The 72089-nt window shown below is 32.6% G+C and overlaps 1 protein-coding gene across 1 annotated transcript; it reads right to left on the reverse strand.

Annotated features, from left to right (window-relative positions):
- Positions 1–6424: 6424 nt before the first annotated feature.
- Positions 6425–46324, reverse strand: LOC145252348 (uncharacterized). The gene is made up of 2 exons (XM_080111749.1): positions 45423–46324; positions 6425–7346 (listed from the first exon to the last, which is right to left on the reverse strand). The coding sequence occupies exons 1-2, from the start codon at positions 45473–45475 to the stop codon at positions 6425–6427; spliced, it is 975 nt and encodes a 324-aa protein (XP_079967875.1). The 5' UTR covers positions 45476–46324.
- Positions 46325–72089: the final 25765 nt, after the last annotated feature.

The following is a 72089-nucleotide window of genomic DNA, read 5'->3' on the forward strand; positions in this document are numbered from 1 at the left end:
TTTTTTACTACAACTGCAAAGAACTTCTCTTTCTACCTTTGTATACCGCAAAACAAACGGAATTTCCATCAACAGAATTTCTTTCCAGTAACTTCTTACTTTGGAACACATTGCCAAAGTTCTTCCCTGTGGACTGCAATATAGTCATCTTCAATTCAATGAGAGCACCTACTTCACGAATTGTCTTCTCAAGTAATAAAATTTTGTTCTCAGTCCATAGTATTTTTAATGATACAATTGAGAATCGAAGTATGCTTGAGTAACTGTGGACATTAGTAGATGGTGATTTATTAGTATAAACGCGCCACACAAAGTTTAAATTTGGGCTTTTCCGTCAGAAACAAATAATGAAAATAATTATGTTTCATCCCTACTTAACTCCTAAATGTTGTTCGTAAGTTTGAAGCATTCTATCTTTTAGAAGAGGGCATAAAATAAAATTGGCTTAACAAAAGTATTTATAAGATATGCGCTTAGTATTAGTTAATTAAAACCAATCAATGGCCGTTCGATTGAGAAAGACACAATAAGAATGGTTGATAGCTGCAAATTGTATATTACTTCCTGCGAGGTACAAGGTGGCTTGATTCCAAAGCGAGTAGAGGAAAAAAATCTGTGCTTGTTCCAAAGCTCTAATGGAGGCAAAACTCTAATGGGGGCAAATAATGTCATAGTCTAGTATAAGGGCGACCAACACCTTTCTTTATATCTCTATCTCTGGTATATGATGGTTGCTTAGTCGTTAAAGACATGGACTAACGACTTGAGTTCCACAAGTTCAAATCCAGTTCGTTCCATATGGCCAGTTTATAACAGTATAAACAAAAAGAACTCTATAGTGTGTCAGTTCAGTCTGTTCGATGAAAGTGCTATCCATTACATATGCTATTTTTAGATTTGTTTACTTTTTCATATGCGTCCAATCGTCTCTGTCTGTCAGACAATTTTTTGAAATTTGAAATAGTATTTTCATCACAAAACGCAAACCCTAAACAGGACAAATTATAAAAATGGTGTTATTTTTACTTCAACGTCGTCGCCTGTTTTAAGAAAATTTTACATTTGTTGTTTGTCCTTGTCTTCGACAATACACCAATAATTTTGATTCTTGTTGAACGGCATTATTCTAACTATTAATGCCAATAATAATGTGGAATCTCTTTTGTTGTCATTCACGAGAGGCAGTTTAGCTTTTTTTTCTGACTAATCGATCACCTTCCCATATATATTATTCGTTAGATTAAACATAACAATGTGACTACAAGAGATACACATTATACACACACACACACACACACACACACACACACACATATGTATATATATATATATATATATATATATATATATATATATATATATATATAAGTTAGGCATGCATATATGTTTATGTATTTCTGCGTATATATTCCTGAACTAATTGACTATGAATATAAAATCAATGCAGAATAGTACTATATCTGACTTTTTTACTATACATTGAAGAGTTCCCATCTCAGACATCAAATCTTTCCCCTCCTTTATATTCAGATTGTTTCACTCTTCTTCCACAACGCTGTGTGCATACCTTCTAGGTTTTCTTATGTGGCGTTTTGTTCGTCTTAGGGTTATAAGGAGATCTGCTTCTTCCTTCTTCTCCTCCTCTCTCTTTTTTCTTATATTCCATGCCAGAGGATTTCAACCGAAGGTAAATTTACTCCTGAGGGTAAAAAATATATCAAGTCGGAGGTAAATAATTGAAGTATCTAATAATTTAAGAATAATTATTTCCTTTCAGATGCTGTCATGTGTGACGTGACCGTCCTAGGGAACGGTTAAGCTCCCCACTGAGGGAGGGGGGCAAGACTCCCAAAGTACTGGAGAAAGCCGGGCAGATATGATTTTTTTTATTCTTTAATTATCATCGGTGTGCCCGGGCGACAGTGAAAAGCCCTGCTGAGATAAAAGATTGGGTCGTGATTTTCATTGTTATGAAAATCGGCAAAAATGCCATTTTTTTTTAATTGTACTACGAGACTGGAATGACTCAGAGTTTCAGACTAAGGATGTTTATAATTTGAGTGCAGTAACCTCACGGGTCATGAGAACGTTTTCAGATCCACAGGTGCACTCGTGGGAGGGAGAACCTCCCCTGGGCTGATGTACTTGGGTACGATTGGTCCAGAGAACAACCCCGGTTCCACCAGTTGTTTGATAATAACACTTTTTCATGATGGAAGAGGAACGCATGACCAATAATTTACCATAGAAAAATATTCTATTTTTCTATGGTAAATTATATTATTACCTCCCCTTGAATAAACTCGTTATTCTCCCTTTCTGTTGCTAGGCTCAAGAATTATTTAAATCCGTATCACCATTTATTGTTGTTCGTTTGCGATTAAACCTTTAACTAACTGATCTCTCCGTGTATTTCCTTCCTACATAATGAAAGTGGATTTTTTTTAAAAAACGCCTTAGAGGGAGAGCATTCCGGCATTTTTTATTGCATCTTCACCCCAAACAAGGCACAGTGCCACTTTAATGCAGGAGGATACTATCTGGGACATAAGTTGCAGGTATATTTATGTAGGGAGTTTAGCAGCAAGATGTTTGTTTACACTTAAACTTCTACATATCAGTACAGTCGGGGAAACAAGAACACGGAACGCAATTTCAAAGTCTAGCAGTTCTGGAGAAGAAACAATCAGAGCAGAAGACTTTCTGGCATCTGGGGGTCTCTACTGTGTAAGGGTTGGATTTTGCTGTTTGTCGGGGATATTTACGTCGAGGAGGTACAAGGGGTTGTAGTATGTTGGGGCATCTGCTATTACAATACTTGTAAAACACACAGAAGGATGCAACATTTCGTCGATGGGACAGAGGCTGAAGCTTAGCTCACAGTTCATGAACTGCAAAGTTTTGAACCCTGTCCAGAAGTAAGAGACTAGTAGCAGATGCACCAGCCGAAATGTGATAACAACACTCCATACATGAGTGAATGGTGGCTCTGTAGAGGTGCAGGATACTTTCAGGCCTAACTTTCTAGCACGGTAGAGAGAGCCCACCTTCCTCGCAGCAGTCACGGCAATATCCTCGATGTATCTGTTCCAACTCATGTTCCCTGTGAACGTTAAGCCGAGGAGTTTGAACGAAGTCTTTTCAGGTAATGTATTATTGACATGATAAAATTACATGGATAGCCCAATCGGCATCCCCCGATAGGGATGTCTCATATGGTTAACAATAAACGAACCCCTTATAAAGGAGAGAACGTAAAACCTGGAAGGGTGGATCTCCTAGGACTGCACAGGATAAACGCCATACCTCAACCAGACATCTTAACAATGACTAGACTCTGGTGGTTTGGGGGCGAGGGAATCTGTTATATGACTTAACATTGTACTTAAGTAGTTTATCGTGAAGGATCACATTTGTAAGTATGTCGAGCAGAAATCGAACAGAATATCGAATATTAAGTATTCTATTTTCCAATTTTTTTTAAACGCCAAAACAGAATTGAACTGTTGATTGTTATGAAAATAATGTTTCTAAGCTATTGATAACGCTAAATTAACCAATAATGTATTTGACAAACGACGAAGACCAAACAACAACCACAACCAATATGTATTTTTTTTTATTATTGTTATACATAGAATCGAAATCACCATTCATACTAAAATTGTCTCAAAGGAGCCATTTCGCAATGGATAAAAGTGTTAAGTATAATCGATTCTATGTGACAGTCTTAAATCTTAATACGCACGAGACTGAGAATAACGTATTACTTAAGACTTTCACTCATCTGACGGTAACATCAGGTTACCTGAGTGAATTAAATAAAATATTCTATACGAAATTCTGTAGAGATTCTCGAGATGTAAATGAAGATTATTTAGTTCAACAAGACTTGTGGTTACATTAGATGAAACGTTGTGAGAATAACATCCAAGATGGCTATAGTTATGCTTAAATCCAAAATATACACCTTTATTCCATTATATAAATCTATATTTGATTTTATAACGCCGACACTTATACTGCATTCATGACACCCTTTCCGCTCGCCTCATCATAGAATGCTTCACCAGTTTCTCGATATGAACACGTTGCTTCTCAATAGAACAGATGGCCATTCAGTATGATATTTTTCTATCATAAATTATATTACTACACTACACTGAATAAACTAGTTAATCGTTAGGCTCGATTACTCTTTAATTCAATACTACTATTATTATTGCTGTATTTGTTTGTGATTAAAGCCTTTACCGACGGTATACTGGTCTCTTGTAGCTTTTCATCTCGGTATATTTTTTATGAAAACTTAACTAGTTTATAAAATAGTTATAGTAGGGATTACATTTGTAGCTGTGTAGAGCAACGATCGAATAGAATGTAAAGTATAAGGTAGAATATTTTCCATCGTTTTCCAAACTCCGCTAAGCCTGGGAAATATTTTATTCCTTATTACATTTTATGATTGTTATATCCGTTTATCATTAAAGCTTTTATTAACATATACTGAGTTTTGTTTCTCTTCGTCTAAGCATTGTATTTCTAATGACTGTACTTGAATAGTTCATCGTGACTGGTAACATTTTTACGCAAATCAGCGATTAAAAAAATGTAGAATATCAGGTAGAATATTTTCCATTTTCTAAACCTAACTGTTCTCTACTATGAAGATAATGCTTTTAAATTATTGATGGCGCTAAACTGATCAATAATGTATTTGACAAACGACGAACACCAAGCAAAATAACAACAACAAAAAACAATTGTGTACACGTTTGTTTTATTATTCATTGAATCGAAATCACCAAGGAGTATAAATTGGACAAATTATAGCAGTTTTTATTTCGAACTTTTTTCCCAATCAATCTTTGTTCTCCATTTTCATGTCAAATGGAATTACTATTCAATATAGAATTCTTATTTATTATTTTTGTCTTTTTTGCATTATTTTTTATGAGTATCGATTTACCTCGTTAGGTACAATTGCTTTTATATTCCCTTTTGTCCTTTTGCTAAAAAAAAAAATACCACACGATGAAATAATGATTTCAGCTCAAATAAATATCGGCCATTACACAAAATGTTCTTTTTTACTTTTATCGCATTCGCTTGGGCGTTTGCAAAAGGAGATGAAAACTACTCTTTTCAATAAAAGAGCTCGACTCATTCTATAGTCGTGGTAGATCGTTGACCGCGGCTTTTCTCTTTTCTTTTGATTCCCTATTCATTAGTTTTCTTCTAGCCCTTTCGTTATTTTTTACTTCTTCGTATTCTTCTCCCAATCTAGCAAAGAGCAACACTGTAACATGGTAACATCCCCTAGGCTAATGACATTAGAACATTTTAAGGAAAGCAGTACGGTCCATTTGATATAATGGTTATAGTGTTCGTTAATGGGCCGAGGGCCGAGGTTCAATTCTTGGTCAACACATACCAAGAGCTAATAAAAACGATACTTGATATTCCCTTACTAAACAGCCAGTATTATAAGCTGAAGAGCAAGTGTAAATAGAGAAATCAAGTGGAAAGTAGGTCATTTTCCCCTACATCTCGATGTAGTAGAAAATAAAAAGAAAGCCTTTTGGTCGCTCTCGAATACAGTCGATCCAATTATGTTATTCTAAGGAAAGAATACGTAGTAGTTTCGAAACAAGTTGCAAATATTGTTTATGTAAGTTAAATGCGATAAAAATAGAAAATTAATACAAATATAGAGAATAGCAGTAAAGAAGGAATTCTTATATTTTTATTTCGTTCCATCCTTTTGCTGTTTTCTTTTATTTTTCCTTTCCGTCGTATTTCTTCAACGGTCACAGTCACGCGGCTTTTGACAAGTCAACACTTACCCAGAACAAAATTTCCAGAAAAATTGATGATGAAAATAAGTGAATAAATTGCGACATCAAATGTAAACAAGGGATTATAGTAAAGAAACATCCTTAACCCATGGATTTTCAAAGATAGCCTCTTTTTATCAGAGGATTAAGATTAGTAAAAAGTGATCATTTCAAATTTATGCAAATCAGTGATACATCATAGTCAAAACTGTTTCAACTGCATAAACCCCATTAAAATTAACGTAGGAAACTCTTATTATATTCTTCAATTTAAAATGTCCCGATTAGAATCTCCTGCTGATTTTCATTTCTAGACGATTATTCCGAAGTTTTTCATGATAGCAGTCATCTAAGCCAGATTAAGGCATTTATTACATGAAATGTAGCAAAGAACATTAGTATATTACTAAAAACATGGCACAACAATAGAAAATAAGAATTGGCTAGTCAAAAGAAAAGTTTGACTTGCCAATTTGAATGGTATTCAAATTTGCCTTTAGAAATCTAACAAGATATCTGCATATTATATATATATATATATATATATATATATATATATATATATATATATATATATATATATTGATTCATATATTTGTTGCTACTTGACGCAATGCTTTCATTTTCGACCGACACAAAACTGTTTGAAATGTAATTGATGAGTCCATCATTTCGATCATTTTAGTTACAGCCCACAGTAAAAGACCGGTAGTACTGAGAATCCGACTATCTTGAACGATCGTTTCAGATTTCGGTGTTGAATAGAGGGTATCTTCTTTTAAATGAATGTTGTTTAATCCTCTGGGTATCGTTAGTGCGAAATCAACAGGTTTTGTCGTATTACTTGGCCGGAACATTGATATCCGGTTTGATGGCTTCTTTAATATGCCTTTAAGGTGACTTGATTGTCGCCCTGTAACGTTTTCTGATGGTGTCATTTTTTTCGACTTTATCTCCTTGACACAATTTAAAACATTTTTTGTGTGTTTTATATCTTGTTGATAAACGGATGGGTCATTTTGTTTTAAATGATTTAAGATATTATAATACGGTTTTGCGTGAGTCAATATCTTATACTGCGGTCTGTAGTCGTATTCATGCTTTTCAAAATGGCTGACGTCTTTTGTCATATGCCCGGCATTTTGGAAGCTATTTCTAAATGGCAGACGACTAATGGTTGGCAGGTTGCTTTCTTTATATTGCCCGTCGCGCAAGCAACCCAAAATTGCAGAGAGAAAAGCAAGTGCGATCAATACAGGTCCCAAAATGTTGAAAATGGCAGCATGGCTGGATTCTTTTGTGGAAGAGTTCGTGTAGGAGAGGATTGTCAGGATACAACCAAGCAGAAAAAACGGAATCACAAGGAGAAAGACAAGTCCGCCAAGTTGCTTCATTATTTCCGGTTTATGGAGAAGCCTTGCCCATCGGGGGTTCTTCCATGTCGACAACATGGATGTTTGGTGACTGGTTGCTGACATACTTAACCTCTCTCGCTGCTCAATCACGTAACTGCAGAAAAGCAAAACAAAAAAAAAAGAAGATGAAAACATCTTTTAATAAATAATTCGTATTTTTACTGAACAAACTAATGCGTAGTTAACTCAACGCTGAAACAAAATAACAATTGTAAATAATTTACTTAATAAGCACTGATATTTTGTAATAAGATGAGACAAGTAGCAGTTAGAAAACAAGGAGGAAGATGCCGCGACTCGAAACAAATAAATTATTAATAATAATCACAATGATAATATGAAAAGATTATTTGGGATGCAGTTGAGAGAAATTTGAAAACACAATTGTTTATATCGGCATTTATTTTCATGTCAATTTTGAAAAAGGAATAATAAAACAAACGAATTAAACAAATACTTTTCAAAATAAATAAAATGAGTTAAGTTTAAATATTGCGAGGATGATACTGGACTGAAGCAATCGACACAGAAAAAGAAGCTGGGTCTCAGAGAGAAAGGTGGAACAAGATCTTCACACGTGTTACATAGTAGGAACTTTACAACAGTAAGTGCCGATTAAGTTAACTAGTGTGAATTTTGATAACGGGTCACAATAGTGAACTAACTGATATCCTAACTGAAAAAAAGAATTGTACCAAAAAGAAGTGGAGGGGGGGTAACAGGTCAAACTCTCACGACAAAACAGTAAAACGATCATAATAAGACATGACGTTTGTGTTTGAGCGACAGAAACAAAGGCTTGCTAGTCATTTTCTGCTATGAAATTTGTCCGGATGGGGCATGCTCCCTTAATATGAAAAATCTAAGGCGAATATCATTTCGATGTCTGTCCGTCTGCGACTCTCAATTCTCAAGTTAGAAAACTAAGTTAAGAACGAAATCATTTTAGTTATTTAGTCTGTCTGTCTGTCTGTCTATCTGTCTCTCTCTCTCTCTCTCTCCATAAGTAAATCCTCTCCAATAAAACTCTGAGGAACTCAGCAAATTGTTCTTATGTCTTTCATTCATGGGTGGTTTATTTGTCATAGTTGAACACACGAGGTGATTGACAACTGATGAACGACACGGAAACAGCGATCATGTAAAGAAGGGACGATTCATAGAACAAAATGAACAGCACGTAAACACGTGCACGTGTATGTACAAATAGACATTTGATTTATTTGGCTTCTTAATCGCTCATGAGGGCGAACATAGCATTTTTAGCTCCTCAGAAGAGTGCATATGCGAGCCGAGGTGCCACGGATAACGTCGGGTCCAGACGATGAAAAAAAAAAGAAAATAAAGAAATAAAAACGAAGACAGCTGGAAAAAAGAAAGAAGAAAATGATGGAAAAGGAAACAAAGACACACACACACACACACGATAATTCTTAATAGTTTTATTAAATTAAATTGTAATTATGATATTTTGTAACACTTGCTATTTACATAACTAAGTTAAACGCAGAAAACGAAAGAACATAAAAGAAAAACAGGTTGATTATTTAGCTTAAAAAAGAAAAGGATATACATATTTTTTTTACTCTTATGAACAAGTTTTAATTTTTAGAAGAATGAAAGTCAAACTAACAAAGAAAAGAAAAAAGCTGATTTTAAATTTAATCTGAAAATTAAACTAATAATTTCTACGTATATATATATAGAAAGCACCCTCTGTGTGTGCGCGCGCGTGTGTATGTTAGTTCATTCTCTATAGACTCCGAAATGACTAGGCCGAATATTTTTTTGAATTCCAAACACATGGACAATATGTGTTTGGAAGTGTTTTTAAATAGTTTTTTCTATCGCAATGCAATCCGACAAGTTTGTGAAAATCGATAATCGGACAAATTCGATTAAAGAAGGAACAGTTCGATGTTAACCAAAGTTAACACCATTATACAGCTTTACATCACAAGTGTATTCTTTGATAAGACAGGGGCACATTCAAAATGTTTTTGTTTAGAGCACAATTGGACAATAATACTTGACTTTTGCGTTTTAAACTTTAATCCCAGCCTTCATATGAAATAATTTTATACAATCAACAGTAGACGTTCTACAGTGCAATGTAGACTATAATTTATTGTTGACTATGCTACTGTGGGGAGGCATGTGAAGCTTCCTCCCGGTGCACGGCGATGGATGCCCAACTATAGTAGGCAATTGATTTGATTGGAAAAATGAGTGATTTCACCGATTTCGATGGAAGTGTTGAAATTCCTTGATTCTCATTGTCTGGTCTCAATGCTGGGGAACACTACGAAAAAAAAAAACAATGGAAGAATTTCTTATATACAAATAGAAATGGTTTGAGATATTGCATTTCTAAATCCAGTACAGATAGAGGCAGAAGTATAATATAGGAACAAGATACAGATTGAGAGGAAGAAAGCGATAGACAGATGAATAAGAGATTAGTTACTTGGTGAAATAACTGCAATTTACGACTAATTAAAACAAAACAAAAAAATGCATTTCAAATATTAACTCAATCCTGAAATTAAGGCAGATTTTAACGATATATTCTTTGCGATTAAAATATATGGTAAAACCGCACCAAGAAAACACACGTTGACTACACTAATATGTATAATAAAAAAAAAGTATTCTAAATAAACAGACGCATACACTTGTTTGTTTTTTATTCGTGTAAATTCTTTTCTAAAACAAGAAACATGTGTAATTTAGTAGTTTTTGTGGTCGATGTCGTTAATACAACTTTGTTTTTCTATCTTTCTCATATGTTATTGCTAGAATTATTCTCCAAGTCGGTGGCATTATTGTTCCAAAGATTCCGAACGCCATATTTCTCTTGTCATTGACTATTGAAGAATTCTTCGACCGTTTGCTTTAATTGTTAAACAAGATATTGCAGAATTTCCAGCTGCTCTTCCAGGAATCTTTCCTTTCAAAATACCTTTGTTTGGTCTTCTATAAAATAAAATCTTTGATTAGTCGTTTTTTTATATAATAATGTTTGATTTCTTCGATTCTCTTTTGACGATTTTAGTCAGATATCAAAATATGTTGAGCGATGGATCCGCTGCTTGTGTTGTTTTAATTATTGTTTGTTTTATTTGCAAAACGAAAAAGACTAGAGTATCTATAAAATCTAAGAATTCGATCGGTGGTCGAGTAAACTCAGTCAAAATGTTTGAACAATTAAAGAAAAATAAGCAAAACTCGGCATTTAGAAAGTTATCATGTAATTTTCCTGTAGTTAATTAATACCTGCCAAAGCTATATATTCTTTTACAATATATATATATATATATATATATATATATATATATGTGTGTGTGTGTGTGTGTGTGTGTGTGTGTGTGTGTGTGTGTGTGTGTGTGTGTGTGTGTTTAAATTTCAAAAGTATTTCTTGCGGTTAACGGTGGCCAGATGGATTAGGTTCTTGCTCATGGAGTCAGAGATAGCTTCTAAGCACGGTTCGAATCTATCGACCGGTGTTAATCGTGACACACTGAACTGATTCATAAAGGGATGAAACACTAGTGTCTGTAGGTATTTAATAATTATTATAGTAAATAATTATGTCAGCCCATTTAAGAAACTCGTTTCTTAACGTTGAGCATTTTCAGGTGAAATAAAGTCGGTAAATTTAACTCGTATGCGCAGATTATCATATAATGATTAGATCACTATGACAGATGTTAAAAATATTTAAATGTTTAAGTTTCAACAGTATTTCTCGCGGTTAACGGTGGTCGAATGGATTATGTCCTTGCTAATGAAGTCAGAGATTGCTTCTGTTGCCATGTTCGAATCTATCGAACGGTGTTAATAGTGACATCCTGCACTGCTGATTCCCAAAGGGATGAAAGGATGTATGTAGGTATTTAATAATTATTATAGTGAATAATTATATATATATATAAATAAATATATATATATATAGAGAGAGAGAGAGAGAGACAGACAGAGAGACAGACAGAGAGAGAGAGAGAGAGTTTATTAATATTTTAATACCAAAATGTTAATATATCAAAATTCTAGTTATGTTCATATACCAATAAAATCAAAGTCAAAATTAATTGACTCAATTATTTAAACTTAATGGTTATCATTTTCCATGTTTGAGCATGTATATAATATTTTCGCAAAAACCAAAATAACAAAATATAGAATGAGAACATTATATTGTGTATTTTCTTATGTGTTACAATTGTTTCATAACCATTTGAACAATTTAAAAATATTCCAAAATAGTTACTCTTAAGACGGCAAAATACACTATTTATACGTATATGGATAATTCATAATCTCTATTTTAAGAGATCAAGCAGTTCAACCTATCTCCACACCACTCTTATATTTTCATTATTTTGTTTTTTTTTATTTCTTCAGTAACCTTCGAATTTAATAATCGCCAGATTTTCGTATTTCTACTTTTAAAATAGTTCAAGCAATTACTTAACTTAACTTAACTTATTAATTTAATCTTTTGTATGTTTTATCTATTTTTTATTTTAATAACTATTTTTCTTCCCCAATGTATTTATTTATTTGATTTGTTACCAAAATACTAATGTACTCTTTCAAATTCTAGTTTCTATATAGATGTTCCACTATACGATAGTTTCGTATAAACTGTTACGATCTACTAATTAATTTTTTCTTAACATGTTATTTCTTAAAAGGCACTGTGATTAAAATGTTAATTTAAATAGTATTAATTAAAATTTATCTTCATCCCATACTAGGTATGTCAATAATTTAAATGTTAAATTTAACTTTTCAATTCTTATGATTATCTAAGTATTTTTATTTTTATTTTTTATCTTTTCTCTTCATTATTATTTGTAATATCTTTACGTTCTAAGAGAGATAACTCTAACTTTTCATATTTTAACATTTGACTTCCGTATTTATTAATCACCTTTTTTAATTTTAAACTTATAATTCTAACATTATCTTCTTTATAACAATCTCAGTTCAATTTATCACTTAGTTTTCTTCAACTTTATATTTTGATTAAATTTATTTGAATCCATCCTAAGCTGTTTGTTTCGATATCTTGCAGATACTTCATGCAGGATTTTTTTTGTGTGTATTATTTAAATTACTTGGGTGTTAACGAGTATTAAAATTAGAATTACTTCTATTTGTGCTATTTAGGTCATAATTATTTTAGTTTCTATATGTTAAGTTGATTATCTAATAATTCATTTATTGCACCATTTTAAAATCTTAGTATTAAATTTAACATCCCTTTTAACACTTGCATTTCATCCTTGACATATTCTGTAAATTTATTCGTTTTTAAATTTATTTTAATCAAGTTTTAGGTGTGATAATAGGAATTTATTTCTATGAAGACAGCTTTGTATCACATCTAACTTTTTGTTTAAAATTTCCTCTTCAGAGTTCACTTTGTAGTATGCCTCAAGTAAACATAAATTACATCTTTTTGATTTTCTCGGTTTATACTTTGTAGCTTTATATACTATTCTTTTTTATTCTTATGCAGTTCTCTAACCCAATCATCTAATGCAGTTGTGTTCCGCTAATTTTTAATAATTATTTTTGTTCTATCCTTATTTCTATCATTATCCTGATCCCGATTTAGTTCATTATTTGGTACAATTTTAAATGACGCAACATAGTTTTGAGATGATTCATTAAAAAAAAACATTCAGTTCCCCCTAGGCATATCGTTTTACTATTATTCACCTTAACTTTCACATTTGTATACTACTTTGAAAATTAAGCAAATGCCCGTCAACAGACATTGATAAGTATTCTACAGTTATATTTTCTCTCCAAGTTTATTTCACCTCATTCAATCCTATTATTATTCACTATTTTGTTTATTTTACCATTATTAGAACCTATTATAGCATATATAGCTATATATAGATTGGCAGCGGATGAGAATGAAAATTTAACTGTGTTCTTATTAGTTATTTTACCTAATCTATTTTCTGGCGGGAAGTTCTTATAAATTATTATAAGGATAGAATAAAAAATTATTATAAAAATATTACATACCTTACCTTAACAAACTGGTTTTCTATAAGTTTTTGAAAACAAATATCGCATTTAAATTTTCTGCAAATAAGTATTTTTCCGAGTATTAAGTTGCGCATACAACAATGGCCACCACTTATACATAAATAATTAGTTTGCTTAATACCCTAAAAATACTTATTTGCGGAAAATTTTAATGCGATATTCATTTTTAGCACACTCGAAAACCTATAGAAAACAAGGTAGGTTTTGTGTTAGTGTAGTAGGCCACAATTACCAAATAAACACTACTCCTAAGAAATAACAGACGCTCCCACTCCACCCAAGAATGGTAGCTATAAACTGCGTGTCCATTTTACGTTAAATTAATATAGAAAATGATCCCCCACTTTTTAAACTATAATTATTTATACTTTAGTAACTACTTGTTTCCTAAAATTTTAATCGTTACTTTCGTTTTCAGCACTGAGGGTGGAAAGATACTGTACCTTTACAAATGTTTCAATCATAGGCATTTGTCAGTTTTACATATGAACTACAAAATATCTGATATTCCCCTAAAGCCTATGGCCTTGATGGAGGGGAGACTAAAACTTGCTGCTATGGGCACTAGATTTCAAATATTTCTTATATGTTATTCTTATCTTATATATTATGTCTCTCCTATTTTATTTTCGCTACTGAAAACAGGTATGCATATAGTAGCCAATAAAGTATGTATAAATAAAGGAATTTATACAATATATAGAGTATAAATAAAAGACTGTATACTATAATACTAGTTTGCTTGCTATTGAGCGCTTTTCATAAACACCAGAAGTTCATTAAATTAATATCTAGAAAACTACATCAATACAATATATATATATATATATATATATATATATATATATATATATATATATATATATATATATATATATATATATATATATATATATATATATATATATACTAGCATGGAGACTCACATCCTATATTTTAATTGTCATCGAAATCCGTGAAATCGCTCCGGGAGGAAGCTTCACATGCCTCCATGCAGTAACTTAGTCCAAAATATATGTTATTCTACATTGCACTCTAGAGAACCTACTGTTTCTTTTAATAAAATTATTTTATCTAAACTTCGTTCCAGTCAGCGAAAAAAAACATTAAGAAATTTACGTGCGAGGTTTGAACCTACAGACCACGTCAAGCAAAAACAAAATAAACAAAAAAAAAACACGTAAATTTTCAAGTCTTATAAAATTATTTGTCATTAATGAAAAAATAAGCAATTTACGTGCGGAGTTTGAACCTACAGACTACGTCATGCAAAAAAAGAAAAAGAAAACACACTATCAATTTACCCACAGCAGAATTTTCATGGTCCGTTGTTCTATAATTGTTGCTAAGCGACGACATGAAAAAGTGGCTTTACCGTGAATAGATAAATTAAAATAACGATTTCTATCATTGATTATCGGTAATTATTGGGCGTATTCTGAGACAAAACTTTACTAAGATAACTTCTGCTCAGTCGTTTCGGTGTCAATAAGGAAGGAGCTCACACACATATAGTGACAAAGTTCCATTTATATAATTGTATGTATATATATATTAGTGTTGGGACGATTAACGGAAATCGGAAAATCAGTACTTTTTGGGGTATCGGAATCGACATTGAAATCGGAAAAACGATTCTATAATTTTTCTTCTTTTTTTTTCTTTTTTTAAAACAAAATCTTTCATTGTTGATAGTAATGATGAAATAATAAATAATTGTTGATTTTAAACACACAGATATATATATATATATATATATATATATATATGTGTATATATATATATATATATATATATAATGAGTAATTTGTAAATAATAAAAACCTGAAAAGGGGCTCAATACTACTGTAGAGCAAAATATGTTTTTATTACCTTGTTTTGGTCTGTTAAGTTACATATGTTTCGACTACCAGAATCGAATTAATGATCCGATAGTTTCTTCAGACTTGGAAGACTGAAGAAATATTATAAGAAAGTAGATAAAAACGTACAAGAGTCAAATTATAATCAGTAAAATCACAAAAAAAAAACTCAAGAAAAATAACAAAGGTAAAAAAAGAAAAGGGTTAAATCACAAAACCAGACACAGAAAAGAAGAAAAAGATGGGGCATATGCGCATGTGCGCATATGCATATGCGTATGTGTGTGTTTATCTGGTATGTATACATATGTACGTGTATATATATATATTAGTTGGTACATTTATATATATGTGGCTATATATGTTTTTATTTGTATTGTTATGCATATATAGATATGTATATGCTTGTATTAATTATATGTATGTGTGTATATATGTATGTTCTCTTGTGATTGTGTGTCTATATTATAATATGCTAATTTTTAACCCCAGTAAATCTAGTAAATTTTACCCTAAAATCGAGTCTCTCAAACAAAAGTAGTTATTCAAGTCTTCACGTCTCGAGACACTATCTTAGACCCCCACTTCATTTTGTCATAATCAGATTTACCTTACCCATAGACTTCTTATCCCTCCATACTTCTCTCTTATTTGCTCAATACCATATAGACTTGAAAATATTCCATAGACCATCAAATTTGGAATATCACGTAACCTCCATTTCACTACTCTTTTTAATTAATTAATTAAATAATTAATTTACTTATTTATTTATTTATTTTATACTTTCCATTCATAATTTACATTTTATATTCATGCATATTATCTTCTTTATATTTCACGTCTTTATTTATTTATTTCGTTATTTACTGATTTATTTAGTTATTTAGTTATTTATTTATTTATTTATTTATCAATTTATCCATTGATTTATTTAACTATTTTAGATATTTTCTTGTATTTACTTATTTATTCATTCATTTATTTACTTATTTAGCTCCTACCTATATATTTTTATATCTTTTATACATTTTATATATATATATATATATATATCCCACTCTTAATCTATTACTATAACCTTACCTTTCTTTTATTAATTTTATACGCCTGCCTTTAATTAGAAATAGGACTATCTTTATACCTATTGTATTTCTCCTGATAAGCCGTATCTTTAACACTACCTGAATTTCATCTCAATGCTGTTACCACTCTCACACCGTTTGCTGGACGATTTTCAATTTCCTTCTGACCTGCATTCAATTGCCACCTTCTCTATTTTTATCCATCTTTGATACCAGAAATATATTTTATATTTAATATTCCATATTTTGATTTTCATATAAACTGCCCGGTCATATCCAACCCCGCTCATCTTTTTAACCTTCTGCCTCTTAAAGTTAGAATCGGTTCCATATAACAGTGCCAGCCGTTCTATGAATACAGATCTAAAATGAGAGAATTACGTTGAATATGTTACTAAGGTCACAAGAAACTTTCTTGTGGCATTCTACTACTCCAGAAAGTACCTGACTCGTGATACAATATTCTACCTATGTATAAGTTTGATACGTCCTAACATGGTGTACTGTTGCTACATTTTTCTATCATTATCTGGGAAGGTGTCACTCAGGACATTATTTCTTTACTTGATAATATACAAAATCGACTTCGAAAACTAGTAGGAAGTAATATTTTCTCTTCCCCATGGCCACTTATCATTATTTTCGTGAAAGTTGTTTAACTGATCTAAAATTTCTGATTCTTCAAAAATTCCCTTTCTTTCTCCGAGTACCTAACTCCAGGTGGAATTTACACGAATAGGATATCTTTCCAAGAACCTTCCATCTGTGGAACACATTACCATAAAACTACTTCCATACCGAATACAATATAGTCGTTTTCAAATTCAATACTTGTTATAAACAAACCTTATAAATAATCAAACTCGGTTCATTTCATTAATTGCTTTCAATCCTTTCATAGTATTCGTAATCATCAGAAAATAAACCTTTATGCTCGAGTAACTTTTGAATTTGATAGGTGGTGACTCAGTAAAAAAAAAGCAAGCACCGGTCGAAACGTATTAATACGAATATAAGTGTAACAAATGTCCATGATGTTCGAATAAAAAATGACGTAGATGATGCACTTTAATCTTCTGCTTTTATTTATCGATTTACAGAACGATTATCCCAACTCCCAATCTTTTTTTATATTTATTTTTTGAAGAGAATTATTAACTTAAAGATTAACGAACTACAAAAAAACATTAGAGTTGAATCTTTTAATGTTTTCAAACATTTAAAAAGGAAATGGATTAAATGTATTGATCTATATATTCTCCGTCTATCTCTGAAAAAAATCGATGCAAAAATAACTGGTGCTGACTGCTGTTCATTTCAACTACAAATTGAAGAATGAATCTGATTGGTCAAAATTGGTTGAAGAAATTCAGTTGTTTTGAGTGAGTAAAGGTATACAATTGGTCACAATTAAATGAAGAAGTCTGATTAATCGTAATTAAAGGTATTTAATTAGTCACAATTAAACGGATAAATTCGATTGGTCAGGATCAAATAACGAATTCGATTGGATATAATAAGATGAATAAATTTGATGAGCCAACATTAAATAAAGGCTTCTGATTGGTTACAACTATATCAGGTAATTCAATTGATCAGGATTAAATATAGACATTTGATTCGCTAGAATGACAGTGTTTGTAGCAAACCTAGCTATTGTGATTGTAGTAGAATTTAGCGACCGCGTTTGCAGAAATACTTTTTCGATTATAAAAATTCCACGGTATACGTTCTTATTTGACATACGTTTCAAATATAGGATCCAAAAGCCGTGGTCATTACTCGGTTATATTAAGTTCAGCTCAAAGATGAATTATTTTATATCTGGACATTTTTTTCATCAAATTTATATTTTTTTTTATTTAAGAACACACATGCATATAGTATGAAAATATATTCATAGCAAGTAAGTAGCGTTTATTAAATATAATTAATCTATCATACTCCTTGGTTTTATTACGCCCTTCTACATTATTTTTATTAGCCAATTCTGTTGATAGATAGTTTTTCATACTTTTGGCACTACTTAGACAGAAAAGTAATCACAAACCATACATCTACGCATGACGTTTCTGGGAATATTAATATATTTTCATATTCCTAATAAGCTCTAATCGCGTATTGGGCACCGTTAATGGTAATGCTGGCAAAATATATTCTATATGTATATTTCTTTATATATTATATTACTTTATAATGTATGTGTATATACATAAAAGGAAAAGTTATATACACATATATATAATTAATTTTAACTATAATAATTAAATACCTACAGACACTAGTGTTTCATCCTTTCGGGAATCTTCAGTGCAGGGTGTCACGATTAACACCAATCGAACGATTCGAACTCAGCAACACGAGACATCTCTGGTTCGATTAGCAGAGACCGTATCCATTCGGCTTCCATTAACTGCGGGAAATAACGTTGAATTTAAACATTATAATTCTAAATGTTCTTTACGTCAGTCAGACAGTGATCTAATCGTTATACGATGATCTATGCATAAGAGCTTAATTGACCGATTTTAATTCAACTGTAAGTGCTCAACGATAAGAAACGAATTTCTTAAAGGGGTTGTAATAATTATATTTTACTATAATAATTAAATACCTAAAGATATTAGTGTTTTATCCTTTCGGGAATCTTCAGTGCGGGATGTCACGATAAACACCAGTCGAACAATTAAAACTCGGCAACACTAGACATCTCTGGCTCGATTGGCAAATACCTTATCCCTTCGGCTACCATTAACCGTGTGCATTTAACGTCCAATTTAAACATTTTAATTTTAAATGTTCTTTACGTCAGTCAGACAGTGATCTTATCGTTATATGCATGAAAAACAATGTAATGTGCAAAACGTCTTCAACGTCTTCAAATGTGCATGAAAAACAATGCAATGTGCAAAACGTCTTCAACGTCTTCAAATGCGCATGAAAAACAATGCAATGTGCAAAACGTCCTTAACGTCTTCAAATGTGCATGAAAAACAATGAAATGTGCGAAATGTTTAAACGCCTTCAAATGTGCATGAAAAACAACGCAATCTTCAAAAGGTTATCAATATCTTCAAAGGTGCATAAAACACAATGCAATGCGCAAAAGGCCCTCAACGTCTTAAAAGAGGCATAAAAAATGCAATCTGCAAAACGTCTTCAATGTGCATTAGAACAATACAATGTGCAAAAGGTCATCAACATCTTCAAAGTGCATGAAAAACAAAGCAATGTTCAAAACGTCTTCAACTTCTTCAAATGTGCATGAAAAACAATGCAATATGCAAAACGTCTTCAAATGTGCATGAAAAACAATGCAATGTGCAAAACGTCTTCAAATGTGCATGAAAAACAATGCAATATGCAAAACGTCTTAAAATGTGCATGAAAAACAATGCAATGTGCAGAACGTCTTCAACGTCTTCAAATGTGCATGAATAACAATGCAATGTGCAAAACGTCTTCAACGTCTTCAAATGCGCATGAAAAACAATGCAATGTGCAAAACGTCTTCAACGTCTTCAAATGTGCATGAAAAACAATGCAATGTGCAAAACGTCTTCAACGTCTTCAAATGTGCATGAAAAACAATGCAATGTGCAAAACGTCTTCAACGTCTTCAAATGTGCATGAAAAACAATGCAATATGCAAAACGTCTTCAACGTCTTCAAATGTGCATGAAAAACAATGCAATGTGCAAACGTCTTCAAATTTGCATGAAAAACAATGCAATGTGCAAAACGTCTTCAATCTTAAAATGTGCATGAAAAACAATGCAATGTGCAAAACGTCTTCAACGTCTTCAAATGTGCATGAAAAACCATGCAATGTGCAAAACGTCTTCAACGTCTTCAAATGTGCATAAAAAACAATGCAATGTGCAAAACGTCTTCAACGTCTTCAAAAGTGCATGAAAAACAATGCAATATACAAAACGTCTTCAAATGTGCATGAAAAACAATGCAATGTTCAAAACGTCTTCAACGTCTTCAAATGTGCATGAAAAACAATGCAATGTGCAAAACGTCTTCAACGTCTTTAAAGGTGCACGAAAAACAATGCAATATGCAAAACGTCTTCAAAGATGCAGGAAAAACAATGCAATGTGCAAAACGTCCTTAACGTCTTCAAATGTGCATGAAAAACAACGCAATCTTCAAAAGGTTATCAATATCTTCAAAGGTGCATAAAACACAATGCAATGCGCAAAAGGCCCTCAACGTCTTAAAAGAGGCATAAAAAATGCAATCTGCAAAACGTCTTCAATGTGCATTAGAACAATACAATGTGCAAAAGGTCATCAACATCTTCAAAGTGCATGAAAAACAAAGCAATGTGCAAAACGTCTTCAACTTCTTCAAATGTGCATGAAAAACAATGCAATGTGCAAAACGTCTTCAACGTCTTCACATGTGCACGAAAAACAATTCAATGTGCAAAACGTCTTCGACGTCTTCAAATGTGCATGAAAAACAATGCAATGTGCAAAACGTCTTCAAAATCTTCAAAGGTGCTAAAAACAATGCAATGTGCAAAACGTCTTCAACATCTTCAAATGTGCATGAAAAACAATGCAATGTGCGAAATGTTTAAACGCCTCCAAATGTGCATGAAAAACAATGCAATGTACAAAAGGTCCTCAATATCTTCAAAGGTGCATAAAACACAATGCAATGCGCAAAAATCATTCAACGTCTTCAAATGTGCACGAAAAACAATGCAATATGCAAAACGTCTTCAAGGGTGCAGGAAAAACAATGCAATGTGCAAAACATCCTTAACGTCTTCAAGGGTGCATGAAAAACGATGCAATGTGCAAAACGTCTTCAACGTCTTCAAATGTGCATGAAAAACAATGCAATATGCAAAACGTCTTCAACTTCTTCAACGTCTTCAATGTGCATAAAAACAATGCAATGTGCAAAACCTCTGCAACGTCTTCAATTTGCATAAAAACAATGCAATATGCAAAACGTCCTCAACGTCTTCAAATGTGCATTAAAAACAATGCAATGTGCAAAACCACTTCAACGTCTTCAAATGTGCATGAAAAACAATGCAATGTGCAAAACGTCTTCAGCTTCTTCAAATGTGCATAAAAACAAATTAATGAGCAGAACGTCTTCAACGTCTTCAAAGGTGCATAAAAACAATGCAATGTGCAAAACCTCCTCAAGCTCTTCAATGTGTATTAAAACAATGCAATGTGCATAACCTCTTCAACGTCTTCAATGTGAATGAAAATCAATGCAATGTGCAAAACGTCTTCAAATGTGCACGAAAAATATGCAATGTACAAAACGTTTTCAACGTCTTCAAAGGTGCATAAAAAACAATGTAATGTGCAAAACTTCTTCAACGTCTTAATGCGCATGAAAAAAATGCAATGTGCAAAACGTCTTCAACGTCTTCAAATGTGCATGAAAAACAATGCAATGTGCAAAACGTTTTCAACGTCTTCAAATTTGCGTGAAAATTTATACTATCTGCAAAACGTCTTCAACGTCTTCAAATGGGCGTGAACAAAATGCAATGTGTAAAACGTCTTCAACGTCTTCAAAGGTGCATGAAAAACAATGCAATGTGCAAAACGTCTTCAACGTCTTCAAATGTGCATGAAAATTTATGCAATCTGCAAAACGTCTTTAACGTCTTAATGTGGATGAAAAAAATGCAATGTGCAAAACGTCTTCAGCGTCTTCAAATGTGCATGAAAATTCATGCTATCTGCAAACCGTCTTCAACGTCTTCAATGTGCATGAAAAAAGGCAATGTGCAAAACATTTTTAACGTCTTTAAATGTGCATGAAAATTTATGCTATCTGCAAAACGTCTTCAACGTCTTCAAAGGTGCATGAAAAATAATGCAATGTGCTAAACGTCTTCAACGTCTTCAAATGTGCATGAAAATTTATGCAATCTGCAAAACGTCTTTAACGTCTTAATATGGATGAAAAAAATGCAATGTGTAAAACGTCTTCAACGTCTTCAAATGTGCATGAAAATTCATGCTATCTGCAAACCGTCTTCAACGTCTTCAATGTGCATGAAAAAAGGCAATGTGCAAAACATTTTTAACGTCTTTAAATGTGCATGAAAATTTATGCTATCTGCAAAACGTCTTCAACGTCTTCAAAGGTGCATGAAAAACAATGCAATGTGCAAAACGTCTTCAACGTCTTCAAATGTGCATGAAAAACAATGCGATGAGCAAAAGGTCTTCAACGTCTTTAAAGGTGCATGAAAAACACCAAAAAACATTTTTTTTAAAAAACTTTGACAATATTTAAATTTACACACTTTAAACAAGATTTGAAGCATTCCGTTTCGAATCTTCGGTAAAGTTAAAAACACAGAAATTGAGTAGAAATTCAAAAGTTAAACAAGAATTTGAAAAACTGAGACGAGATATTAAGAATAAATTCGAAAGCCGATCTCTTCTTCCACTAAATCTTAGTCTCAGTTGTTTAATTTTTTTCTTAGTTAACCTTTGTTGACTTTTAAGTTTCGAGCTGAAAAAATATTTTATAAATGGTCTAGAATAAATGTAGTGCTACCAGATCAGGCTGTCTAAAGATATAAGCTTTCTGACTTAAATGCACTAAACATTGATGTTATTGCTTTTTTTTTTTCATTTCTCTTTGCAAAACCCAATCTAGTTCTGCAAAATCAAAAACAAAAGCAACAACTGTCTTCTCCAAAACACTCAAACCAAACACGAAAAATAAATATTTGAAGATATAAAGAAATTAACGCATAAAAGCTTTTACCTTCATGACAAGATTCAGTATTAAACAATCCGAAAAGGTTCGATAGACCATACAATAAAACAGCCAAAACAAACCCTATGAAAAATATTTAGAAAATATATAATACTTAAAGCTTAAGAACTATTACTAAAAATGATCGGATTCGGCATTAAATAACTCGAAAATACAGTTTACTCTGCCATGTTTAATACTTTTTCAATATTTCGGAATAGTTCAGGTGAGTTTGTGTGTTGATTATGATAATAACTTAAAATATGTAGTTATTACTGGGATTGGATTTAAAGTTTTGAAGTTAAGACGCGATTTTCTTTGGTTTATCAATATTGATATAGTTCTTTTATACATATATAATCTGAACTAGCATTTTTATCATCGATAATTGTACAGATTGAATGAATTTATCTGAAGAATATCTAAAGATCAGGAGTTGATTGTATTACTACGTGGAGATGAACAGCAATGAATATTCCTTAAATCAATCAGTTCAATTAGTTAATCGATAAGTAAATATAGGAACAAGAATGAAAGAAAGAAAATCAAAAGAAAAAATAGCGGCGGGTCGTAAGAAAGGTTAAAAAGGAGAAAAGAAAAAATAATAAAAAGTAAAAAATAATAGAAAAGAAATAAATAATAGAACAGAAAAAATAGTAGAACAGAAATTAATAATAGAAAATAAATAATTAATAGAAAAGAAAAAAAAGAAAAGAATTAAAAAATAGAAAAGAAAAAAAATAGAAAAGAAACAAATAATTGAAAAGAAAAAATAATAGAAAAGAAAAAATAATAGAAAAGAAATTAATAATAGAAAAGAAAAAATAATAGAAAAGAAAAAATAATAGAAAAGAATAAAAAATAGAAAAGAAGAAATAATAGAAAAGAAAAAATAATAGAAAAGAAAAAAATAATAGAAAAAAAATTAAATAATAGAAAAGAAGAAATAATAGAAAAGAATTAAATAATAGAAAAGAATTAAATAATAGAAAATAAAAATAATAGAAAAGAAATAAATAATAGAAAAGAAAAAATAATAGAAAAGAAATAAATAATAGAAAAGAAAAAATAATAGAAAAGAAACAAATAATAGAAAAGAAAAAATAATAGAAAAGAAAAAATAATAGAAAAGAAACAAATAATAGAAAAGAAAAAATAACAGAAAAGAAATAAATAATAGAAAAGAATTAAATAACAGAAAAGAAATAAATAATAGAAAAGAATTAAATAATAGAAAAGAAAAATAATAGAAAAGAAAAAATAATAGAAAAGAAAAAATAATAGAAAAGAAATAAATAATAGAAAAGAATTAAATAACAGAAAAGAAATAAATAATAGAAAAGAATTAAATAATAGAAAAGAAAAAATAATAGAAAAGAAATAAATATTTTATTGAAACATTTTAAATGCATTCTTGATTCTCTATAAATTGCTTTCAGTTTTGGCCAGTAAGGCTAACGTTCGATTAGCCCTGGATATAAATCTCGATTATTTTTTATGCCGGTTTTTTCAATGAAGCTTCAGTTTCAAAACCATTTTCTTGGTCGACCATGCCTCAGTTTGGATTAGTATTCTTTGTGTTCTGTCAAACTTTACTTTGAAACCACACTTTCTGTGGTTTGTAAGATTTAAGTTTAAAGTAACACTTTTAGGTATGTTAAGCTTTAATAACAAATAGTATTTTCTTTGTCAAATTTAGCTTTGAAATGACACTTTATGTTATTTTCAAGCTTGCCTTGTATTAGAATATATGATTTGTAGAAGTTTGAAACAGAATTTTAAGGGCTTTTTAATAATATGTATAGATTTTAAGTCCGTAAAAATACATGTTGTAAACGATTCATTGTAGACGGTCAGTTACAAACACATAACTAGTGTTGACTGGGACAAAGAAACAAAGAAAGTAGATGAAAAAGAAAAGAAAAAGAAATAAAGATAAAAGGGAAACAATGGAAAATGCAGTATTCATACTAGAACCCTCGGCGAAAAGAACATTTTATTTACAAAAATTGTGACGATTACGAACAGAAGAAAATCGAATCAATTTCTAACGTTTACCGAAATATCCATATAAAAGGCGTTATTCCTTGTAAGACGACTATTTTTCAATTATTTTAAAAAGTAAAGTTCCGACATTTCCGTATTTTTTGCTTTTACAACTTTTCATTTTAAATGTTTTGAGTATATTTTTATTTAACTTTACTTCAAGTTAATCTAGGGTTAAGATAGAGTTATGATTAATAGTTTGTTTTGTATTGCGTAAAAGTACCAAAACATTACAGAATGCATTTAAATACAAGATAAAGCCAAGTTTCTTTCGTTGAATAACTTCTTGGTAAAAAAGGGGCTAATAATACAAAATGAAACGATAAGATTGTCGCCCTAGAAAAGACGACATAATTCCATTCCCGATTGATGAAAACCGGTTTTCTCTTTTCGTTGTTGTACAAATCCCAGGAGCGATAGGACCATTCTATCATGTCTGAAAATTACACAATATTCAACGAACGAGATCGTGGATGCGCCAATTGGACAACTCCTGCTCTCTACCGATCCAAGTTATGATAACATGATCATTTCCAGCACACTCAAATGCAAATCCGGATAACAAAAACGTTCCAAAAGTGACGAAAACAAAGTTTCCGGCCACGGTTATGGTCTTTGGTTTGGTTTCAAGTAAGGGTCACATCATGCCACTTCACATCTTCGAAGTCGGCTTGAAAGTCAACACCAAAGTTGACCTGGATGTGCTGAAGAGTGGTGATCCCTGGGTGTAGCAGCAGGACTCGGCGCTGACCCAAAAGTCCAAAGAGACCCAGGCTTGTCGTCAGATGGAGTGCTACGACTGTACCTTTCTCTCGCTGGGTCCCCTTCTCCCCTGACCTGAACCTTCTGAACTACTTCGTTTGGTCAAACGTTAAGAACATCAAAAACATGACTTCCCACGACACTAAAGCCAGCCTGATCGCTTCTATCCGCCGAGTATTCGCGGAGCTCAAGCTGGCGTCTGTAAGAAAGGCATGTTCCAAATTCCGGACCCTTTGTATTGAGACGGTAATTGAAGCTGAAGGCGGCTACATTGAATAGATGTCAACTCTTCTACATAATCAAATTACCTGAACTGATTTTTTCAAAAGAATTTTTAATAAAGCTGTAGTGTTGTTTTGTTTATGACGACAATTTTATCGTTCCACCCTGTACATAGAATTTTTTCGATTAAGTTCGTGAACATTCACCAGACTTGATAGTTTCCAGTGAAACTCAGATTTGATGACCTAAATGCTGTAACATTTTTGGATAGCAATTTTTTAAAATGCTTTGTCAAGCATAAGTTTGAAATAAAACTTTCTGTTGTTTGTCAAAGTTTAGTCTGAAATAGCATTTTCTTGGCTTGTTACAAACCAAACAAAAAATAAAATAAATAATGAATGAATGCTATAATAGAATACATAAATTTGAAATAAAACATTTTTGTGGTTTGCTTAATATGGGTTTGAAATATCAGTTTCGTTAATGAACGCATAACTTCAATTGTTACATCTTCAAAACTGTTGTTGTTTACAAAGAAAACAATAAAACATCTAATTCATACAAATTATGTTCTTTGTTTCATTGCATATTACCACATTCCATGTTATTTAATATCGAAACAAACTACATGTTGTAAACGATTCATTGTAGACAGTCAATTACAAACACATAACTAGTGTTGACTGGGACAAAGAAACAAAGAAAGTAGACGAAAAAGAAAAGAAAAAGAAATAAAGATAAAAGGGAAACAATGGAAAAATGCAGTGTTGATATTAGAACCCTCGGCGAAAAAAACATTTTATTTGCGAAAATTGTGTAAGTTTTATTGATTTCTCAGAAGAGAGTAATGTTTTATTGCGAAGGGGGTCTACTCGGACTTGAGATTAGTAGTAGGTTTAAGAGAGAGCTTTTCCGGAGAAGATATGTTATCGTTCAGAGTTAGCGATAGTGGTTAGGGTTAAGGAAGTTTATTTTGGGGGGTGCTCTCCAAGCTAAGATAATCATAAAGTTCAGTGAATATTATTATTTTTAATTGAGTGACAATAAAAATTAAATCACAGAAGTTCGTTATATTGTCTTATCTACAACTGCATTTTGATTTTTTTTTTGTTTATTTTTATTTATTTATTTATTTATTTATTTTATTTTATTTATTTATTTTTTTTTTATTTATCGGCCAATGTATAGGTTGTCTATTTTGGTCAAGTGAGGAATTAATCGCCAAAACTCGGAAATCTTTAAATTCATGATGTGCTATTCTGTACTGATACCGAAGTACAAGAGAACGTGAGAGAAAAATATGTAGAAAAAAAAAAAGAATTCAAAAATGAAGCTAACAAGAAAAAAAGGTAAAGCAAAGAAAAAAAGAAAGAAAGAAATTTTTTAAAAACTTTTAAAAAACATACAAAAATAATAAAAGAAATGATATAGAAGCAAATAAAGAGAATGAAAAAGAAGTAAAATAGAAAAAAATGAACAAACAAGAAATAAAAAAATAGAACCCAAGAAAAACAAAGAATTACGTAAAAGCAGAGAAAAAACAGAAGAAAGGAAGGTGAAAAATGAAAAGAAAGCGAGAAAGAGAGAGCGGGAGAGAAGGGGAACAGACAGAAACCAGATACTTTACACGAGTATAGAATTTATTTTTAGTAAAAAATAAAAAAGACATCGGGAAATGTTATCCGCTGTTGTTTGAAATGTAATCTTAAAATATCTTCCACTGTCTGGATTTTGAATGTTTTTGGACAACATAAATAGATCTTTCCCCCCGATTTTCTTCTGCTCTGGTTCATAAAGAGAGGGACAGCAAGTTATAAGGGAAGAAAAGGGTTGAAACATTTTCGTCTTCTTTCTACTCAAGATCCAAGTTCGATTCTAACTAAAAAGAGTTTCAAACGACTTTTGAATAAACAACCCGTTTAGTCACCCAATTACACAAATCAGCAATGACACCAGAGTATGTTCTAATTCTTACTTCACGTGTATCCTGTGTCTTATTACTGTTTAATGCACGTGTTTCTTACTAAACTTAATACACTTGCGTTTCTCTATAATTACTTAGAATTATATTTGATCCTAATGCGAGACTTAACACGACATAACAACGTTGACCCACCGGTTTCTGTTAAATCACTGACGGTAAACGACGTTGAATCTGATCAGTATCATATCAGAAACAATTTGGGAATACCAGGTGCTGCATATAGGAAAACAGCGACATCTGTTTGCGAAAATAACTGAAAAAGAAAACAACGTATTTATTGCCCCTGACTGGGATATACCTGCAACTGGGGATTGCTTGTGAATTTAATTGCCTAGAAACCTCATATTTTGTGGGAAGTCAGTTCAGTCAGACCAGTGTGAATTCTGTACAAGATAAAATCCAATTCCACACTTTTGTCAGCTTCTACTAAAAGAATTGTTATAAAATGTTATGTAGTATCTTATAGTGTTACTTGGAAGCGCCCAAACCTTTGGTACCTAAAAAGTTGACGATTCATAGCATAAGAAAGACGACGACGACGACGACGACGACGACGACGACGACGACGAACAAGTTCTGATACTACATTTCATCTTTTCTGTATTCAATTGACTAATGAGAAATACTTTTATACTCATGCAATTTTTATTTTTGTTCCAGAATAACGCTTTTAAGGAGCTTGTTTTTTCTTAAAATTAAAATCAAACCATGTGTCCAGTTTTGCTATCATTTGAAGGCAAGTAAGTATACAACTGTGTTATTTAAATTCAAAATTTATTCATGTATATTATTCATTTTAGTAGTAGTTTAATTTAATTCGCTTATTTTTTTTATTTATTCATGCACATCAAGTTATGTAATTTAATGTCGATGAAAAATTAAATGAGAATAATTATTTTTGCAATCATTCTCGTATAATGATCTGATGTTATTATCATTATTTTCAAAATAGTTTGTTACCTACAATTTTCAATACATTTACGAAAACACTCGCGATGAGAAGTTTCAGACCCTAATTATCTCCCCTTTTGTGATAGTAGAGGGCGCTTGAAATTGTGATATAAAAATGTCACAGTAAGTTCAATCTCATTTTTCAATAAGTCTGGTTGCTGATAACACTATCTCATCTCACCAAACTCTTTCTTCGGACTGGCTGCTATGAAAACACATTGCAAACATGTTTGCGCTCACAAGCACACTTTACACGGGTATGTAAAACTCCTCCTCTTAACTTCTGCGCACACACATCATTTGCAGATCTTATTGTATACATTTCCATGACCACAATATCAAGCTAACTATGTTCAGTTTTCGAAAAGATAAATGTTTTTAATACCTCATTGTTTCTGAGTTGTTAATTTGTTTTCATTGGCAAATGCTTGTATTTAAACATGTAGATAGGGAAAGCGGTGTTCCTGTAATCTCCATACGAGAAAACACATAGAATATTTATATTTTTGTACCACCTTATTTATTTCAGACAATGAAAAATGTTGTTCCGATTGACTAAGACACACAAGGCTTTCGTGTCACTCGTAATAATATTTTTAGATTTTATTACGAATCAATATGATTTATAAATAAATGTTTCATTTTTAACACTCTATTAGAGTCATCCAAAAAGGGCAGAATTTTCTTTAAGCTATATATATATATATATATATAGGGTGTCCCAATAAAATGTATACACTCTTAAAGTGTCCATAAAATCAACATTTATTATGATAAAGAAAAGTTTCATACATCAAAATACTGTGAACGAGTTAATTCTGGAAAGTGTTAAGGTTATTGGCAATTGTGGTCCATGAACATCTGAACACACTCATTGATCAAATCCAAAACGTTCCTTATCAGTTGAGTTGGGATGCTGGCACATCCTCCTTCAATGTCTGCTTTCAACGATAATGCTAGCTGTTTTTTTTTTGTTTTTGTTTGTTTTTTTAGTGTGAACCTCGTGTTTAAAATGCCCCCCCCCACCCTCTAAAAAATCCATGGGACTTAAATCCACTAATCGTGGATGGTACTCGATACTTACTCTTCGTCCTACCCATCTGCTTGGCAAGTGAATATGGTGATAATGGCGATGTGGTCCATCCTACCGGAAGTACCATTCTTTATTTCTAAACATCTCTTGCAAACGTCGGATGGCATATTCGTGTAGCAAGTTGAGATAATTTAAATTTTATGGGAACACTCTGTATATATATATTATATATATATATGTGTGTGTGTGTGTGTGTGTGTGTGTGTGTGTGTGTGTGTGTGTGTGTGTGTGTGTGTGTGTGTGTGTGTGTGTGTGATCGGTGAAGTGGTCCATTTTATGTTTCAAAATTCGTCTTCAAATGTGAATGGATTTGTTTTAGTCTGTGAGAAATTTGTTCAATATAAGATCTTATTGTTTTGGAGATGATTGATTAGTGTATGCGATTATAATTTATTTCCATCCCATTGCTAATTTCCAAGAAGCGTAAGTGTAATGTGTTTATATTATTGGCAAAGAAAGTAGCTAAATATGCAGTTCTAAATGAGTTATAATAAGTATTCTAATACTGTTGTAACATACTGGATTGCTAGTTTTGCCTTTTTGTACTGTTAAAGAACCATCATCTGCTTATATATATATATATATATATATATATATATATATATATATATGTGTGTGTGTGTGTGTGTGTGTGTGTGTGTGTGTGTGTGTGTGTTTTGTATGTGCGTTTGTTTGATGTTTTGCTTGACTTATATTTGTGATATTGAAATATATTGAGGTGTGTTGAAGAAGAGACTTTTTGGAAGCCTTAAATAAAATATTCCAGATCGTTTTAGGAACAATCGTGCGATAAATATTTACTGAATTTGAATTATTGGAACTTATATGAAAATGTGCTGCTTTTATCTATCTTAAATATACATATGTACGCTTTACCGGTGATATGCAGAAACCCTGGTGCGAGTTCAACCTTCTTTATGTATGTATATATATATATATATATATATATATATATATATATATATATATATATATTTGTAGTCATCGACATACAGTCCTGTTTCGTTGTATCACAATTCATCAGTGCCGCTAGACTAGCGCCTCTCCCAAGCCAAGGATTGGACCTAGAACCGTCGTGTTGACAGTCGGCAGTTCTCCCACTCGACCACGGAAGCGATACCCGCAAATAACCTGTCCGAATGTCTATTTAAACAAACATCCGTTCACCGCTTTTACAGCGCTCAAACCGCCTCTGTGTGTGTGTGTTTGTGTGTGTGTGTGCGTGCGTGCGTGTGTGTGTGTTTTGTATGTGTGTCTGATTGACGTTTTGCTTAACTTATATTTGTGATAGTGTGATATTGTGAGGTGCATTGAAGAAGAGACTTTTTGGAAGTCTTAAAACAATAAAATAAAATATTCCAGATCGTTTTAGAAACAATATTTGCGGAGTTTGAAATATTGGAAATTATATGAAAATGTGCTGCTTCTATCTATCTTAAATATACATATGTTACCGGTGACATGCAAAAACCCGGGTGCGAGTTTTAATCTTTGTTATTAAATAGCTTCTATTTTTTTTTGTTTTAGGTTTAATCAACTTGCTGAACAATAAATGAAACTGACATATTATTGTTTCGAAGCCATAATTGTTGGGCAAAATTTACTGAATGATTTTCTCCTTTTAGCTGTACATGTATTCTTGGTCGTAATTAGATTTTGAATTTTACTCTGAAATACAACCGAGTCCGTTTTCTCTTCTGAGAATTTTACCAAGTGAAGTATGAAACATGGTTGCTTCAAAGATGATTGATTGATTTATGTGACTGGAATTCATTTCGTTTTTACTATATAGCCTCCCCCCCCCGACACAGAGATGAAATAATACAACGGAGTTTATTGATTTGTAAAAAAAATCCAATTTGTTTAATCATTGTATGCCTTTTTACATTTTTGATCTAAAAATTTTATATGAAGGATGAGAGAAAAACTGAATAAATGCAATTGCCAGAAAACAAGACGGATGATGAGGGGAGGTACAGTCATGATTTCTCGATTGCCTATGATCTAACGCAAATTGTACACGACCCCCCCCCCATATGCTCGACGCCGGCAAATAATATGCAAGTCTCTTTGACCTTTTTCTTTTAACTTGCTTTAAAATGTGCTCATCCTCAGTTCTGTCTCGATTGGGCACCTCCGGCCACTCAGTCGTCTCGGTTAAGATAAAAACAAAATATACTAAATTCTTATATGTATTCCTCTATCGTACTGTGTATCGATACTCTATCACTGACTGGGATGACTTCCGAACATTCATATCAGATATACCTCTGCACTCCATGTTCAAAAAGAATGTGTCTTCTATAGTATCAGCCCTGACCAAATGGTTAACGGTTGGTATAGACCGCTTCATACGCTCCAAAAATTCTAGCAGAAGTCCAACAGCCAGCGGTTGTTCCGCCAGAATGTGCCGCTACAATTGCTCACAGAAATCACTATTTCCATTTCTTCCAGTATAATAGATGTGAAACTAATGCCATCTGTAGGACTACCAGCAACCATTGTAAAAGAGTAATAAAAATGCAAGAGATTCGTATTCTCAGTACGTCAAGTTTAAAGTAGCTGAGCAGCGGCTTGAATCCCACCGGTTTTGGTGAATAACGAACAGGGTTTTGAACCATCATCAATGGGCCTGAGGTAATCTCATCAGCAACTGACAGAGCAAAACTCTTTGCCAAAAACTTTGCAGCAAATTATACTCTTTGAGATCAGGGTCGCCTATCCTCGTATTCCCTCCTGTGGCTGAAAACACGTGATGTTGCCAAGCTTATCAAAAATCTTGATTCTAGTAAAGCAACTGGCCCCAGTGGCATTCCAGTCATAGTGCTCATAAAGCTTCAACCGGAACTAACTCCCACACTTACAAAGCTGTTTAAAGGTTGCCTTTAGGAGAAATGCTTCCTAACACATGGGAAAACTTCATCAGTCTGCCCAGTATTTAAAAATTCCGGAGATCGCTCATCTCCCTCTCAGTAGAAACCAATCAGTCTCCTGTGCGTTATGAGTAAGTTGTTGGAAACTGTGATAAACAGAGAAGTGGTCAATCACCTCAGCAAAATAACCTGCTTAGTGACATGCAATATGGTTTCCGTTCTGCGAGATCTACAGCTGATGGACTAACTGTTATATTACACACGATTAATCAATCTATCGAAGAAGACTTCGTCTCTGGAGCAATAGGTCTTAATATATCAAAAACTTTTGTAGCATAAAAATCGACTTCACAAGATCGTCAGCTATGGAATAGCTGGGGATTTCCTCTCAGTTTAAAAATCCTTTCTCTTTGATGGGCTTGTAAGAGTAGTCGTTGATGGGCAGAAATCAGAATCTCATTGTATTAACACTGGCGTCTCTCAAGGTTCCATCCTGGACCCAACCCTTTTTCCTGATCTACATCAATAATCTCCCAAATCACATTCTTAGGTCATCCGTAGACATTTATGCAGTCGGCACGACAATCTTTGGCGACACTTCAAAGGCTAGCAATGACCAAGAAGGTAGCGCAATGGTGAAAAGATGGTTGGTTAATTTTAATGCATCGAAAACCAAGCTTCTCTTCTTGCATCATAATCGTTCTGATCCCCACCACGCTCCAACTGAAACGAATAAGTTTTATCTTGAGGAAGCCACATGTCATGATGAGCTTCTGGGCTGACCTTCACTCCTGATCTTGGAACACATATATCAAATCTGTTGCCAAGATCGTTGGAAAAATGGTTGAATCACTCTGCAGCTCCAGTAACTATCTCACTGCCCATACATCTGTAATAGAGCCAGATTCGCCTTAAAATGAGGTGATGTTGTCACATATGGGCAGGAACTGCTCGGCAATCCTACTCTACCTTGATAGATTCAAAACTGGCTTCGAAACCTAGTAGGTGATGTCCTTTTCTCTTCCCTGCAACCTCTTTCCCACAGAAGAGATGTCGCGAGCCTGTCTCTGCTCTATCGTTATTTTCATGGCAAGTTCTCGACTGAACTCTAATTTATGGTTCCCATTTGCCAAATTTTCACAAAAACACACTCGACTAGCTACAATCACTGTATATGATTTTCCCCACTATTTATTTGTACCTAAATGTAAACGCAGATTCCATGAACAAATTGTCTTTCCTAGAACTGCCCGCCTTTGAAACACTGTTCCTCTGGCATGCTTCCCGGTCGAATACAACATGTAATTAATGTAAACAAGTCCTTGCTAAGCCGTCCTCATAAATAATAAAATTCTACCCAATTCACACAATAAGTGATTACTACACCACCTCACATTCATTAATCCTTATCCTCAAGCAAAAAAAAATATGATCTTTTATCATCATTTTATTTTATAACGAACGTGACAAAAAATTAAGTGGTCGACTATAATCGAGGGCAATCCAAAGGCTTCTTTTTAATTAGCCGAAGTTTAGGAAAGAACATCTTACCATTGCCAGGATTACTCCATTTTCAAATAATAATAATAATTATTATTATACTACTAATACTACTACTACTACTACTACTACTACTAATAATAATAATAATAATAATAATAATAATAATAATAATAATAATAATAAAAGTTCAGTGTTCAGTAATGGGGAATCGCATACCAGTTTTTTTATCTTTTTTTTTTTTTTTTTTTTTTTACACAAAGGCATCACCACATTATCAAGGCCCAGAGGCCACTCAAGGATAAGGGTTAAAGAGTGTACAGTAGAAATTGGTCAATATAGTAATCATTAGTAATGAAAATTTGGTAAATTTAATAACTTATATGGAACGGCTCATTAAGAACTTATTTACTTTAGACTTGAACACAACCATATTGTAGTCAGCCGGAAAGCAGGAAAACGGAAGACAATTCCACAGGCGTGCAGTTCTAAGAAAGAAGCTTTGTTCATGGAATCTACGTTTAGGTTTAGGCACAGATAAAGAGTGGGGGAAATTATTGATAGTGTTTACAGCTAGACGAGTGTTTCTTGTGAAAGTTTGGCGAGGGGGGACCATAGATTGAAGCTCAGTTGAACACTTTCCATGAAAATAACGATACATCAGAGACAAACTCGCAACATCTCTTCTGTGAGATAGAGGTTGCAAGGAGGAGAAAAGGACATCTCCTACGAGGCTACGAAGTCTATTTTGAACTCTATCAAGGCAGGACAAGTCCTTTCTAGCAGCTCCTGCCCAGATGTGGCAACAGTATTCCATCCTTGGACGTACCTGGCTCTTATATAGGTAGAGAATAGCATCAGCAGTGAGATATCTACTGGATCGATAGAAAGATCCCACCATTTTTCCAGCGGCCTTGGCAACAGATTTGATATACGTGTTCCATTTAAGATCAGGAGTAATGGTCAAGCCCAGAAGCTTGTCAAAACTTGAGGCATCCTGAAGACGAGAGCCATTCATTTCAATTGATGACAAATGTGAATTAGAATGTTGATGCTGTAAAGAGAGAAGCTTGGTTTTAGATGCATTAAAAGTAACCAGCCACTCCTTTCCCCATTGTACTACGTGCTCAAGATCAGAGGAGAGAGAATTGGAGATAACTTGGTCGTTTACTGTCTTAGATGTGGTACCATAAATGGTAGTGTCGTCAGCATAAATGTCTACAAATGATGTAAGGATATGATTTGGAAGATCATTAATGTAGATCAGGAAAAGAGTTGGGCCCAGGATGGATCCCTGAGGGACACCGGCATTAATACTGTGAGCATCTGATTTTTGCCCCTCAACTACTACTCTTATGAACCTATCAGAAAGAAATGATTTAATAATTGAGAAGACTTTTCCAGCTATACCATAGCTAGCGATCTTATGAAGTAAACCTTTATGCCATACCCTATCAAAGGCTTTAGATATGTCAAGAGCAATTGCCCTAGAAAGATTGCCACCGTCGAGAGATTTGCTAATCCTATGCGATATAACTGTAAGGACATCTGCTGTAGATCTAGCAGAACGGAAACCATATTGAGTGTCACTAAGAAGGTTATTTTTGTTGAGATGTTTGATTACTTCTGTATTTAACACAGATTCTAGCAACTTACTCATGACGCACAGGAGACTTATTGGCCTGTACTGAGAGGGGGATGAGCGATCACCTGAATTCTTAAATACAGGGCATACTGATGAGATTTTCCAGGGAGATGGGAAACTATTCTCCTTAAGACAACGTTTAAACAGTTTTGTAAGTATGGGCGCTAATTCAGGTTGAAGTTTTTTGAGTACTATAATTGGAATACCATCAGGGCCAGTTGCTTTACTCGAATCAAGGTTTTTGATTAGCTTCGCAACATCACGTACAGATATACGTATATCACATAGCGTGTTTTCTGATACAGGAGGAAATATTGGGGGTTGGCGGTCTTGGTCGCAAAGGGTAGAATTAGCTGCAAAGTTCTTGACAAAGAGTGTGGCTTTGTCTGATGCTGACGAGATTACCTCAGGTCCATTGATAATAGTTGGGATGGAGCACACGCTTCTGTTCAGGATTCTGTTTGCTATTTGCCAAAACTGGTGGGAACCAAACCGCTGCTCAGCTACTTTGGACTTAACAGATTGAGCATACAACACTCTTGCGTTCCTTATTACTTTCTTACAATGGTTGCTGGCAGTCCTGAAAACGGCTTTAGTTTCCATACATCTATTACGTTTGAAGCAGTGGAAAAAGTGATTTCTGTGCGCAATGGCAGCAGCACATTCTGGAGAGAACCATGGCTGGCTGTTAGGTTTTTGCTGAGACTTTTTTAGAGGGTATGAAATGGTCAATACCTACAATTAACCATTCAGTTAGGTCTAATACTATAGAGGACACATCCTTTTTAAACATGGAATGCAGAGGTAGATCAGATATAAATGTACGGAAGCTATCCCAGTCAGCCTTAGTGTATCGATATACTGTACGATGAAGAGGTACGTCTGGGGACTTATTACATTTCATTTTTATCTTAATTGATACAACAGAGTGGTCGGAAGATCCAAGAGGCGACAGAACAGAAACTGAACATAGTTCAGGGCAAGTTGTGAGAAAAAGGTCTAGTAGGCTCGCATACCGGCCGTCATTATCGGGCACACGGGTAGGTTCCTGAACAATCTGAGTGAGGTCATAGGCAATGGAGAAATCATGACAGAACCTCCCCTCATCATCGGTCTTGTTTGAGTGGGTCAACCATTCGACGTTGTGAACATTGAAGTCTCCACATACGTGAATGTTAGCTGAAGGATAAGTAGAAAGGACTTGGTCAATTTTCTCAGATATGCTTTGAAAGATATTAACTCCGCTGTTGTGGGGGCGATAGAGAGTAAATATAAATGCAGTAGTGTGAGCTAAAGCAACCCGGAAGCACATATAGGGTAAGTTAGGATCTTCCCTGGAGATGTCCCTCCCACATGGAAAGCTATCTTTAATATAGGCACATATTCCATGCCCATGGTGATCTTGGGGGTCAGATTTAGAAGTTAAGTTAGAGTATCCTGAAATTGCAAACTCATCTAGGGAAATAGCCTGTCCAATGCCAGTTTCACTTAAAAATAAAAGGTCTGGTTTAGTCTCCTGTAATTGGGTTTCAACCTCTGGAAGGTTAGAACGAAGACCCCTGATGTTGGAGAAGGAGATATGGTAGTAGGGGTCTACGTTGGAAGTTGGAGAACCGGGTTTAATCGTGTATTTTTTCTTGAAACTTGTCATGATGAAATTTTGGAATTTGTGGACTAGGTCGACAGATTTACTTAGAGCAGGACAGAGAGGGGAAATTAAGAGAGAAAAAGAAACGAAGAATTTTTTTTATTTGTAGCTAATGATAAGGTAAAGCCGTAACAATTACCCACTAGTATGGCATCGAGAGGCCCCACCAGAAGCTACTGCATGGTCCAGAATCCATTCACCAAATGGCAATACAGTAGCCCCAGTACTTTGCACCTGCTGATAGGACAGCCTCCTTTGGTATGCTTTGACCAAGGATTGAACCCCTCCGCTCCCGGTCTATTAGCAAACATTTTTACCATTATGCTAAATAGGTGAAACAAGTGCGACCAACAAACAAGGTATGAATGCTGTTGTGAACGTTTAAAGTTTCTGTAATGACGACAGTGAATTGGCTGCTGTGTTTGCATGATGCCATAAAGTTGAATATGCAATTAGAACAGTTTATGCGATCGACGATGAACATGTAATGAACCAAAGAAAACATTATTACGAAACGAGAATACATTAAATAAAGGATTTCATTCGAAATCCCGTAAAGATTTCCAAGTTCAACAAAATACACCTGAAGAAAGTCAAAGGTTACATTGAATGAAACATTGTGAAAATGAAATAGCACTCAAGATAAGAACAATTGTCCGAAGAATCCAAATAAAGAAAACGTTTAAAAACTTAGAAACATGTGATCAAAATGACTACAAACTTTTAACTTTAAAAATAGTTCTCGCTAGCAATGTATTATATTTTGCTTTCTTGCTTCATATTTTGTTACTTACGGACTAACAATGCCGTAAAGTGCTAAAATGTTGCTTAGCTTTATCTTCTGTTATGACGCCGGGTGTTAGCGGAATGTTACAGGTCATTGCCCTTGCTCAACTTTATATTGTCGTTTCTATTAGAAAGTTCAAAGGAAACAAAGTAATAATTCGTGGCCGTCTCAATGCATTGGTGAAACATTACAATAATCCTTAAAGAGAAAAGTCCGAAATCCAATCAAAGTTAAGTGTACTTTAGACCGAGGCGAGTCCTCACCGAACCCGACACGCTTTACCTCTATTTCTTTCTCTCGACAGGATTATGATATTAAGAATGCAACTGGCTAATGCAACCGCCCCCTTAGCCAAATGGAACATTATGGGGTGGGATCATGTTCTCCGAATCCTGGAATCCGATCAGATGAAACTTTCTTTGTTTCAAAAGCACAATAAAAACAATGCACTTTGCAAGTTTAACAATGAATTCAATTGTTCTTCGCGTTCTCTCTTTCTCTTTCTTTCCTCTATTTTCTGATATTTCTGTATTTTTGCTTTCTTATGTTCCTCATTTTTTAATCCTTTTTTTCTCTACTTTCCTTTAGAATTATTTTTCCTTATAATCCATCTTGTCTTTCTTTTATACTTTCCGTTATTTTATTTTCTCATACGTTTCATTTTCTTTCTTTCGATTACTTCCGTTTCGTATTCTTATATTTCTCCCTGCCCTTTTTTAAAATTTTCTTGTATTTTGTATTTTTTGTGTTTCTTTCTTTTCTTTGTAGTTTACTTCTTTTTCGTTCTTTCTCATACTTCCTTATATTTTGTTCTCATGCTTTTTCATTCTCTTTTTTGATTTCATTTCTTTTTCATTTATCCATCATATTTTTTTAGTTTCTTTCTCATAATTCTGCCGAGTTTTTATTTCTTTTTCTAAATTCATTTTCTTGCTATAATATTTTCTAGTTTTCAGTTTCTTTCTTTTTATACGCCTTGTTATTCATCTTCTTTTTAATTCTTCGATTTTTCTTTCTATTTATGCTTTTTCTTTTTTATATTTTTCCAAATTTTTATTTCAATTCTTTTTTTTAGCTATTTCCATATGCATAGTTTTTCTTATTCTTTCTCTTTCCATTTTCTTCCTCATCATTCCTTTTTCTCGTATTTGTTTCTTTTTCCATGTGCTAATTTATCTAAATAAATAAATGCGAAAGATTTCCTTCCATTAAACCAAGATTACCCTCAAAATGTATAACTATTATTTAAATCAATGATACAACATAGTTATCTTTTAAATACTATGTAGAGCAGCGAGAAAAGTCTCAACCACGTTTATTTATGTTTAATTTGCATAAGTATGTCAAACAGTTTATGATAAATTAATGCTTGATGTTTGGTGTTATTCATGTGTGTGTGTGTGTGTGTGTGTGTGCGTGCTATACTCTTGTCGATAGTATAGTAATTGATTAAATTAATACAATAATGAATCATTTTTCAAATATAAGTTTTATTAATTTTCAAGGGAGGTAATTTTAATAAAAGGTTAATTTTCAAAATTAAAATGTATTTAAATTAAAGATATATAATGTTAGTTATATATTTAAAATGAATACCTAGATCTAGATTAATGGCCGCCGGGTGGTGGAGGGTTTAGTTTGTTTAATAAACTTCTTAACATCTTATATGGAAATTCAGAAGTCATTTAATTATTCGTATACTCATATTAGAACCCACAATGAAATACAGGAGAGAAAGTGAATTCTTACAAGGAATTGTCCTCGAGTGTCTAACTTCTCTTTGAAAAGAAGTTAATCAGAAAAACTTGACAGAGGAAAATTTACCCCTACAAATAAACCCTGACTAAATATTCAAAATACTATATCATTCGATGCCTAAATAAAATCCCATTGGTGTGGTTAGTCTACATTAGCTTATACAAAGATTGGTGCACTTTCCTTAAGTGATGTTGTCTATAATAACAATACTAAGTTGGATACACCAGACTATATGAATTCTTGTCTAGGAATTCACCAATACCAAAAGAAAGGCATACTATAACGTAGTTAACTGATCAATAAGTGAAAGGGAAATTAATATTACTAACATTTGTACTAACTCAACGTTTGTGTGATAAAAGAACTGTAATAGACTAATCGAACATATATGCACTTCATATAGAAATCACTTCATATAGAGAATATATATGAACTTCATATAGTGTTGGGCTCAGGAAAGCCCCTTGATTTTTTAGAACTTCTACTGAAGTAAACTAAAACAAGCGAGAAATACATTAGCATTTTTACACATTATAATCAGACTAGCACGGCTACCCGACGTTGCTCGGGACCGTATAAACCATGAGAAAATTGAAGTTGATTTTGAAAATATCCATTATTCTTAGGATAGAGGAATTTTTCATATCTCTGTATCATTTGCTATTTCGAGCAAAATAACATTTTACCTACCCTAGGACGGGTATTACACATGTATGAAATAATTGAACGTTCCCTACGATAGGTAAGTTACAGCATGTATATGAAATAAGTTTACCTTCGCAAGGACAGGTAATGCACAACACGTATTTAAAATAATTTTATCTACTCTCGGACGAGTAATTTGAATACATCTATGAAACAATTTAACATACTCTCGAAAGGTTTGTACAACATATATGAAATACTTTCTCTTCCAACCAAGGTAAACATAATAAAAAATAAAAGAAATTATCTGTAGAAGATGGCCCTATTTAATACATAAATATATTGTCTTGGTTAATAATTAGGCAACCCTTGCTTTATCATAAATTAAATTTCAACATTACTGGGTTTCTTTCTTTCCTTACTATCAGCACTGTATGCGGAGTTAAAAGTAAGCTGTCAGTCAAAAATATATATTAAAACATAAAAATAAAAAAAAATAAAATAGTGAGTAACGTCCGGTAAAAGTTTGTTGACATCCAATTACTTCCAACTTTTAAACAACTGAATCCCGTAGATAATCCGTTAGATAATCGTGTGATGGTGTCATTAAACGAAATAATAACGCCAAATTAGTTTTAAAAACTTCATTGCAAACAACATGGGAATAATATATAAAAAATACTAGAAACTATCTTTTTAAAACCAATCAGCATGTAATAAATGGCATTAAGTATGAAGTGAGAACATTTAAAACTGCTGAAAGTAAATACAATTTATCTGGTAACAATAATGCTGGAGTTGCCGACTAGTTTCGTTTTTAGTTCTCTCATTTTCTGTAAAAAATTTTAACTTTCTTTTTTTCATGTAAATGAGGATTTGACAAAGAATTAAAATTCTAGTGATAAATATGAAACATTCACTAGTTTATTATTATTGTTATTATTATTTGTAATATTTATTATTATTATTATTATTATTATTAATATTATTATTATTATTATTATTATTATTATTATTATTATTATTATTATTATTATTATTATTATTATTATTATTATTATTATTATTTGGCACAAAACAGATCATTTAAAAAAATGTTAAAATAATTTTAAAAAAACATATAATCAAGCTGGGGAATCTTTTAGGTTTAACAATGTATGCTTCAATAGGAGTATGCTGCCGAAATACGCACAGACACAAACACACAAATCATATATATATATATATATATATATATATATATATATATATATATATATATATATATATATATATATCCCGTCACACAAAAGTTAGGGGGTAAAATTATCGAAAAAAATATTTAAAGTATTTAGTAAAATTTACAATTTAGCATCGTCTATCTATTTTAATAATAAGGCGTTTTCTATCTTTTTTCTGGTTCTATATCGATTTATACGTTTTTCTCTTCGTTCTATTTTTTTTCTTAAACTTTCTTGTTTGGGAGTTTTATTTTCTTTCTCATTAAATCAATAAATATAATTTAAGTATTTTTAACTATACCGATTCAGGCCCACTTTTATAGGAATATGAATATTTTTGCGAACACTGATGGATCGTACTATTTTTCTTTCCTTTTGGTGGAGGGTGTATGAATGAGTGCTTTACAATCGGTATTGTGTTTCGATGTGCTGATATTACGTAGACAAAGCAAAAGTTGTTTTTAATGAATTATAAAAGAAAAAGTGAAGAAGGTATTAATTGTTTAAAATAGCAAAAGTGTGCGATTATTTGGTTTCCACGACAATTAATGTAACACAATAACGGAAAATGAAGAAAAACAGGCCTCCTAACCGGGGACTCTACTTTGGTGGAGTATAAAAATAGTTAAGAACCGAACATCGGCATTCTCCGGTAAGGAGGTCCAAGGCGATCAGCAATAAGGCACACACCAGAATGAGTAGGTAATGGCTAGAATCCTAACACAGAACAATACCTAACTCCGTCAGGACATTCTCTATATAACCGAAATGGTTGTCAGGGAGAAATCCAGCTAGTATGAAAAGTTACCCATGTAGTCGGACAGCATTCATTTACCTAAAATGGTTCATATAGACTACGAAAAAATATTATTCTGACAAACGGAAACGAAAATATTGATCATACAAAATAGGGTTTCAATCATCACGCGTCATTATATCTCGGCGTCACTTTACTATATAATAACACGTAATTCGAAATGTCCGCCGATCGTCATCAATTGGTACCTTTTTTATGTACTTAATCATCGCTTATCAAAGCCTGAATGATGATAAGATATAGTAATTTTGTTAAGTGAATCGTGAGGATTGGAAACGATGGTTGAAACTGGTGCTTGTTTATTTAAGAGGACAACTAAACGATAATTTATCACCATTGAAATAGAAAATGAGCGTTATAGTTATCTGGGAAACATTTCTGTGGCATTATGTTACACAGATGGGGTGTTCTGGGAAATAATTTTTTCTCGTTGAACTTTCATTTAGTTTTAAATACACAGAGGAGAAATGGAAATTATTTACAGTGGTTGTATATAGACTAGTTTTTTTCTGTAAATATATTACAGACGGAAGCATAGACTGGAGCTTAGTCGAGCAGCTACAATGAAAATAATGATAGAGTGGAGAAGTTTAGCAACATCTGTTTTGTGAGAGCGAGGATCTAGGGAAAAGAAGAGGAAACCACACACTAGATTTCGAACTCGCTTTTGTATTCTGTAAAATCAAGAACATTTGCTCTGAGCGGAACGTCCCCAAATATGGTAACAGTATTCCATCTTGGGATCTACTTGATTCATATAGTAGTAATAGATTGGGTCAGGAACGACATATCAGAAGATTTGAAGACATCAGTTTATCGTTAAATTCTGCCAAAAATTAGTTATTTGTTAAATTATAAAATTTTTAGAGCTATGTAAATGACAAAAATATTAACTTAAAAAATCAACTAATTATTTCACATGTGATTTAACATATGATTCAATCCTCATACCAACGTTTTGTATTTTAAAATTGTATTTAATTTACATAAGGTAGAAATTTTAAATTTATATATATACTAGCATACTATATATATATACTAGCAGTTCAGCCCGGCTTTGCTCGGGCCCTATATACTGTTCATAACTTTATGTGCATATGTATATATTAAAAAGTGTGCATATGTACGATAATGTTTTTCTATATAATAGGCTTCTTTAACTATCATAGAAAAAAGTTGGAAGGACCGCAGACGTCAAATTTTTAAAAACTTTGGCTCAAATAAAGTTTAAATGTTTAACCCATGTCCAAGTAACCTATATCTAAAATTCCAAGTGTTTGGATTTAAAATTGGCAGAGAAGCTTGGTAGAATCGGCAAAGATCAACTCTTTTAACCTTGACCTCTTGGCAGCGAAACATTCGCCCAAAAACTGATTAAAAAGTTTGCTGCATATCTGAATACCCTTTATGTATAATTTCAAATGTTTAGACATAAAACTGACTTAATAGTTTGCTAGAAACCGCAGAGGTAAAATCTTTTGAACTTTGACCACTTAGCAGACAAATTTTCGGCAAAGACAGATCAAAAAGCTTGCCCTATTTCTGAATACACTTTATGTAAAATTTCAAATATTTAGACCAAGAATTGGCCGAGTAAATTGGTAGAGACAGCAGAGGTCAAATTGTTTTTAACTTTTACCCCAATTATGATCTCTTAACATTTATTCTTTGGGCTTAAATTAAAATGTTTTACCTATGTCCAAGTACCCTACATCTAAAATTTCAAGTGTTTAGGTACAAAATTGGCAGAAGAGTTTGGTAGAGTTCTCAAAGGTCAAATCGTTAGACTTTGACCCCTTGACAGCCAAATTTCTGTCCGAAAACCGATGTAAAAAATTTCCCAAATATCAATACCCCTTATGTCAAATTTCGAGTCTGTAGACTGAAAACATTTTCATTTTTATAGATATATAGATAAATTTAAGGTAAATTAATAAAATAATATATTTTATTTTAAAAAAATGCACGGTTCATATACTTTTATCTGTGCTCAATTTAGTGAATAAAAACTGAAAATAAAGTAAAATATCGCTTCATCAATATTATTTTTTTTATTAGATGTTTACATTAGTGATCGTGTATACCGAAAAAAAATCACCTCAAATTTATTTTTCGTAGACATTTCAGGATATGTTGTGTTTTTGTTTATCAAATTTCGCACTAGTTCATTAATTCAGTAAAATCCTTGTTTTATTATTTCTAATTTGAGGCTGTGCTTGTTTAAAAAAATTACATTATTTTATTAATGATGAACCTTACTTTGTTTTATAACTAAATTATAGGGGAAATGGCCCCTGCTATAATTATTGCATTAATTTAAGCATCATGACAGAATTTTTACTGTTATTCATATGATATGCATGTACAATGAATAATTATGACGAAAATGAAAAAAAATAATTAATATCTTACCGCGTGGAATGGTTTTGAAAACTTACCATAGACTAGGAATAAACTGGTGCTCTTTCGTCTCAAATAGTGACTGTTCCATTTGTTTGTGGTTCTCTCTTCTCTGAAAAATAAGATGTTTTCGGAATCCACTATATGTTCTTGTTTGTTTTGTGTTTTAATGGTAAATTCCTGATTCAATTTTTATGGTCTAAATACACAACGTACAACTATAAGGGGAAAAAACAGAACTTTTCTTGAAAATTTCAGGAAACAGAACGAATGTATTTGTTTTTCCTTCGGTAATAATATTTTATATTGAATTTCTTCTTTCAGTTGATCAACTTTCTTTTAGTCTTCTTTCAAATAAACTAGATTTTCGGAGAAAGATAGCGCCATTTGGAGAACGATATTATTAGGTTTATATTCTTTCAAAATAAAAACTTCTTATATTACAAGCTTCAAGAGTAGTATGCAGTTTTAATTCGGTTTTAATGAGGAAGTTAAAAAATAAAGATGGAAATGTAGTTTCAAAAGTTGAAAGATAACTTTGATACAAGCACATATATGTATAAAAAAAAAACAAAGTATTTTATCCACATGCACGTGTTTCGTTGCGCAAGTTATCAGTGTGACTAGATCCCGAGATATTCGGGATATCGGTGACTGGGGTCCGAAAATGGACTAATCGAAACTAATCGAAACTAGTAGCAGTAGAAGAATGATACCGTATAAAAACGAAGCGAAATTTCAATAAATGAGAAGTTACCGGATTTCACCACACGAGAGCCATTACATAAATAAAATGCTCAAAAGCAATGCTTAAGAAACGATATCGATTCAAAACAACAGACAGTTGTACATACAAAAGGGTTAATCGCTCTTCGGATACTGTTTAACACAATAAAACAACTAATTTACAGTTTTAGATTTGTAGATTTGGCCTTCCGTGTTCGAGATCCGTCGATTGTGCCAACCCATTTTTTTTTGTTTTTTATAAATGAAATAGTAGATTAGACGCGGCTCTATAGCAACTCGTCGAGGAAAAGGTAAACTCCGAAATAAAATCAGTTTATATCAGCATTAGGTTGTTTGAATTTCCCTTATTACTAGACACAAGAAATGTCGAATCTTGAGATAGATGTCTGGAGATTGTGGATCACTTGCTTCACGATAAACTTATCACTTCACAGACACCATTTCAGAGGATATCCATTGTATCTATGGGAGGAAGGCCAACAGTTAACAACTACACAATGCGTGGACTTGCCGATATATTTTGTTGTCGTACAGTCTTAAATGGATTTGAGCCGTACGTTACTATCGGGGATTTTAGTAAAAGAGGAGATTTTGTAAATGTTGCTCTAGTCGAAATGAAAAATTATTACTGAAAAAGACAAACGTACATGTGTCGCTTTTATGGCCAAGAACCCACGCACTATTTGACATGCGCCGAAAACAAAGTTAAACGGCCAGTGCAAAGAGAATCTATTATATACACATGCATATATATATATATATATATATATATATATATATATATATATATATATATATATATATATAATTATGCTTTTTAGATGTCAGTGATTTGACTTGCTATTGTTACAGTTTTTTCTTTTACTAAGTTAGTCATAAAGTCTAAAGAGATGTGCATTGTACATGTACATCCTTGTAGGTCTAGTGGGAGTGGACTTTAATAGATAATCAGAAAGTATATATATATATATATATATATATATGTGTGTGTGTGTGTGTGTGTGTGTGTGTGTGTGTGTGTGTGTGTGTGTGTGTGTGTGTGTGTGCATTATGTTTGGGTGTCATGTCACACCTCAAAAAGTCCATTTCTGCATTGTCGCCTGTTCTTTATAAAACGTTTATTATTAGTTTCTCTCTCTCTCTCTCTCTCTCTCTCTCTCTCTCTCTCTCTCTCTCTCTCTCTCTCTCTCTCTCTCTCTCTCTTTTCGTGTTGGGTTGTTTCGTTTTATGTTTTTCTACCTTTTATTCTATCGTTCGTTTTTTTATTGTTTTTCGTTTATTATATTTCCTTTCTTTCTTTAGCCTAGTTAATGTCTTGATTTTCTTCCTTCTTTGGAGTATTTTCTTTCTTGTTTCACTGACTATTTTTTTCTTTTTCTCATAACCTCTCCCCCATCTCTCTCTTACATACACAGGTCTTAAACTATATCCAGTGGTGAGGCCCCAGCTTGCGGGCTTTGGGGTGTGTGGAGTCACCCTTTAATTGTCATTGCTCTCAGGTACGCTCTGACCCGGGGTGGTAGTACCTGTTAGGATCCCAACTGTGGGTTAAATAGAAACCGACTTGAAAACAACAAATATATTCTATTAAAATATTTTTCTCCAAAATCTTTGGATTCGGCATTAAATAACCTGAAAAGGGTTGATACGTAAAAAAACAAAAACAACCAACGAACCAACTTACATACACACACACACTCTCTCTCTCTCTCTCTCTCTCTCTCTCTCTCTCTCATGTTTACATTTAACCCGTAACTTTTTAAACTTTCAGAACTTTTGTAAAAGATCCCCGCCGAAAAATTAACATGGTAACTCACAAATAAAATTTCAGGTCGTAGTAAAAACAAAAAGTGTTATTACTTAATAAAGTGGATGGAATTTATTAATGCAGTTTAGTATTCGCATATAAGGATCGTTTACCTTACACACACATATATATATATTAAATCCCCGAAACAGTGTTTCATGGTAAACAACTGATGATCCCTTGAAAAATAAATTATTGGTCTATAGTAAATTCGAGAGCGAGTTGATGCAGTGATTGCAGGTGATTAAATGACTTCAACGTAGACCCCTACTACCAGGTCTCCTTCTCCAACATCAGGGGTCTACGTTCCAACCTTCCAGAGGTTGAAACCCAATTACAGGAGACGAAACCGGACATATTATTTCTAAATGAAACTGGAATAGGACCGACCACTACCCTAGACGAGTTCATAATTAACGGATACTCAAATTTAACAGCTAAATCTGACCCACAAGATCCCCATGGGCATGGAATATGTGCTTACATTAAGGATGGCTTCCCGTGTGGCAGGGATATCTCTAGAGAAGATCCTAATTTACCCTATATGTGCTTCAGGGTTGCACTTGCTAACACCACTGCATTTATATTTGCCCTCTATAGGCCCCACAACAGCGGAGTTACTATCTTTAAGAGCATATCTGAGAAAATTGACCACATACTGTCTTCAAATCCCTCGGCTAACATCCACATATGTGGTGATTTCAACGTCCATAACGTGGAATGACTGACCCATTCAAATAAGACAGATGACGAGGGAAGGTTTTGTCATGATTTTGCCATTGCTTATGACCTCACTCAGATTGTTCGCGAACCCACCCGTGTGCCCGATACACCCGGTCAATATGCAAGCCTCTTAGACCTTTTTCTCTCAACTTCCCCTGAGCTATGTTCATGTTCTGTTCATTCTCCTCTAGGATCCTCCGACCACTCCGTCGTATCAGTTAAGATAAAAACGAAATGTAAGAAGCCCCCAGACGTACCCCTCCACCGTACTGTATACCGATACTCTATGGCTGACTGGGATAGCTTCCGCACATTCATATCTGATTTACCTCTGCACTCCATGTTTAAAAAGAATGTGTCCTCTATAGTATCAGATCTGACCGAATGGTTAATTGTAGGCATAGACCAATTCATACCATCTAAAAAATTCCAACAAAAACCTAACAGCCAGCCATGGTTCTCCCCAGAATGTGCTGCTGCTATCGCGCACAGAAATTACTTTTTCGATAGCTACCAACGTAATAGATGCACTGAAACTAAAGCTGCTTTCAGGTCTGCCAGCAACCACTGTAAAAGAGTAATCAAAAATGCAAGAGAGCTATATGCCCAGTCTGTTAAATCCAAGGTAGCTGATCAGCGGCTTGGTTCCCACCAGTTTTGGCAAATAACAAATAAAATCCTGAACAGAAGTGTGCGTTCTATACCAACCATTATCAATGGACCAGAGGTCATCTCGTCAGCGTCAGACAAGGCCAAACTATTTGCAAAGAACTTTGCAGCTAATTCTACCCTATGCGACGAAGGCCATCAACTCCCCATATTTCCTCCTATAACACAGAACAAGCTAGGTAACATACAAATATCCGTGCAGGAGGTCGCCAAACTAATAAAGAACCTAGATTCCAGTAAAGCAACTGGCCCTGATGGCATCCCAATTATAGTGTTAAAAAAGCTTCAACCAGAACTTGCTCCCATACTTACGAAACTATTTAAGCGTTGCCTTAAGGAGAAGTGCTTTCCGACTCCCTGGAAGACCTCTTCAGTTTTCCCTATATTTAAGAATTCAGGTGATAAGTCATCTCCCTCTCAATACAGACCTATAAGTCTCCTGTGTGTTATGAGTAAGTTGCTGGAATCCATATTAAATAGAGAAATAGTCAACCACCTCAGCAGGAATAACCTTCTTAGTGACACTCAATATGGTTTCCGCTCTGCAAGATCTACCGCAGATGTCCTGACGGTTATATCCCACAGGATAAGTGAATCTCTTGAAAAATTCTTCCTTTCTAGGGCAATTGCTCTTGACATATCAAAGGTCTTTGACAAGGTATGGCATAAGGGTCTACTTCACAAGATTTCCAGCTACGGTATAACTGGAAATGTTTTCTCAATCATTAAATCATTTCTCTCCGATAGGCTCATAAGAGTAGTGGTCGATGGGCAAAAATCGGAGGCCTGCAATATAAATGCTGGAGTCCCCCAGGGGTCAGTCCTGGGCCCAACTCTCTTCCTGATCTACATCAATGACCTCCCTAAACACATACTTAAATCATTCGTTGACATCTATGCTGATGACACGACCATCTACGGCAACACATCAAAGGCTGTAAATGACAAAGTTCTCTCTGATTCTCTCTCCTCTGATCTCGAGTGTGTGGTTCAGTGGGGGAAGATGTGGCTGGTTACCTTTAATGCATCCAAAACCAAACTCCTATCCTTACATCATAAACGCTCTGATCCCCAGCTGGCATCAATTGTGATGGATGGCTCTCGTCTGGGTGAGGCTCCGTGTTTTGACAAGCTTCTGGGTTTGACCTTTACTCCTGATCTGAAATGGAACACGTACATCAAGTCTGTTGCCAAGGTCGCTGGAAAGATGGTGGGATCCTTCTACCGCTCGAGAAGATATCTCACTACTGATGCAATTCTCTATCTATATAAAAGCCAAGTACGTCCAAGGATGGAATACTGTTGCCATATCTGGGCAGGAGCTGCTAAAACAGCCTATCCTGCCTTGACAGAGTACAAAATAGACTTCGTGGCTTAGTGGGGGATGCCCTTTTCTCTACCCTGCAACCTCTCTCCCACAGAAGTTGGTTCTTATTTAGTTATCTTGTACTGCTGTTATTAGGGATTCAGTTTTTCTGTTTATATGTCCTTTTCTCATCCATGTCCACGTGTTTTCGTTCTTCTCATCTTTTATCATTCTTTACGAAACTTCCGTGTAGTTGTTTCTCTCTCAATTTTTTCTTTTCTTGTCTTATTCTTTGCCTCTCTATTTTCTGTTTTGTTGCTTTTTCTCAGTGTCTTTCGCTGCCATAATGATCCTTTTAGTGTTTTGCATTATGTATTTTTGTAGTTCTTTTTTGGTACAAACTAGTCCCCTCCCGTCGTTTTTCCTTTTCACGTAGAGTCAATCAACACCGTCCTTCGGATGTAGTGCGTTGGTCTTGAGTTTCCTGGTCTTCTGATCGGGTTGTCTCAGTTCTTCTTTAGTCCACCCTATGAACGGTCCGCGGTATCTTACTAATGATACTGCCAATGTATTTATAACTTTTATAAGGTTTCTGCTATATAATTTAGTTTCTAGAAGTTTTCTTGTCCTTCTGAGGTATTCCTTCCAATTCTCCCTTCCGTTTCTGTTGCTTTGATGTCGTCTGCTTCCAGAACTCCGAGGTGTTTATAGGCGTCTTCTTCCCTTAATGCCCTTATCTCCGATTGGTTGGGTAGTTTTATGACTTCTGTTGTCTCCAGTTTTCCCTTTCTTATAACTAGTAGTGCACTTTTTTCCATGACAAATTCCATTTGGATATCCCGGCTGAAGATCCTGGTAGTGTTTATTAGTGTCTCTAGTTCATTTTCGTCCATGTACATCAGGTGATTCATTTTTTCCGTGTTAGAGAACTTGTATCCGGCTTGGCACTTTCTCAGTATACTATATGGCTATGATGAACAGTAATGGTGATAGTGAACCTCCCTGGAAGATGCCTCTTTGTATGTTAATTTCTGTTACGTGTTGTCCATCAGCTGTCAGTTCTAATCTCTACGTTTTCATTGCACTTTCTATCATATTATTATTATTATTATTATTATTATTATTATCATATTATTATTATTATCATTATCATATTATTATTATCATTATTATTATTATCATCATCATCACCATATTATTATTATTATTATTATTATTATTATTATTATTATTATTATTATTCCTTTTTCCTTCTTCCGTTATATGTATTTATTTTTTTCTTTCATTTACATACATTTTCCCCCTTTTCTTGAAAATTTTTTTCTACAAAATTTGAAATTAAATCCGCCTTTCACGCGTTTCCTATTTTTTAGTTGTCTGTGCTTTCTCTCAGCTTTCTTATGTTTTCCTTATTTTAACTATATGCTTTTTATATTTTTATTGTGCATTTCTTTTCGTCTTCTTTGTTTTCTATTTTTCTTTTCAACTTGTTTTCTATTTTTCTTTTCAACTTGTTTTAAGTCTTTTTTTTTCTTCTTGACTATGATTTTTTATATAGTTTTACTATTTCTGGATCTCCGTAATTGTTTTATTCTCGTTCACTTTCACTTTCTCCCCCCCCACTCACTTTCTCTCTCTCTCACACACATACGCACACACTTAGTTTTTATTTTTAAGCTCGGTAATTAATCATTTTACTTATATACAATTACAAACAAATTATGCATGGAAAATTTAAAAATCAAGTCAAATGTTTTTTTCTTTATTTTAGCAATATTCTGTTTTTAGTGAAATATACCAAACTAAAACTTATCGTTAAATAAGGAAATGTAACTTCACTTATCTACATTGGATTCCCAAACAAAGGAAAGAATATTTTTAATGCGTGGTTTCCACTTTGCTTTATTAATATTAAGAAATATGAGTATAATCCAAAAGTCTTCTTGAAAACATTTTCAAGAATGCTCTAATTGTGTAAGGGAGATAAATCATATTTAATCGACAAAGATTTATCCACTTTACATTTTTTTATTTATTATATAAAATTTTCGCCACCGTAATAATTTTTCTTGCCGGAATATTTTTCAAACAAACTGGGGCCATTTTAGTAATATAAAGAGCATGCTAAATGAAAAAAATGGTTGGTCAGAATAAAATATTGATGTGTCAGATGCCATATTATAATAATCTTAATTCTAAATTTCGACAAGATAAATTTAGAGATTAGATTAAATAAAATCAATGCAGCAATATAATTGATTTGTCTGTGGAATAAGTGAATTGATGGTGATATAGAAGAACGAGGAGGAGACTGATTTTTCCGTGTTTATTTTTTCTAGAAAAGAAAATGAAACAGAAAACAATATATGTTTGCTTGGCGTTAATATAAAGAGAAAAATGGTGATAGATTAGAATGATTATAATATTTGCCTAAATAATTCAAATCACGTTATTTTCATTATGAAAAAAGATAGGTTTTGTGTTAATAATGAATGATAATTATTAGAATAAAGAAAAGAATAATCATAGATACATATTTAAATTTTTAATCTCAATAATATCTGATGATGATAAAAAAGACATTATATATCTATTATATTATAAAACTCAAATCGTTTTGAAAGGACGTTGAAATCATACATCCGGTTTACAGTTTCCGGTTTGAAAAGTATGCGCATGCGTAATAATATAAAAACAAAGCTATAAAAGATTTCTTAACTGACATTTGTTTCTCGTTTAAAATATACAAATAAAAACAAAACTAAATCCCTTCTGCTTTTTTTTTCATCGGCATTTTAGGAGTTTTATTTGTATTTTTCATTGCAAGTTTGAATGGTTTTCAAACAAAAACAAAACAAATATGTTTACGATGTAATTGATTTTAAAGTATTTTATATATTCTGTAATTGGCAGTTTAAAGGCGTTAAAATAAGTCAGATCAGCTTGCCCAGTCGTTAAAATAGCGTTAATAAAAGAAATTACTTAAGTATCAACACAAAATAAGATCTAACTTATTTTATAAATGAAACATAACAAAAACTCGTACGTTAATTAAATGTTACCAAAGGCAAAAAGTGGCATCTCGTAGTTAACTGGTTAATTAAGAAAAACAATGAAATTAAAACCATTTAATCCTATTTCTCATTGTAACTGTAATCACGCGCAATAGCAGTTACTTTTTACGTATTTGCTTAAGTTTTTATGATTTAATCAACTTTTAAATCTTCTCTATTGCATTATATTCTTAATTGACAGTTTAAAGACGTTAAAATTACTGGTAAATGTGTATTAATACTTTGAAAAGTATGCAAAGGATAGACATTTCAGCCTGTTATAAAACAAGCAAAAGTTATAGCCGTTGTCTTGTGATAAATGGTTTTTTTCAGAGTCGCACTTCTTTGTTTACAAAGCCATTCGGCGGAAGTGACGTCAGACAAATTTTAAGGTACGGATGACTAACAATAATGTAGCTTTATTTTTAAAGCAAATATAAAAATAGAAGTTTTCGTAAATTTTTACTTGGTTTCCACCTTAACATTTTCCGTTAAAATGGTGACTTTTGAAGGTTTTAGAGTATGCTGAAAATGAATATTGCATTTAAATTTTCGCATATTAAGTAGTTTTCCAGATATTAAGCAATGTAATTCCTTATGTTAAAAGTGGTGGCCATTGTTGTACGCGCAAGCGCGCATATTTTTGCCATAATTAATACACTCACTATTCCGTAGCTAGCCATAATATATACTGACCCAATGAGTTCCGAATAGTCTAGTATATATATACAGAGTCAGAGAGCTGAGCTGCATCATATGCAGAAAATAATTTATGTATTTTATTTTGTATAAAATAAGTTACATATAAAAGACTAGTGCTCCTCTGAAAATGTGATCTGTTTAGCTTCGAAGAACTCGAAACAGAAATGTGAAAAAATTAAGACACAAATCTCACTTTATAAACGCCAACATGTGCACGTTCCCTATAGAAAGTAAGGTTAGAGAATCCACATAAAAATTAAAAGTGTATCCATATGTAAAATTTTCTGGAGAAGATAATGAAAGTGATCCCAAATTTATAATTTCACTTATGAGGGGTGCTATAAGGGCATATATCTTCTTAAAACTTTTTGACATATCCTAGCTAGATGAAATATTAAGTTTTCTAGTAAGAATATAAAAGTGTTTCTGAATTTCTAAGTGTTCTAAAGTAGCTATAGTGGACGAACATCCTACAAAACTTGTATGTGTATAAAATTCTCCAGATAAGATAACAAATGTGTCCTGAATCTCAACGTGCCCCTCTATATACGAAATCTGTAAGTGCCTCTCTATGAAGTTTATCAAGACAAAATCTCATAAAACTTAAAATACATCTATCTCATATTAATTCCATTTAAACAATGTGTATAAAGTAGTAATTCGGAGATTTTTTCCAAAATTTCAGATTTTCTGACCATATTAGAAGCAACTCCCCTGGAGACCAAGAGGGAATGTGATGATAAAAACAGCGTTTTATTTGCTTTGTTTTTTTTTTAATGAAACTGACATGAAAAGCGTTTTCGGTCAAGGTTTTAATAAAAACCTGAACTGTGAACTTCGCCATCTTTAATTATTATAAAGTAGCACACACAAGCGTCGTGGTAAAAATGCACTACACAACAAGTGTAGTGTTTTTGACGACAACGTCTGTGTGTGCTACGTTATATCAATTGAAGATGGCGAAAATGTGCGTTTAGTATAGTTACAGATAAAAACAACACACGCAGAGTTGAAGAAGTTACAGTGTGTGGGTGTATGTGTATGTGTATGTGCGTGTGTGTATTTGTGTGTGTTGTATTTAATGATAAAGAAATAAAAAATCGGATTAGCTTATTAAGTCTTTGTTTCGGTTGTAAACTTCGGTCTTTTTCAAGTGCACTTTTTGAACTGGTGATATTTCTGTCTAACTAGCTGCTTTGATTTCGGAATTTCTTTTAGACGAAGTTTGCCAATTTGCATAATTTAAATTATTAGACGTACTGTTATCATATTGAATGTTATTTTCATAACGTTTTGGCCAATTTAACATTCAAGGACTTGCCATTGCTTCTTACTGAACTCAGAAATATTTTTGCCAAACTCTTAAATCTGTATGGAATTAAGAGCGTAATCTTTTATTTAATCCATGGGGGCATCTTGATTTCTTACCGTCAGCCACAGACGAGTAGAAGTAATTTGCAATTGTATTTTTCATATCGCCTTTTCTGAGGATTGAACCTTCGACCTCCTGAGACTGTCACTTAGAATGATTATTAGCATTCTATCTGCTACGCCACAGGCACATAATCCTGAGTTCGATAGAAAGATTTATGTCCAACAAGATGTACATGAAGAAGGTCGGAGGTTATATCGGCTGAAACGTTGTGGTAATGGCATCGAAGATCAGAACAGTAGTCCGAATAATATAATTAATATTAATTAGGAATTATTTTATTTGCGTCAGTCATGATCCAGTAGAAATATGAATTATTACGTTATTCTTAGTTATTATTGCTCGATTTCCAGAATAGCAAATTTACAGATTTACTATTTATATTTAGCTTCTTTATCAAAACATAAATCTATAACAGCGAATTAGGATCGAAACATGACGACTACTATTTAATTTAAGTATTTATTATTATTTAATAACAGAAATTTAAACGTAGTTTCATTCAATCACAGTTTAAGGACAGGTTTACTTTTGACAGCTTCGTAACTAAACATTAATAACATTTAAACAATGGCCCTGCCAAAAAATCTGTTTTGGTTTTTATTATTTTTCTCTCAAACGACAAATCGTAATTTACAAAAGGAAATGTGTTTAGTTTTATAAGTTTTAAACGACCCAAATTGTCTTGTCACAAAATGAAAATTAAAGTGAGTGAAAATGTATACCATCAAACCTTTTAGAACAGACTTACAGAAAACACAATAGTATCATAAGAAAAAATAAAACTTGTGACTTGAGTGACAAATAAAACCGTCAATAGAATATCAATAGTCTTCAACTTCAATCACAATACATGCCATTTACTAATTAAATATGTCAACTCCCAACCAACTAACGCCAAAATGAAAAATCAGTAAATTTATCGCCACTTTTCAATCATCCAATACCATACCATAATTCCTAAACAACCAAAGTAATGAATCATGCTCTTATTGCTTATTGCTCTTTACGGATTAACTTTCATTTGAATAAAGCACAAATCAGAATCGATCCCCACGTTTACAAATTCATCTACTTCATTTACTGCACATATTGCATCGGTGAGGTAGGCATGCAATTCCGTCTGAGATTCAACAGCTAGAAAAAGGCGGCTAGAAATAACTTTTCCTATTCAATAGTTGCAGAATATTGTGAATTACCACCAAACAAAATCGCCATTATAGAACGGATTTTACTAAACATGACTTTAGGTCTACACAGCATATTTGAAAATGCATGTTTGTCCCTCAACATACGGAGGTCAATACAATGAAAGCAACCGACATGCAAACTCGCTCGAATTTGACATAAAGTCATTCAATGTTTACATCTCTTGTCATGGGCTTCAAACTCAACAAAATTATGAAAAGAAAATTACTTAATTACTTTGTTTTCACCATAGCAATATATTTGGATTGTTTCAACGTCGGTTGAACTCTGATCGCTTTTTACATTAAAAAGATTAAAATACTTTTCAATGAGCCTGTCGCCGATTAGTTACTTAAGCTAGTGTATTTTTTAAAAAAACGCCAAAGAAACGATATTTTATTTTTTTATTCTATTTATTTACTTTTTCAAATGTCATTTCTTAAGCCATAAAGCATCTCCATGAGGTATATTTAATTAAATATATATTTGCTACTATTTTTCGTTTTTGTCTTATTTTTTCCTTTCCAAGGTCCATTTTCTGAAGTTTTTTAATTAAGAAAGAACAAAAGTTTCTGCACGATAATTGAGTCACGTTTCTTCACACAAGTCGTTTGTGATGCAATTTTACTAAATAACATGCTTTTTTTTTCAAATATAGCAATGCGTGTATACGGCCAGGTGACATTAAAACGTTATGTGATTTATTCGGTGATTTTTACACCAGATACTTGTATTTTGTGTAGACGTAGGTAATGTGCCTAGGAAATATATTTGATGCTTTTTTTTAATGTTATTTCCTCCAATAATCACTGATGTATTTTAATACATTACTAAATTTATATATATATATATATATATATATATATATATATATATATATATACGTACATACATACTTACATACATACATGCATACATACATAAATATACATATACATGTATATAATATTTAATATGTTCACTAATGTTTCATATTTACGCAATATTCAGTATTGGTAAAAATAATAATTGTTAGTCGACAGATTCGAACCGAATTGCAAAATCACCTTTACTATACAAAGTATTCAATCTCTGGCCAATAATCAATTAAATTATATATATATATATATATATATATATATATATATATATATATATATATATATATACTCGATAGAAAATGGACTGGATTATAAAAATACAAAATCTGCATGAATTAAAGTATCATATTTAAGCGTATTTACGATCGAATTATGCGGGCGTCCCTGCTAGCTTAGATATATACATTTGCGTTTTTAACAAAAGAGCTACAATAATATCAGATCGTCTCCATTTATGCTGAACATCCCCGGAATGCTAACATTAATATATTACATAGGAAAGAGTTCGCTATAGAATTTGTACAGGTCATGCTAGCCAGTCATTATTTTCTGAATAACATAGTGCCTTTGTATGCAACGATCACTTTGAATGACGGTGAATATTGGAAAATGATTATTTAGATTATTTCACTTATTTAGACAACTATTCTTATATTGGTTGTTATTGTCATAAACGTTTCGGCAGATGTAAACACTAACTATTTTTATTTCGTAATTTCTTTTAGACGAGGTTTGATGATTTGCATATTTGTAATTATTAGAAGTACTGTTATCATATTGAATGTTATTTTCATAACGTTTTGGCCAATTTAATATCCAAAGACTTTACAGCCCTTCTTATTGAACTCAGTAATATTTCTGCTAAACTCTCTCACTCTCTCTCTCTCTTTCTTTCTCTTTATCTCTCTCTCTCTCTCTCTCTCTCTCTCTATATATATATATATATATATATATATATATATATATATATATATATAAGTTTACAATACAAAAATATGCTAGTGTATATAGATTTAATCATTAATGCAATAAGTTAAAAAATATTTTTGTAGTGTTGATATTTTTGTATCTGAGTTCAAATTTACATGTTGAGCTTTGTATTATCCTAATTAGTTTCCATTTAAAAAATCTTTAAATTCTTTTTGGATCCCGTCTTATATATATATATATATATATATATATATATATATATATATATATATATATATATATATATATATATATATATATACTTTATTAATCGAAACAAGAACTATTAGAATCGACACATTTTTACCAACGAGAAACAAGCTTATTTATCCCATTAGCATAGAAATTCAGAGGTCTGGAAGCGATGAAGTCATTGAATGCCGATTCGGCATCATCTTGGCTTTTGAAGCATTTTTCGCGCAGGATGTTGTTGAGAAAGTTATAATTGGTGGGCGAGAGGTCCGGTAAATATGGATGATAAAGCAGAATCTCGTTGCTCAATTTGTTCAACTTCTGCAGAGTCATTTGAGCAACATGCGGGCGAGCCTTATCATGGAGGAGAATTGGTCCCTTCATTTTGACCAATCTCGGGCACTTACGTTGGAGCTTCTGGTTCATTTCGCAAATTTCTTGGCAGTAATTCCTCACCGTAATCGTTTCGCTCGGATTTTTGGGGGGTGCAATTTCGGCTTCGGGAAGTGTTGTGGAGCTTCTCCGGCATCCAGCCACTGTGGCGAACATCACTGGTTGTCGTAGAGGATTCACTATCCATCACACGTTACAATCCGCTCGAGAAATGGGTCGTTTTTGTTGCGCAGAAGGAGAGTAGAAGACATCTCAAAACGACGATTTCTTTGATTATCGTCCAATTCATGCAGCACCCACTTATCCAACTTTTTTTACTTCCCCATTTGCTTTAAATGGCGAACGACTGTTGAGTGATCAACCTCGAGTTCAACGACAAATTCTCGTGTGGTTTTGCGAATAAGTCTTTTAAAGTTCATTATCGACCGTAGTGGGCGGGCCGCGACCGTCTTCATTTTTGAGGCTCTCGTCACCATTGCGAAATTTCTTGAACCAGCGTTGTGTCGCACATTTGTTAGTGGTTCCTGGGCTAAACGCATCATTGATATCACGAGCTGTCTCGGCAGCTTTTCGGCCTAGTTTGAACTGGAACAAGAAAATCATGCTGTCGAAAAGCTTGCAAAAAATGAATGAAGAGATTGAGAACGGTAACGAATAATTAGATTCGATAGAGGAAACAACGCGCTTCTCTCACCAACACCGACTATATCTTATTCCTCGCATTTTGATAGCCTTCTAAATCTCTACTACTACTACACACACACACACACACACACACACACACACACACAGACACATATATATATATATATATATATATATATATATATATATATATATATATATAAAACGTAGCTATATTTGGATAGAAAGAGATATAATACATATTGATTAATAGAAATTATAAAAGTAAGCAAAATACCACGCGTGTAAATAAATTGAAAACTTTTTCCTGATTTGATTTTCTCTTATCGCTCGAATTGTTGCTATCGATAAATTGTCGACGCCATTTTTTTATTCGTCCATTAAAAGTAGGACGCGCTTTAATGAACCTATTGTACGCGCCGAGGGATAAGATAATTACGCGTCTTGTCTTGTGTTAATTGTTGATAACCGAAAGTACGCAAGCAAAAATCTATCACTTTACTGGCGTAATTGCAAAACTCAATTTCGTGTGCTGCGTACAATTCAGTGGAGGCCAAAGTAAACGAAAAAGATTCCGTGATAGAAGTCCCCCTTGTTGCAGGAATCGGCGATTGTCTATTGTTTCTGTATTTTGACCTTCCGTAATTTGAAATAAGAAAAAGAATGTAAAAATGTTATATATAACAAAGCAGTATTTTTATCTCATGGCTTCTCAGCGGTGTTGATCATACATATATAAGTGTACTCGGTTGATGAAAAAACATCAGCATACAAACGAGTGGAAATATAGATAAAAGATATCATGACTACAAACACACACACACACACACACACGTATATATATATATATATATATATATATATATATATATATATATATATATATATATATATTTCTGTGGAAATATACTTTCTTATAATATATACCAGTCCTTATTTAAGAAGCTCAATGCAATTGCAGAGCAATATAGTGAATAAATGACAAAAGTCTATGTTTCAAAGTTCATGGTGTTGACTATCTTATAATTTATTCCTTTAATTCAGGTGACATTAACAATTCTTGACAGTATCTGTTTCGTACCGCAAAATCAATCACTTAATTATTATATCAATCAGTGAATCTATTATGCCCATAACTCATCAACAGATACTGTCAAGAATTGTAAATGTCAACTGAATTAAAGAAATATATTATAAGATTATATATATATATATATATATATATATATATATATATATATATATATATATATATATATATATACATATTGTTGCAGTCAGTAGATAGAAAATCAAGTAAAGTCCACTGCTTTAAAAAAACTCAAAGTTCATTAAAAGCTGGAAAAAAAGAAAACGTTTCCGAAAATTCCTTATATAATATCATAACAATAAAATATAACGCCAATAAAAACAGATATTGTGATTTATAAAATTTTTCTTAAAATCGTAAAAAGGATACACACAAAATAGTAAGTTGCACATCGATTTGTTTATTCATTATTATCTTTTAACCGATGTTTCATCCAGCTGTGTACTTATGGTTTTTCATTAACTGAATACACATATATATATATATACTAGTAGGCAACTCGTCATTGCCCGGTCGTAAATTACACAGAAATATTATTTTTTAAATCATGCAGGTTTATCATTTTTATTATTATTTATTATGATAGAGCCAATTCTCAATTGATTGGTATTCAATATATAATAATGATTTCAAAAGTTATTAAAATGGTATTACTTGGTGCCATCCGCTAGAATCGAAAACGTTTAGTTTAGCTCTGCAGCCTTAGTCGTATTTATCACTCCAGCGTCGCTATCGTCTGAGCTACAGACATATGGATAAGAAAAGTTAAAAATTAACGACTTTAATTTATGAATGCATTATATTGCGCATACAACAGCAACAGTAATATTTTATTCACCTTATCTTGCCATGGTCAACTCCGTTTTTTTCAATTTTGACCCTCTAGTTACAGCAATTTTTCCGACTAAAATCCAAATCGAAACTGTGCTACAGGTCCAAGTATCCTATATAGCAAATTTCAACTCTGTAGACAAAATATTCAGAGAGGAGTTTGCTAGATACTTTTTCGCCAACACTTTGATTTTCGATTCCGATTCCCATTAATCATCCTAACACACTGACATATATATATATATATATATATATATATATATATATATATATATATATATATATATATATATATATATATACGTTTTATTTTTTATTACTGTACCTTTCTGTTAAGTTACATTCATTATTGTTTCGGCTACACGGCCGTGTTTTTTGCCGTCTGTAACGTCCTCAGACTTTTACAGAAATGTTCGCTATTTTGGGATGAAAGAGTGGAAGAGTGAATGAGGTCAGGGGGGTTTGCGAGGAGAAAAGTCTGAGGACGCTACAGACGGCCAAAAAAACGGCCGTGTAGCCGAAACAATAATGTAACTTAACAGAAAGATACGGTAATAAAAATAAAACGCATATTAGCTCTACAACAGTATTGAGCACTTTCTTCAGTTTTTATTAATTACCATCACTATATATATATATATATATATATATATATATATATATATATATATATTCTGTGTGCTAGAACATTTTCATCTTAAATTCTATGCAATTATGTAGAATGTAAAAACTATGCAGAAGTAGAATTCAGCGTAATAGTGAAATGAAACAATTAAGAAATCATAAAAAATACATAAGTAATTAATTAGCGCTCATTTTTCAAAGAAATATGCAAATTAGTTTACTTTTATTTCCTCGCTTTCATATCCATGATAGAGTATATTAATAAGTTCATTTTAATAATTTTCCTGGCTTTCGGGCAAATTCAGCTAGGGAGTTTTATCCTAGACCCCCAAATCAACAGAGATTAGACCATTCCAACAATGATCCGGTCGCTGTTGATTTTACGGTGGGAATATGGGTCTGTGTAGTTCTAGGAGGCCCACCCTCGCAGGCTTTAACTTCTCTCTTTAAAAAGTGGTTATTTTATTGCTAATCGCTTGAGGCGCCCGCACCGGGGAATGCCGACGTGGTTACGCAGGCACTTTTTGCAGGTCAGAGTGCCCCTCCTCAGAGGCGTTGACTTCTCAACTCCACTTTCTGACCCTGGTGTCTAAGTTATTGTAGTGGGAGAGAACTAAACTATAAGATCATAGTGTAGTATATGTTCTGTTGTTACAGTTATGTTAATTTGTCCTAAATAAATGAAAGGAAACTCCTTCTATAATAATTTTTTAAATTATTTTTGCCTACTTTCACAATGTCCTTTTTTGAGGAGCTGGTTTTCTCCCACATAAAAACGACTTTGTGTCACATTTTGCTATCGTGAAGAAGCAAATAATATAGTATCTGTTCTGATGTTAAACTTGAGTTAATTTGTCCTTATTCAATGTAGGGAAAATCCTTCTATACTAAGGCAGTTTTTATTTTTTTGCCTTCTTCCCGAGTACCCTTTTTGCGTGGGGGGGGCTAGCTTTCTCCCACATTAAAATAACCTGGTGTCACACTTTCACTGTCGTGGGGGGGGGTAAATGAATACCAATAGAAAAAGTAGGTATCATTATAATGGTTATTGAGATAAGTATTATTTATTCATTTATTTACTGCGGACTATCATCCCCATCTTTTAGTTGTTGTTTAACGACGTTTCGGTCAACTATTCCTCTGGCTTTCGTCAGGTGGTAACCGCGACGGGATAGGAACTTCGCATCTTCTAACTGAATTCTCAACAATTACTGCCTTCCAACAATTACAGCCTCTGGCTGGCTTTGGGTAGGATTGAAACCGCTATCTTCAGACAATGCTCAACTGCAACTGGTAGAGATTCAAATTCTCTATCCTCCGCACCACGGCCCCCGAATGAATGTTGGATTTTTTGGTCTTTAAAATCTACGTTTATTTATTTTCTGATCTGGTATATATTATTTTAATTAATTGGAATGTTTATTGAGATGAGTATTATTTATTCGTTGTGAAAAAAAAAACAACTATGGAAGGCAGTAATTGTTGAGAATGCAGTTAGGGAATTTGGAGTTTCTAGCTCGTCGCGGTTATCACCTGATGAAGGCCAGAGGAATAGTTGGCCGAAACGTCGTGAAACAACAACTAAAAGGTGAAGATAATAGTCTGCAATAAATAAATGAAGAAAAAGTAGGTTTTTAATATCAAAGACAAAGCGAGATAAACCCAACTTTATATTTATCTATCTATTTATCTATATATATGTGTGTGTGTGTGTGTGTGTGTGTGTGTGTGTGTGTGTGTGTGTGTGTGTGTGTGTGTGAGAGAGAGAGAGAGAGAGAGAGAGAGAGAAAAGAAATTAAAACTGTGAATTAAAATTTGCAATTAAATTTATTATTCGACGTTGTTCGAAGTTCTTATTCCGCGGAGTTTCAAAGAATGCTGTTCTTGTTATTCATCGTCAGAGGACAGAAAGAAATTAGCAAATTATACTTGTAGCTAGGCTAGAATTTGTTGGTTGAGGCATTAAATGAAACTACAATTTATGATAGTCATAAATTGAAAAATGTTCATGACCGTTAGGAAACGTGTAAAGAAATATGAAACAAAAATGTGAAAAAAATGTGGAAAAGAACAAAGACAAACCGGGAATAACATTCCTGCTTATTTGAAGACTCTTTCAATGGTAATCCGAAAAGCGAAAAGGATTTTTTTAAAAACGAATCCAATAGTCAGAATTTAAAATCCACTGGTCATATAATACGGTAGGAAAAACTTGATAAAATCAACTTAAATTGATAAAAATTATTCATTCAATCAGTATAATCCAAAGATAGCAAGGTTGATCTTCAGTTGAATAGATGAGAAAAAATAGAGATAGAAAAACCAACCAACGATGGAAACTGACCTGTTAGTTTTTCTATAAACATTTTGCAATTTATGACTATCATAAATTGTAGTTTCATCGAATGCCTCAACCAGCAAATTCTAGCCTAGCTACAATTATAATTTGCTAATTTCTTTCTGTCCACTGATGAGAAAAAACGCAAGAACAGCAGCCTTTGAAACTCCGCGGAATTAAATTTTGAACATTGTTTGCAGGAGTATTCTGTCGAATAATAAATTTAATTGAAAATTTTAATTTACAGTTTTAATTTCTGTTCTCTTTTATTAAGTTCTTATATTTATTGTGTTTGTATTAAGCCTTTTAGCCTTTTTCTTTGGTTGGGATTAATATATCAATAGATAAATACTGGTATTTATATTAGATTGAAGTTTACCTTTCCTTGTGTCAGGTAAACAACTCATTCAATTTACCTTTTTTATTTCTTATATATATATATATATATATATATATATATATATATATATATATATATATATATATATATATATATATATATAATACCAGTACAATTTTTTCGAAGCAAATTAATGCAGTGATAGTTATAGATTAATTGACTCACAAGCAAAGTAGTTTTGCAACTAAGGACTAGGCATAAAATTTTTTTTCCATGTAGTTTTAAAAGTTAAAAACCTTCAAAGACTATATACATGGTGTCCATAAAGTCCATGTGCGCCTTAAAATATTTATAATTTTATTTGTGATTGCAACAGAAATAACATGTAAAGGGTTTGATTTTGGAACAATTCATTTTAAAATTGTGCACGGACTTTATGGACATCCTATATATATATATATATATATATATATATATATATATATATATATATATATATATATATATATATATATATATATGATTATTTTCGTTGGAAAAAGAAATCCAGCAGAGGGCTCAATTCAAAGGAAAATCTGAAAAATAAGAGCATATTTATATTTTGTAATTTTGTACCGAAAGTTGTTAGATGAGATAAGTCATTTGTACCGTCGGTTTCAAGCCCGATAATTAGGACCGTTTTAGATACCCATATTAAGCTCTATTCAGCCAATACACACCTCTTAAATAAGATGAGTATTGACTGAAGAGAGTTTGATATGGATATCTAAAACGGTCCTAATTATCGAGCTGGTACTTTCTGTACACAAAATACAATATATATATATATATATATATATATATATATATATTGTATATATATTCGATGCCTCCGTCCAGTTTCGAAAGACAACGGATACCCCCCTGTAGAGGCAGCTGCGCGTGTAATTGTGAGGCAAGGATTGCGCAATCCTAACCACTCCTGAATCGTCACTGTTTGGGTCAAGTGGCAGAGAGAAATGCAGGAGTACTGAAAACAATTCCGAGATAAGCGGAGAGCAAATACAGCGCCTAGAAGTTTCAAATGGTCACCCATTTTGTACTGACCAGTTTCAATGTTGCTTAACTTCGGTGATCTAGGAGTACCGGTGTGTCAACGTGATTATGCCGCATGTATGTATGTGTATGTGTGTGTGTGTGCGTGTGTGTGTGTGTGGTTGTGAGAGAGAGAAAGAGTAATAGGGTTTCTTTTTTTAAATTGGTCTCATCTACTACTGTGCAGTTGATTCTAATAAATAATCGATCAATACTAACTAGAAAAGGACACCGTATGTAAGTAGAGACGAGACACACGTACGTATAAACAAGTGCGAAAGGAGTTATAACATAATTTTATTAATGAGGAGAAAAAAAGCTATACTTAAGTAATTTGTAAAGAAAAGGTTATTCTTTTTTAATTTCGACATATTTTGCAGATGCCATTTGGATTTCTAAAACTATTTTCAAACAATTGCTTTTTCTAATATACGGATGATCAATCATGCTAAAAATTGAAACAAATAAATGATGACAAGTTTCATTACGTCGATTACTTTTATGTCATTTTTAATCTCTTCTGTTTAGTTTTCCTTTTCTTTACGATTCTGTTGTGTTTTCCCCGGTTTCTTACTTTAAAAGAATTAATATTTGAAATGCAAACTACTCTTTTTTTATTTTGTTTTTTTGAAAATGTATTTTACTGTTTACTTGTTATTACTTCTGTGGTATTTTTTTATGATATAGTGTTTCGGGAATTTTTAGATAAGCATTGAAAATTTCCATTATGTGAATGTTTAGGACTGCTGTTTTCATCTTGGGTGTTATTCCCACATTTCGGCAGATGTAACCTCCAACCTTCTTCATGTACGTATTCACAACCTGGGGAATCTGCACGGAATTTGAACAGGACACTTTATTTAATCCATGGGTGTAGACTATTCTTATTTTGTCAGCCATGCCTGTACCGAAGTCTCAAGAAATTTTTAGTCGTATTCCTAGTACCACCACTACTGAATATCAAGAATAAGTTTAAGGTTCATAAATTTTTTAGTTGAAATTTTTCAGATTAACTTAGATGCATGCACAGATCACAACACTCCACAAAACTTTCCTATTCTTCTATGTTTTTTTTTACTTTCGTGACTACAAATCATAAAACTTTAAGTTTCATCCTATGCAGTAACCAGCAAATACATAGAAATGTTAAAACATTTAACTTGACTTTCTGATTATTTTGCCAACAATTTTTCCTCTGATGAGAAGAAATAGCATTCTTTGAAACTCCGCGGATTATTAGCACCCAACTTTCCCCATGTCCGCTTAGCCATGTCTAATTATCCAACCAAATCGAGAATAGAAACAGGAAGTCAAAAAAAGGAGATAATGTTGACTGTTGCCCAAAACTGCTTATCTACGTTGGCAAACATACGAATAACGTCTTTGTATACTAAATGAAATCGTTGACGTTACATAGACGGTTGTTCATCATCATCATCATCATCATCATCATCATCACCACCTATATATTACTACCGTAGTAGCTTCAACATACGTACGTATGTGTGTCACGGTTTCCACATTATAAATGATTCGATCGGGAGATCCTATTTATTACAAAAGTAGGGTAGAAGGTAATAACATACTATGAACATTAAATTAATATATAGATCTGCTAATTTAATGTTCGTAGTATGTTATTATCTTTTATCATCCTTTTTAATAAATAGAATCTCCCGATCACAAAAGACGCAATGTAAAAACATTTTTTTATTAAATGGTGTTGCTTGTTAACCCTAACCCTAACCCTAGCCCTAACCCAGCTTGGAGTGTTCTGCCGAACAATAAAAACGTTTTGTAAATTTCATTTTACAGCTCTGTTCTTATATATATATATATATATATATATATATATATATATATATATATATATATAAAATCAAACTTTCAAATTTAAGTTCAACATATGTTAATGTTTTTTATTGCACCCACAGCGTAAACAAATATTATGTTCCTAATTGAACCTACATATATAAATGTTTTAATAATGTGAATTTTAGTACTTTTGTTTATATTTTCTGATTTTCTGGACACAGTTTATGGACTTTCGTTCTGACGAGCTATACATGTAGAAGATCGAATATTTATATTACTCTGTCTTTAGTTGTCTGCGTGATAATAAAACGGTTCCTAACGATCTAAATCATTTCAAAATGAATAAAGGCATGTCTAATGGAATCTAACTTTCCATTGCTTTTAAGCGCACACACATACATACATATATATGTGTGTGTGTGTGTGTGTGTGTGTGTGTGTGTGTGTGTGTGTGTGTGTGTGTGTGTGTGTGTGTGTGTGTGTGTGTGTGTGTGTGTGCGCGCGTGTGCATGTATCCTCCAGTTTATCATGAGACTGGAGGATACACACACAAACACACACACAAACACACACAATTTTGCGAGTAAAAAACTTGCAGTTTTCTAGCCTTCAGAAGAAATGATTGCGAATGGTGATAGGAAGCGAGGAACAAATAGGAATTCAGACAACAATGTCAGTCTTAACCTAACACCAGAAATGAATTCGTAAAGAAATTCTTCATTCTATAAAAACGAGTGAACGTTTCTTCTTTAGATCAACAGACATAATTATAATAATTTATATATGAAGCATAAAATTACTGACGCATATATATATATACATGTATATATATATACATGTATATATATATATATATATATATATATATATATATATATATATATATATATATATATATATATATAGGGTGGCCCAAAAGAAGGTTTACAGTTATTTAATATTTGAAATTCTTGAACTAGGTTATTTGAAAAACTTCAAATAATTTAAATATTTATTTGAAATTCGACACCAGAACAACGGGAAATTCATTATACCTGTTAACATAAAAGCAAATAATTTAATCTCTCAGATGCTCAAAATGACCTTCAACATTGCAACATTCTTTAAATCTCTCCAGGACACTCTAACACACAATGCGACACAAATTCCGATTTTCATCAATTTCTGTGAATGCGACATGAATGTAATCTTTTAAATCATTTATTGTTTTGGGTTTATTCTCATAAACCTTGTTCTTAACAACACCCCCAAAAAAGAAATCCATTTGGGTTAGGTCAGGTGAACGTGGTGGCCATTCGATGCTGCCCCTTCTTCCGAACAAACGCTGTGGAAAAACTTGGTTAAGGTAGTCTCTTAATCAAGACGCATAATGTGGTGATGTTTCATCCTGCTGAAAGAAATGTTCATCAAAGTCAGGTTTAGTTCTGAGTTTGGTACTACTACTTCACGGAGCATGTCCAGGTAGTTCTCCCCATTTACAGATCCATTAAAAAAACGGACCTAAGCTGTTTATGTAAATTAGATCTATAGTCTGTGGAGTATTTTATATTGCTTGTACATTTTAATTAGTAAGTAACTTCAACCATATAAAAGGTAGTTTTATAACTGTAAAACTACTGTTAATAACTGTAAACCTATATATATATATATATATGATTAGTTTTTTTGGAAAAAGAATTCCAGCAGAGTGCTCAATTAAAAGGAAAATCCAAATTTTAAGAGCGTACTTATATTTTGTGTACAGAAAGTTGTTAGTTGAGACAGGTCATTGGTACCGTCGGTTTCAAGCCCGATAATAAGGCCCGTTTAAGGTATCCTTATCGAGCTTATAGGCTCGATAAGGATACCTTAAACGGGCCTTATTATCGGGCTTGAAACCGACGGTACCAATGACCTGTCTCAACTAACAACTTTCTGTACACAAAATATATATATATATATATATATATATATATATATATATATATATATATATATATATATATATATATATATATATACAGAGAGAATGAGAGAGAAAGGGAGGAAGAAGGGAGAGAAAGAAAAAGAGAGACAAAGAGATAAATATTTCAGTAATGACGATAAAAAGATTAGTGCATGCGAACACCGACAAAGCATAACTTACTTCGTTTAACTTTTGTTAAAGTATGTACTTTTTTTTTTCGAAAGATCTCATTACAGTAGTGAAATATTATAAATAAAATTACATGAATACGGATCAACCAAGATTTTGATGATTCTTTTTACAGTTTCGAGGAGACGTGTTAACATTGGTGGATGAATGCATATATATATATATATATATATATATATATATATATATATATGTGTGTGTGTGTGTGTGTGTGTGTGTGTGTTTAAATATATAAAAATAACTATATATGTATAAATATATATGTATATATATGGACGATGTCAAAATATATGTTTGTGCGCGCATGTGTGTGCGTGTGTCTGTGGACGATGAAAAAACATCGTTAATTCACTACCCGCACAGCAGCAGCTGAATAGCATAGTGTGAGAAGCCTTGACTGTCGTCTGGGCAGTCGGGTTTTGATCATGGATTGAGGTAGTTGCCTGTCTAGCCGCACTGATCAGCTGTGATACAGCGAAACCCTACTGTATGTGTATGAATATATATATTTGACCTTTGAGAACTCTACCAAACTCCTCCGACAATTTGGGTTTTAAACAGTTGAAATTTTAGATATATGTTACTTGGACATTGATCTAACTTAACTCGATTTGAGCCCAAAACAATAAATTTTAAGAGGTCATAATAGGGGTCAAAGTTTTAAAAAATTGATCGCTTTTTTTTTTTTTTTGCTCAACATACACCTCTAATCACCCGGGCAACGCCGGACACCCATGCTAGTATATAGAAGTAAAAGTGTCTGTCTGTATGTGTGTGTGTCTGTGTACATTTCCCTATATATATATATATATATATATATATATATATATATATATATATATATATATATATATATATGTGTGTGTGTGTATATATATATATATATATATATATATAGTGCAAAGTTTTGTTGAAAATTCAAAGACTCACGTTTTCTTTTTATAACCTTCGTTTATTTCCTGGATTTTTCCATTACAGCTGTTTCATTAATGAGTGGCAATTTTACGATTTATGTTTCCGTAAAAATATCCTGTCCCCACCAACTTTTTCAGATGTTTATCCATTAGATCTTTACAACAAATGGTATATTTTTAACATGCTGGATATCGTATTCGGGTAAAAAGATTTCAACAGCTTCCTCACTTCCTCCATCTTTTGGTGTTGACTGCCTAAATACTTATATATATATATATATATATATATATATATATATATATATATATATATATATAAAGTATTTAGGCAGTGTTTTTTAATCAAACAAACAGTGAGCATTTAGGGTTGGGAGGCATTTTTTTTTTACTGCAAGGTTTAGGGTCTTAAATGTTTATAGTAAATAATAGATCTTATTTTGTGTTTGTTGTCAGTTGAAACCAAGTATCTTTGTATGATATTTTATGGTTTTTCTTCTAATTTAAAGTTTGATTTTATTTAGAATTCGAGATGTGATGCTGCGTGATATACTATTTTTTGTGGTATTGTTTTAGTTCTGAAGCATTCATTTTATTTCTTAGTCGTCAATATAATTAGGAAATCCATTGTTAATATGAACTTGGATGATATTTTTAATTAGAGAAGTAATATATATATATATATATATATATATATATATATATATATATATATATATATATATATATATATATATATATTCTTAGTCAGGACTGCTTTGGGGGAGAATATTTCGTTGAATAATACAGACAATTCAGGTCTACTCATTCTAGTTTGGATCCTTTTTGATTGTGTAAAAATACTTCTATAAATAATCCAAAA

The sequence above is a fragment of the Euprymna scolopes genome, chromosome 29, assembly GCF_053919585.1.
Source record: "Euprymna scolopes isolate OS-2025 chromosome 29, ASM5391958v1, whole genome shotgun sequence".
In the NCBI taxonomy this organism is placed as follows: Eukaryota; Metazoa; Mollusca; class Cephalopoda; order Sepiida; family Sepiolidae; genus Euprymna; species Euprymna scolopes.

Excerpts from the sequence above, each read along its gene's own strand:
- LOC145252348 (XM_080111749.1), bottom strand. The coding sequence starts at position 45,475 with ATGGAACAGTCACTATTTGAGACGAAAGAGCACCAGTTTATTCCTAGT. Across the intron at positions 7,347-45,422 it reads CAGTTTATTCCTAGTCTATG|TTACGTGATTGAGCAGCGAG; the intron begins GTAAGTTTTCAA and ends GCTTTTCTGCAG.